Below are 72,089 nucleotides of genomic sequence, written 5' to 3' on the forward strand. Positions count from 1 at the left end.
TTAGTATAACTAAGGTCTATAAAGGTATTTGCCAATTGTAACAGTCATCCATTTGATTTATAATTTTAATGGTTATGTCGTTTTTGTTCCCGTTTAAAATGATGCATTAGATTTTTTTTTTTTTTTACAAACAGGTACAGTAGTTTGTCTTTGTCACTTTTAGACAGAGGACAAAAATACTTCAATGTGCAGCTAAACAAATGATATAGCAATATTTTAATATAAATCTGTTTTTTAAATTAGTGACGAGGAAACCAGTTTTAGTTCTATCTAACAGTTATTTTGGTTACAGAACGGAACCTTAGTTTCATCACCCTTTACTGCACTGGGAGGACGGATGTGTCAAAAACTGGAGAACTGGAATGCATGTGACTTTATTTTATTTTGCTTTATTTATTTGCATTTATGTAGCTCTTTTCATACAACAGCAACTCAAACCACTGTACAGTACATAGCAGAAAAACAAACCACAATACATTTGTATAGCATATTACACACACATCTACCACAATCAGACCATTTAAATAACAGATTTAAATAACAGTATATATAAGAAGAAGAAGAAGAAGATGAAGAATAAGCATCAATATAAAAGTTACATTAAAACCCATTAAGGTAAGAAAGCCATTTTATAAACGTATGTTTTCAGTTTTGACTTAAAAGCTGTAACTGTCCCAGCTTCCCTGACACGAAGACAGAGCATTCCATAATTTAGAAGCTCTACAAGAAAAAGCCCTGCCTCCCGTGTTGATTTTGTTGACCCCAGGAATAACCAGCAACCCCGCTTCCTGTGATCTCAAAGCGCTATTCGGAAGATACGGGATCAGTAACTCCTGTAAATAACCGGGTGCTAATCCATTCAGGGCCTTATAAGTTAACAACAAAATCTTAAAATCGATTCTATACTCCACAGGGAGCCAGTGCAAAGAGGCCAAAACAAGGGTAATATGTTAACTTTTCCTGGTTTTAGTCAGAATTTTAGCTGCTGTATTCTGAACAAGCTGTAAGAGAGAAACCACACGTTTTGGAATACCAGAGAAAAAAAAGGCATGCATTCGCCTCTCAGCATCAGGTACGGAAATAATAGGTCTAAGCTTAGCTATATTTCTCAAACGATTAAATGATAAGTAATTTTCCAAATCATCAAAGATGACCCCCAAATTTCTCAGTTCTAGTTCTGATGAAAGACTGCTAAGGTCTAGCTTATGTAAATTGATATTTTTTAGTTGATGCTGTGAGCCTACAAGCATGACCTCTGTTTTGTCAGAATTCAACATTAAGAAGTTCTGTGACATCCAACACTGATGTCAGCAGACCAGTAGAAGGATTGCCTCGGTCCAAAGACAAGTATAGCTGAGTGTGATCTGCATAGCAATGGAAATTCACTCCATGCCTGCGGTAAAATGTCACCCAATGGCAGCATATATAATGAAAACAATAAAGAACCTAAGATAGAGCCCTGCGGAACACCACAGGCAACTTCTGACAAATCCAACTTCATCTCCTCGATAGAGACATACTGGAACCTATCGGAAAGATAAGCTCTAAACCAAGATAGGACACCTCCTGACAAATCCACCAAACTTTCAAGACGATTCAATAGAATGGAATGGTCTGCAGTATGAAAAGCAGCACTAAGATCTATAGAATTAAAATTGAAGGAAAGCCAGAGTCACAGCTTATCAAAAGAGGGCCGTCTCGGTGCTATGTGCAGCACTAAATCCAGACAGAAATTTCTCAAATACGGTATTGCAAGCTAGAAACTTGTGTAATTATTTAGCAACAATAATCATGCTATATATGAAAATTCTTCCCTCTCTCTCAATCCATTGCGACCGCTAACAAGTTAATTTACTATTTAAATAATTGTAACTAATAAGCCTCACCTTGCTTTTTCTAATTTTTAAAGTAAGGTTTGAGCCAACCGTTTATATTACTATTCCCAGTTTCATAGATAAAATATTCTTGTAAATGCAATTTCAAGTAAAGCCATTGCACAATCTGTAGCAATCTGACTTGGTGACACAACTGAACTTTAGAATGTAGGTTCCTCTAGCTTTACCAATGGATGTGACAGAGCAAAGTACAGGGTAAGGGTTCCTACAATAAATCAGGTGCTGAGCAGGGATGTAAACTCTTACATTAAAGAGTAAATAGTGCTGACATCGCATTTTAATTGAGTCTCTATGCCACCTATTGAATTTTCTAGGTGATGTTATGTTCCTTTTTTCAATAGATGGCTGGTTACACAGACACCAATTAGCACTAATTTTGGAATGGAGAGGGAAAACCAAAATGTAAACACATAGAAAACCCTTGATCATTTTATTTGTAAAGCATATACACTTTTGCTCAATTCACCCAAATAAATCTCAATACAGTATATTTATTGTTTAATTAAGGCATAAGAGGCAGGTCTTCTGGTAGTAGCCATGGAAACTCAGGCATGCTAATGTTCTAGATAACAGAAGCTCTGTCACTTGCTTGTGAATACCAAAACAGCAGAGGATCTTAAAGAGACAGGTTTAAAATATGGGCCATAATCTCTATTCACGTCTGTGTGTGAGTTTAGCTTGCAAAAAAAGATATGAAAACACTTACCGGTAATGCTCTGTCAATGCCTATTCAAAAACAATCTTTAATTAGCTAACCCTAATTGTAACTATCTAACATGTCTTTCACAGAAATTAACAAGAGAAAGGTTTACAAAGTGCAGTAAAGCAGCATCCAGTCCATAGGTCTGCGATTTTTTTCGTGGCATGTTGTGTCTTCACAATATTGCCATATGAAATGCATGTTGTAATAAACTTCCAGATGACACAAGCTTATAGGGAACATTAGACTTTTAGCATAGGTAACACTGGGAGACACTTCAGTTGCCTACTGCAAGACAGATCAGAGAGCTATCCAAGTATTATTTTTTTTTTTAAACAATTTGTTTTGCAGAAAGAGGACACATCTTTGTAAATGCCTGAGTTCACTCTAAAACCATCCATTGAATGGCATTTAAGGTATGTATTATTGTCTACAATGTAGTTTAGGAGTCCCTACTACAGTCACCACCGCTGTATTTCATCACATGGGGCTTTTGATTTGCCAATCACTTGCAGGTCACATTTTTCACTGCCATTCATATTACAGCAAAGCAGGACTGAAATTTCTCCTTTATTCTTTCCAGCCATGCTTGTTTGCTTCCTGTTGCAGTCAGTGCTGTTTTATCAAACTGTAAACCTGACACTGCGTACAGGGATTAAATAGCCAAGGTACAATTAAATCAATGGGAATGGCAAATGGCAAATGCTATTTGCCCGATATAAATGGCTGCACTCAATAACTCTGGATGGTGTAAGTGGTGGATACTGTATTGTCAAAATCGCTTTATACCAGGGATCTCCAATCCTGGTCCTGGAGGGCCTGTTTCCCTCTTGGTTTTTGTTCCAACTATACCCTAAATTAATTCATTGGACCAGTTAAGCTTCTAATAAGCACTTGATTGGCCCAATTAAGTAATTTAGGGTACTGTTGGAACAAAAACCAGGAAGGAACATCGGCCCTCCAGGACCAGGATTGGAGATGCCTGCTTTATACTGAATCGGTAATAGACAGCTTTCAACATTAAACAGAAGTTCATTTTTTATTTTACAATCAGGACAATTATCTAATTATTTTTAAATTGCGTTTTGTCTAGCTTTATTTAATAACGTTAATTCAGTTGATATGTGAGATAATAGCTAATAGTGCGGATCCCTACAGTACATTATCAAAATTATTTCCTTGAATAAGACAACAAAAAAAAAACATTGGATGTTAGTTGAAATGTTTTTTTTTGTTTTGTTTTTATTAAACTGAAATGTAGTCTTTAGGCGGTCTGATACAAAACAACCACCCGCCCTCTGGTCCAAAGCTTTACCCGGTAGGTCACATCTGAGAGCCGCCTGATCACAGGGCGGATTTCTTTAGCCATTTCATCTGCTGGATTTGGATAGCGGAGACGTCATCATCAGAGATTTGGTGATTTTAGAAAGAAAATTGCTGTGGGTGAGTTTTCTTCTGTATTCCAAATAATCAATTTAGATGTGGGTCTATAGTGATACATAAAACTAAAAAATGCAAGACCAACGAAAAAACGCAGGACCACTATGTGTAGGTGGCTAAGCATTAAATAGAGTAGATTTAATTGATGGAAGAAGATGATAGGGCGTAGGGGGCCTAGCTCCACCCCACAAACCACACTTAATACGTTAACATAAAACGTGCCCGGGTCCAAAATTCTAACTGCGTTTAAAAAGTAAGCAGCAGGTTGTTTGAAGTGAGGTGGTTGTGCTAGATCGTACCCGTGGTACTGACTTAACTTGGCTACAATCTACAGGAATACTTTTTATGTGCGCTGATGTTAGTTGAAATGGATTTTAGCAACCTAAATCAAAACAATGCAGCACTGACTTTGTCCCACCCCCTACTGTAAACAACAACGTTAACCGCTTTGGAGTATTTACTTTAATTGTCTAAGGAGGTTTTTTTTTTTTTAATTTTGCCTGAGTGCAATGCACACAGGACGACAAAGGAATAAATAAAAGCCTATCTACAGAAGGAAGATACGTCGCTTGCATTGTGCAGTAGTTCATTTAAACAAAGTTTCTTTTCTTTTTTTCTCTCCGTATTTGTCCGGTATGCATTGGCTCCTAAAAGAGGTGGCCCCTGTGTGTATTTATGTGTTCTGTGTTTCGTGTAGAGTGTTGATGTTGGTGCATAGATATTGCTGCATGGGATATAAATGGGCCTGTGTAGCACGAGTGATTTAAAATATATAGTTGTATTTAGGCACGGGGGTTGCACACTTCACGTGCATTTAAAGTATGTAATAGTATGTGAGCACAGGATTGCACAAATTAGTTCACATGCTGGGATTCAAATAAATAATTAATTAGTAATTGAATCCCAGCACAACAGTAAATATAGATGCACGTTTCACTCACTCAGGATTGGGTGTTCGGTGAGTAGTGAATGGGAGAGAGGAGGAGTAAAATCAAGTATAAGAAGAAGAAGAAGAAGAAGAAGAAGAAGAAGAAGAAGAAGAAGAAGAAGAAGTCATAACAATTGCTATTGCATGCTGGTAGGACCAGCACGATACCTATTTGTTTTTTTTGACTCACCGTGTTTATTTGTCTGTTTGTCCACTGTTTGTTTAGTGTAATGTTGTATTTAATGTACTATGCCCTGTATTTCACTGTATTTGATTTATTATGCATTGTTCCTCACTATCTTGTAAAGCGCTTTGTGCTGGTGGTCCACTATGAAAGGCGCTATATAAAATAAAGATTGATTGATTGATTGATTGATTGATTGATTGATCATTTGAAAGGTGGTTGGGATTACTGCATGTGTCTTTTTGCATGGATGCTAGAAACTGTAACTTCTATATTCACTGCTGTTATCTTGCCAAGACGTGACATCACATTTGTAAATAAATGTGTTTAGACTGAATACCTGTAATTGGGGTCTGCTCATTCATTATTTAATTATTCAGGGCATTCCAACTGGCTATTCAGATTCCAATAGACTAGAGTGGCAGTATCTCAAAGGGCACAGTGGATATATAGGTCACTGCTTCACCATCTTTCATTTTCACTCCTCTGACTAATTCCAGGTTTCCTCATGTGATGCCAATGTACAGTATAGTACTTAATTTGGAAATGTGCAGCCATAGACACAGTGGCACTGTATTTTAAAATACATGACTTTCATAAGAAAGGTTTGTTCTTAAATTGAATTATTTCATAGCAGTTGAAATGTGAATTATCATATAATACAAGATTTCTAGTCGGGCAGCTGACACCAATACAGTCAGTGGTGCATAACTTCCACAGACACTTTTTACATAATCTCTGGTGGTCAAAAAATGCAATGCATGCCATAGGATAAACAACATCCTATGTTACAAAGAGCAGTTGGCAAGGTAATTCACATGGTAAATGATTTCCTTTATTACTGGTGTGACATTTCTTAATAGTATCTGTTCCCCAGATTGTGAACATATGTTCCCCAGATTGTGAAAATGATTGGGACTTATGTACAGTGCCTTGCGAAAGTATTCGGCCCCCTTGAACTTTGCGACCTTTTGCCACATTTCAGGCTTCAAACATAAAGATATGAAACTGTAATTTTTTGTGAAGAATCAACAACAAGTGGGACACAATCATGAAGTGGAACGAAATTTATAGGATATTACAAACTTTTTTAACAAATAAAAAACTGAAAAATTGGGCGTGCAAAATTATTCAGCCCCTTTACTTTCAGTGCAGCAAACTCTCTCCAGAAGTTCAGTGAGGATCTCTGAATGATCCAATGTTGACCTAAATGACTAATGATGATAAATACCTGTGTGTAATCAAGTCTCCGTATAAATGCACCTGCACTGTGATAGTCTCAGAGGTCCGTTTAAAGCGCAGAGAGCATCATGAAGAACAAGGAACACACCAGGCAGGTCCGAGATACTGTTGTGGAGAAGTTTAAAGCCGGATTTGGATACAAAAAGATTTCCCAAGCTTTAAACATCCCAAGGAGCACTGTGCAAGCGATAATATTGAAATGGAAGGAGTATCAGACCACTGCAAATCTACCAAGACCTGGCCGTCCCTCTAAACTTTCAGCTCATACAAGGAGAAGACTGATCAGAGATGCAGCCAAGAGGCCCATGATCACTCCGGATGAACTGCAGAGATCTACAACTGAGGTGGGAGACTCTGTCCATAGGACAACAATCAGTCGTATACTGCACAAATCTGGCCTTTATGGAAGAGTGGCAAGAAGAAAGCCATTTCTTAAAGATATCCATAAAAAGTGTCATTTACAGTTTGCCACAAGCCACCTGGGAGACACACCAAACATGTGGAAGAAGGTGCTCTGGTCAGATGAAACCAAAATCAAACTTTTTGGCAACAATGCAAAACGTTATGTTTGGCGTAAAAGCAACACAGCTCATCACCCTGAACACACCATCCCCACTGTCAAACATGGTGGTGGCAGCATCATGGTTTGGGCTTGCTTTTCTTCAGCAGGGACAGGGAAGATGGTTAAAATTGATGGGAAGATGGATGGAGCCAAATACAGGACCATTCTGGAAGAAAACCTGATGGAGTCTGCAAAAGACCTGAGACTGGGACGGAGATTTGTCTTCCAACAAGACAATGATCCAAAACATAAAGCAAAATAAACATATCCAGGTGTTAGAATGGCCAAGTCAAAGTCCAGACCTGAATCCAATCGAGAATCTGTGGAAAGAACTGAAAACTGCTGTTCACAAATGCTCTCCATCCAACCTCACTGAGCTCGAGCTGTTTTGCAAGGAGGAATGGGCAAAAATTTCAGTCTCTCGATGTGCAAAACTGATAGAGACATACCCCAAGCGACTTACAGCTGTAATCGCAGCAAAAGGTGGCGCTACAAAGTATTAACTTAAGGGGGCTGAATAATTTTGCACGCCCAATTTTTCAGTTTTTTATTTGTTAAAAAAGTTTGAAATATCCAATAAATTTCGTTCCACTTCATGATTGTGTCCCACTTGTTGTTGATTCTTCACAAAAAATTACAGTTTCATATCTTTATGTTTGAAGCCTGAAATGTGGCAAAAGGTCGCAAAGTTCAAGGGGGCCGAATACTTTCGCAAGGCACTGTACAGCCAGACTTTGATGTGATCAGTGATTTGAAAAAAGTGCCAGTATGCACAAAAAAAAAATCTCGGGTGGGTGGGGGGTGGGCTTGGGTTGGGTGATTTTACCACATTCGGCCAGAGCTACGGATTATGTATCATTTTTAAATGGCATCTACAATATGTTATTATTAAGGCTTTTTAAAGGACTTGTTAGTTTTTTAATGTTATGGTCAATTGCTTTTAGATCACACTTTTGATAACTTGACGTTTTTTTCACATTTCCAATGTGTTTTTGTTTCAGATATCACTTCTTTTTTACTTTATAACACACACACACACACACATTACAGGAATTGCAAAATTGTTCAACCTATATTGAGGCAATGTATTGTTGTTTGGATAAGGTAAATGTAAATAGTAGCCTAGTCTGTTGAAAGGGTTAAGATGAGTGGCAGATCCAGTAAAGGCGCTCCGTGTGGAGTGCACCCTATAGTCTCAAGATCACTGGTTCGAGTCCAGATTATGCCATTGCTGATCATGGCCGGCAGTTCCCAGGGTTGGGGAGGGCTTAGGTCGGCAGGGTAATCCTCGGTTCACCGCGAACCAGTGACTTAAGCACAGTGTATTACCACCTAAATATCCCTCCCTCTAATAAATAGTATAAAACAGCAATTATCCCCCTACACCGTGCAATATATGTTCTAAAAATATACTTTTGATGTTTTTTCACATTTCCAATGTGTTTTTGTTTCAGATATCACTTCTTTTTTTAATTTATAACAAAAATCCCTCCCTCTAATAAATAGTATAAAACAGCAATTATCCCCCTACACCGTGCAATATATGTTCTAAAAATATACTTTTAGATAGATAAAAAGCATTAACCCCCCCCCCCCCCAAAATATAACAAACCCCACAAATATAACTTTTCCTAGAGAGCAGATACTATACTACATTTAACAGGATATCAGCACCTCTCCAAAAATGTATCAACTTCTTGTTATTTCAGTCTCAGGGCTCAAATCCCACACCATAGTACAGTCTCACAAAGCTCAAGTCCATCCCCCTCTTCTACCTGGCTGGCTGGTTTCGTTGCTGATACTGCACTCTTCTATGGCTCCTTTTCCTTGCGTTGCAGCCTGTCCTGGCTGATCCAGCTCCCCCTCACGGCGACGCTCCTCTGTAAGGAATGGAAAGCAAAACACAGCCCTCATTGCAGATGCATACGGTACAGTACAATTAGTTGGTTTACTTTATGTATTTGCTGCACCTCTATTGGCCAACGCCCGAGTTAAAGTGCGTTTTCAGCAGGTCACCGATACTTAACTTAACGCAAACGTACAGTCGTAATATACCATGAATATAGTGATAAGCTGGTAACCACAGTCACCAGCTCTCATAACTATCAATTGCTTTTATTTAGTACTTAATAGGTTCTCTGTAGGTTTGTTTTCACCACACTGTTGATTATGTAAACAATCAAATACATCCCCGTGGTTCAGGTCTGGTCTGCTCCAGGGTACCGGTGGCACTACCTCCCCTGGTTTAGTCAGTGTCACTCTCTACCCAGCTCTGCTCTAATTATATTTCTTTCTTTTTTTTCTTATCTCCTGGTCTCTTTTGCTGTCTGTTGCCCATGCATCCGCTCCTATTCCCAAACTGCCTCTTACTCACACAATCAGACTGTTTTTTATAGGGCTCTTCATTAATCTAGGTGGAGTGCTGCTTACTGCAATATGGGGAAGGGGAACCGGTATGAACCCTGGGAAACTACATTAGTAAGAACATCTATATTGCTACTTCTTTCGTTCTCCCCTGAAAAATGATGGTCATTCCTGACCATCCTCTATAATTCCACAAACCGAGGAGGTCGCTGACCCTCCCGAACCATTGAGACCTGCATAACTCTGCTGGAGTCTCTGAGGTAACCCTGTCTAAACCCCCAGGTAAGACTGGCATGTCTACAGGAACAACAGGGCTAACCCTGCAAAACTCAGTGGGAGACTCTGGGGCAACAGGAACAAAATTAATGGCAGGGTCAAGCAATGGCTCCTCACTTACTGGTGGACTGACTATCCTACATGGCTGCATAGCCCATTCCCAATCCTTATAATCGGTGGCCTTAACGGGTGGTGGAACTGGTACTACTAGTTCAATCGCAGGGACAGGCTGATAGGTACAGAAATAGACATTTAGAAGATTTATGGTTTGTTCTGGTCCATCTCTTCCTTCCTGCCTCACCCTATAAACAAAGTGCCCTAGTCTAACAGGTCCAATTATTATTATTATTATTATTATTATTATTATTATTATTATTATTATTATTATTATTATTATTATTATTTATTTCTTAGCAGACGCCCTTATCCAGGGCGACTTACAATCGATTATGGATAACCCAGGTTCCCTTCTAGGGGTTAATTTTCCCTCTGCCCTCCATCTGAAGTTTCATAGTAGAACTCTTTCTCCAGCCATCAACTATTTTTTAGACCTCTGGTCCCACCGTCCCTTCCTCTGTTGCTGTATTTCATGTCAATTTGCTGGCATGCTCCTAGGCCATCCGTAATGTATATTGATGATTCCTTACCCACTGGTCTAGAGTGTCAGGTTGCTCTGCAAGAATAGCTCCTAATACCAGATCAACTGTCTTCCTAACATAACGAAGAAAGGTGCAAGCACAGTACCACAATGGAGAATTTTATTGTACACATGGGTCACCTCCAGTAACCATGTAGACTGTTTCTCATCTGGCAGGGTTCCTAGTAAAGAAATCGATTTCTTTAGTTCGATTAAATCTTTCACAGGGCCCCATTAACCTGCGGATAATAGGGGGTTGTCTGACTCTTCACACACCCGTATGTCTTACACAATTGAGCAAGAACACTATACTCAAAGGTAGGTCCTCTATCTGAATGTATATGTTCAGGACAGCTGAATGGTTGTATCACATGCTTCCACAATATTTTCCCCGTCTAATTACAGCAATTGTCTTCTCGGTACCTGGGTGACCCATTGCAACTTGATAGTGCTCCCACACTGTATAGGTTTGTAAAACAGGCATGATTATCTGTGGATGTCTCTCCCCTCTTACAGGGTCATCTTCCTGGTGCACCATAATTCATTCACTCTCTTACAGTCGTTCCCAATCCTTCAACCATTATTTTACTAGGCGTGGTACTGCCTTCCCATTTATCTCACCTGGCTTCTGGCCCAAGCTCAACCAGGATTGTACCATACAGATTCCTGGGTGCGCTGCCTGCCATCGCTTCCAGTCACCCTGTGTCCATGGGGTCCCAGTAGTCCTGCTGCCTCCTTGATGAATTGTCTGTACTGCTATAGCAGCCATCGGTAGAGAAGAGCTGGATTCTTCTGCCTTTCTGGAAAGAATGTCAGCGTTGGTGTTGCAATGGTCTGGACAGTATTTAACCCTTTGCAGTCCATTTATTAATTGCGTGTCAGGCACGCCAGGTCTAATTAATTTTCAGCGCAGTTAATTTTATACGTGCTGTTTAAAAGTATTTTTTTCACAGTCAAACGGGTTTAAATGGCCCTGCATATCAACAAAGCACTCACTAGGCATCTCCAGCCCCGCCCCACCCTTTCGTTTGCTATAGCGTTCACCTATGTAAGAAATAAATAATAATAATAATGATAGTCATACATACCGATCGATCATCTCCGGATCACTCGTTTTATCACCAAACTCCTCAATAATGCGATCCAAGTCATTATTTTATTACTATAACATCTGAAAAAAGCTCTGCAAATGTCCATGATAGTCTCTGTGCGCTGACGCACTCAACCAGCTTGTTTACTATGACTGCCCCGTTATCTGATACCTGATACCATGTATGACTATTCATGAGATACGCCTTATTTATTTATTTTTTTTTTTTTCAACTTGTCTCGGCTCCTGTCGCTCCCACTCGGCAATTGAATGGTTTTCTCGGCTTTTTCCGGAGAAAAAACGACTAAACACCCGTTTATTGCGTTGCTATAATGATGTCGGACCCAGTCCGACAAAGGACCTGTGAGGAATAATCGCAATGTCGGACCCAGTCCGACAATGGACCGCAAAGGGTTAAGAGTACATTTAAAGTTAGCCAGTTGTACAGCCCATTGTTGTTCAGTGGCCCCTAACTTTGCTGTCCAGATGTACCAAAGGATTGTTGTCAGTAAAAACTTCAAATGTCCCCCTCAAATAATCCTTACATTTTTCTTTAATGCCCATTTAAAGGCCAGTAATTCTAGCTTAAAATAACTATAGTTTTGATCATTCTTTTTTGCTGGATGAAGACTGTGACTTGCATACGCTATTACCCGCTCCATCCCCTCTTGTACTAACACTACTCCTAATCCTCCCAAACTGGCATCAGTATAGAGCCTGAATGGTTGAGTAAAATCAGCATAGGCAAGCACTGGAAACTGCAAAATAGCTTGTTTTAACACTTCAAAAGCAACCTGTCACTCAGGAGTCCAGATGACAGGAATGGTCTTTTGGCTTCCAGCTGTCGTCCCCTCTAATGGTCTGGCTATCTTGGTGAATTTTGGGATGAAGTGCATAATATCCTACAAAACCCAAGAAAGAACGTACCTGTTTGATTGTAGCTGGAGGGGCCCAAATTTATCTGGGTCTGGAGTAACTCCCCCACCCTCTACCACATGACCCAAGTATTTCACCTCACTATGAAAATGACACTTCTTTGGCTGCAGTTTTAATCCGTACTTCCAGAATTGCTGGAACACAGCTTCAAGATGCTGCAAGTGTGAATCAAAATCAGGTAAATACACAATCACATCATCCAAGTATATTAATAATGACTCGGTTACTTGGGATCCCAGACATCGCTGCATAAGGCGCTGGAAGGTGGCTGGGGCATTATATAAACTGAACGACATGCGCTCAAATTCATACAAGTCCAGACGGGTTTGCGAAAGCCACCTTTTCGCGATATTTAGGATCCACTTCAACCTGCCAGTAACCACTGGCCAGGTCCAAAGTGGAATACCATCGGGCCTGTTTTAAACAAGTGAGGGACTCTTCTATGTGCACCTGGGGTACGCATCTTTGTGAGTGACAGAATCCAGTTTCCTGTAGTCCACACAGAAGCACCAGGAGCCATCCTTTTTCTTCACCAGGACCACAGGAGCAGCCCAAGGACTGGCACTTTCCCACACCATACCGCTGGCCAGCGTGTCTGAAATTAACATACGTAATTCCTGATATAGCAGAGGGGGTATAGGCCATTACTGTTCTCTTATAGGAGGGGCATTACCACTTAGAATTTGATTCATAACTACATTTGTTCTACCATAATCAGTCTCCTGGTAAGAAAACACATTCCCCCATTTCTTCAATAAGGCAGAGAGGTGATGTTGCTGCTGTACGTCCAGTCCAGCCCCACCCGTGGTAGATCAACCATCGGGGTCCCTTCAGGGGAGGTTATTTTTACTTGCTGTACTGCTACCCCAATGACCCCTGGTCTTTCTGTGGACAACACTACCTCCTGCTCTTCTCTGATTTCAGTTCTGTCTACCCAAAAGACATATCCTAGTACTTGCTGGGGGGTGACTTCTATGGGGAATGGGTGAAGATTTTGTATTCTGATGGGACATCTCTGATGTTGTATATGCACAAGTGTGTGGCCCACCTGCCAGTCCACCCTTGTCTCAGGTCCCTCCACCATTGCCTAACCTTCTGGAATTATTGCAGACCCTTTGAGTTTGGCCCTGTAGCAAGGCGGTAGAAAGCCCTGCTGTTTAAATATATTTATTTATAAATATGTTTATTTATTTTTACAACGGGGTATCCTCCGACCCTGTGCAGTTTATTATTTTGTATCTGTATTATTATTATTATTATTATTATTATTATTATTATTATTATTATTATTATTATTATTATTATTATTATTATTAGTAGTAGTAGTAGTAGTAGTAGTAGTATTAGTATTGTATTTGTTTATTTTGAAATATATATGACGGTGTAATTTGTTATTTGTTTGGAACATGTTCTGGCAGAGGCGAGATTGGTGCTCGTCCTCTGCCAGGAGTAATTAATAAACTCGTGCAGATTGTGGCCGAGGGGTAATAGAATAATTACTAGCCAGTTAAACCCCTCGGCCAAGATATAAAAGCCTGCAGCTCTCTGCACTCGGGTGGTGGGTGTTAGGAGCAAGAACGAGAGTGAGAGCGGAGAGAGAAACTTATTTGAAAGTAATCTAGGAACAGTGAAGGCGAGGTGCCCAGCCTGACCTGGGTGATAGTTATTATTTGTGTTCGAGATTTGTTTTGTTTAAACTTTTGTTTTGGCTCTGTGTCTTTTTGTTAAAACCTTTTATTTATTTTTGTTGTTGAAAATAAATGGCGCACAGCGTCTTTTTGCAACTGCAGCATTTTTGGGTTTGTTTTCTTTCCTGCACTCTGGCCTGATGTCACCACAACGTCATCCTGTCACACGTGGTGTCAGCGGTGGGATTGCAGTGCCTCCTGAACACAGGCCAGAAAGATACTGCAGTTTTTGTTTTGTTTTTTGTTTTTTTTTCTAGTACCTGTGGAGTGAGCAAGAGAGGATGGGAGGAAAGAGGAAGAGCTGCAGAAAGCTGCAGCAGCCGCAACAACAACAGCAGCAGCAAGTTTGCCTCACCTGCCTGTGGGGGGAGGAGTGGTGCTTTAGCTGTGGGGAGCCATGGCACATATCCCCTGGCACCTTCACAGGGCTTGGGAAGCTGGTCAGACTGATGCAGCACTTTCGTCGTATCCATATACCCTCTCAATGCCCTCACCGGGAAGAGAGAATTCTATCCTCTGAATCAAAGGGAGGAGGATGGAAGGCCTTTAATTCCACTGACTGGTTCATGTAGAAAGCCATAATCACCTTGGGTAGGAACGCAGGGTTCATGCGTAATGATAGCCTGTTTCCATTATCTCAGACGCACATACAGGAACTGTGCACAGACAGATCCTGCAGCTCACTGACCCACTTAGCGGAGGTGATAGCCAATAAAAAGGCTGTCTTCATAGAGCTATTTCAGCTCTATGGAATGTATAAGCTCAAACAGGGCCTTAGTGAGAGCCTCCAGTACCACGTCTAGACTCCACTCGAGGAGGGAGTCCTTTCTAGGGGGGACGCAGTCGGCAAGCACCTTTTAAAAACCAGGTCGCCAGAATATGGGTGCTGAGGGAAACTGAATCTATAGGGATGTGGCATGCAGATATAGCTGCCAAGTACACTTTCAGTATAGAGGGGGACCAGCCCAATTCTAGCAGATCTTGCAGAAACTGTAAAATAATTGCTATGGGGCAGTAGATAGGGTCATGGCCTCTGGCCATGCACCACTTCTGAAAATACCTCCATTTGTAAACATATAATGCTTTTGTGGAGGAAGCCCTAGTGTTCTGCAATGTACTAACTACCGCATCTGAGAGCCCTACGGTAGACAGACAGCTGGAGTCTGCCCAGTTCTGGGTGCCAGAGGGTGTCTTGCGCCTGACTGAGGAGGGATACCCTGCGAGGGGCTCTGGGACAGTTGGAGGAGGGGGGAACCGGTGCTCCTAGGGCCTCAGACGGCTCGGTCACAAGGGACAAACATTCAGTCCCCATGGCCCTGTCAAGGCTTCTGCGAAGCACCCGGGGCTGGAAAGCCACACAGATGTCACAGAACGTCTCGTCCCCTAGGGCCGAAGTGGCGTGCTGGATACCCAAGCACCACGCACACAAATGTATGCCCCTCCTGGGGCATGTTCACCCTGCAGAATGTGCAAGCATAGAACCAAGACATTCTAGCTGGGGTATAACCCTGGCACCGCACACCATTTTGCACTGAGTGCAAGCACGAAAGCGCCTAAGCACCGCAAGTACCGAGGTACCAAAGTACAGAGGGTACCACGCGTATTGAGCACCATGCACACCAAGTGTGCCGAATGCCTTGTGTGCTGAGTATGGTGTGCATCGAGTGCACCGAGTATCATGTGCACTGAACGCAGTGTGCACCGAGTGGACTGAGCACCGCATGTACCGTGCACCGAGGCGCTATGCGCACTGAGGCACCGCAGCACCGTGTGCACTGAGCATCATGCGCACCAAGTGCACCGTGTGCACCGAGCATCGAGGTGCTATGCGCACTGAAGCAACAAACGCTGTGCACACCGAGTACCATATGCACCGAGTACCGAGTGCACCGAGAGAACCAAGCACCGATGCGCTATGCGCGCCGAGTCACCAAAGCACCGAGCATACCAAGTACTGAGTGCATCGAACACAGTGGCGCTATGTGCACCGAGGCACCGAAGCACCGAAGCACCGAAGCACTGCATGCACCGAACACCGTGTGCATCGAGTGCAACGAGTGCAACAAGCGCCGTGCACACTGTGCACACCGAGTGCACCAAGTACCAAGGGCTGCGCATGCACCGAGGTACCGAAGCACCGGGGCAGCTAATGCAGCGGTGCCTACCCTAACAGTGTGTAGTCAGCCACCTGGTCAGCGCGCAGCATGCATCAGGGGAGACACACAGGCCAAAGCTGCGGTGGGCGAAAGCTCAGTTATTTGAAAAAAAAAACAGAACAGAAGGGAGAACACACTTTATTTTTTTATTTTTTTTGAGGCCCAATGCACCAAGGTGGGTGGGCCGAGAAAGCCAACAAGGTCTAGTCGACAGCCCCGATGGAGGAACACAAAGCTGACTTTTTTATTTGTTTTGGGTTTTTTTTGCCCAAGTTGCGCGAACGACAGCCAGCAGAGTCGCTCAACAAGGGGGCGGCAAGCGGAGCCCCGGCGGAGGAACGGTGTTCTCCCTGAAAGTGTAGGTTGAAAGACAACACACGCACACACCAATACTGCACAGGCAGTCACACTCATACGACGGACAGCCGAGAAAAGACAGGGGATACCCTGCGAGGAGAAGGGGGGGAACCAGGGCTCCTAAGGCCTCAGATGGCTCGGTCACAGGGGACGAACATTCAGTCCCCATGGCCCTGTTAAGCCTTCTGCGAAGCACCCAGGGCTGGAAAGCTGCACAGATGTCGCAGAACGTCTCTTCTCGTCTCCTAGGGTGCTATAACCAACGGCACCAGAACCTTTCTAAAAATGGGTGGGCCAAGGTTCGGGGGGGGGGGGGGGGGGGGGGGGTGGATGAAGTTTTTCTATGGATAAATGAAACCAATTTAACAACTTCGTCAAATACTGAAGCAGGTTACATATTTATAGCCTACTGGTTATTTAACGTTTGCAGTTATTTAAAGTTCTACAGTTATTTACTGCTTCGGACACATGAAATGGTAACAAATGTTTCAACAGTTCTATAGTGTTACAAGACGACGAATGTAGCAACATTTGCTACCACACATAAACTCGTCTTCTCTGCGCTCATTCTTTCCCATATGGTTTGTTAAAAGCTTCAATGTTCCTCTGTAGGCGGCACAGCTACTGAAACGTTAGGAAAATTGTATATCAACACAGTTCCAGTGTTGTCTTCATTTGTGTATTTATTTGACTTATCTGTGTCTGTGTCTTGGAAGAACGATGAGATTCAAGGTATGTGTGTGTATATATATATATATATATATATATATATATATATATAATATGGCTCAGCCGTCTCTGGCGCCTATATGTATAACTTCCTTCCCGCACTGAAAACAAATGATACATTACTCGGAAATATAAAACCCCTCCCTTGCCCCCATGTTGCCCTGAAACGGATTTGACTATGTGCCTGTAACACAGCGCAAGGGCTCTGCCTCCGTCCAGTCAGAGATATATGCAAAGTTCTGATTGGCCGTTGCTGACGCCAGATGAATGGGGTGACATAGCGGAACAGTTCAAAATTCAGCTTGTTGAATCCTTACCATCCTTTTTCATTCTACAGCGTCCAGGGGTGAGGTCATTCATAGGCAATGTCAATCAGTGAAGCTCGCAAAATTTTAATTTACTGATATTTTTTTAAAGATAAAGAAATACAATAGATTACATTTGGCAATCATTTCAAAAATTATTTACAAAAAAGATATAAAGCCTAAAAGAAGCCAAGGTGAAAATGATAAATACAAACACGTTTCTGATTTGCAGCCGCAAATCAGGCTCTGTTATAGGAGGAATTATGGTTTTAAATACCTTCTCTCTGTATTTGGATAGGCTATGCAATCTTGCAAATAATGACGCCATGCAGTTTGATTTCATGTAATGCCTGTATCTCGTATTGCTCTAATGGTTGTACTACAGATGACGCAGTTGTCAGAATAAAAGAGAGAATCACATGTCATTATGCACATCTCCACTGAGTCTGGGCACTGTCAGGACTGACTCTAGCGTTCTCTGAGTCAGGAAGTCATGTGTTTCTTTTACTGTTTCCACAGGCAACGTTGAGCAGCTCTGTTCTTTTCTGTTGAAACTAAGAGTCCACGATTATACAAAGGGAACAGAGGTAAGATATTTTTATGGTGGAAATTAGTCTCATTTATGTTTTTAAATAATAGCTAAGCTTGCTTTGGTTGTAGCGTACTTTAAATACGTTTATGTTTTAGGAAAAATACTGTAACTACAGCCGGTAGTTACAGTATCTTGCACAGCGCTTGTAAGAAGAATTCCGTTTTTATTTTGTTATAGCCTACTGTAGGCCAGTTTGAGAAGTGGATTACTCTAAAAGAGTTAACCATACCAATAATACAATGGTATTTGTTTTTGTGCAGTGTAACCAGTAACTGACTGTCAATGGCTAGCCTATACATGTTGAAGAAGAATATAGCATTAGCCCAGGTTAAACGCAGTTGCAGTTACAGACCTTTCTGATGCAACGTATAGACAGATTTTTACACACATACAGTGTATGTACTAAGTATAAACACTTCAATTGCAAGCTTGTCAGATGGTATATACAGTAAATTCAATTCAAGCTGTTGCTGCCTGAAATCAGCTACTCTTTAAACATAGGTAGGACTTCCCAATTTAAAAAATAGTATCAGTACTGTATACACAAAAAGTAAGTGTTACTGTCTAACTTTAAATACATACATTTACACACCAGTTAAAAAGTGTAGTCTACATGTGCAATGCAACCATTTTCAAATAGTACACTATAATGTTTTATAAGTGGCTGTACTTTGTAATATATTAGCATCGCTGGTACAGATGTAGGTTTCTGCATTCATACAGTACCAAAGCAATTAAAATAATAAAGACTTGGTCACACAAATATTTTAAGTTTATAAAATATATAAATCCATGATTATCCCTTTCACTGTCACTGCTGGATTTCTCCCTGAATTATTTTTAAAAAAAAATTGGCAAATATCCATAGAGGTCAGAAAATAGTTATGTAGAGAAAGTATATGATTTATAATAGCTCACTGTGTTTACACTGATTTGCCTGCATCTTCCCATATAGGGGGGGAGAACTGTATTAAGGCATTTGAATCAAATGTTCTCCTACCATCACAGCACAAAAACAGTGCACACACATTTAGCTTATGTGTGGATCAAAGCTGTATCTTTAATCAAAGGTGTTTTGAAATGGCTGCAAAATGCAGAGGTAGAATGTAGCTCAGTTTAGATCCCTGCTATTTACTGTATGTGCAAAAAAATCAAATTTCTGTGAATAAACTTCTACTTTATTATGGTATTTTACTTGCTGCTTACGGACCACACCCATAACAACCTTGTTATCTAAGTGGTTGCTAGTTTCCACACTATTCACACATCAGCCATCTGCTTGTGTGTGATGTGTAGCTGAAATAGCAGACAAGCCTGATGTAAAGTGAATGGTTGTTCAGTGTGTACATCACAGAATACCACTGCGGTTAAGGGTGATGGAGCTATCTAACCAGCTAATGGATAGATGCCACCCCTGGCTGTGTTTGGGTAAGCTCAGAGGCAGTGGGTGGGGACAGACACCCTTTGGGTTCAGAATAAAAGCAGTTAGTTGTAGTGAGTAAAGGAACAAGAGAAAGTAAACACCTGGATTTGATTCTCAAATGTGTGACCTACTGAGGTCTTAAACTTGATAGATGTTAGGACTATACAGGAATGTTATTTTTAAAAAATAAATTAATACATACACAACATTATGGTTTTACTAAATCCAGTTAGTAATCCTTACCCTAGGGCTACTACTTCTCACACAGAGCTGTGTTAAAAAAAAACAAAAAAAAAACATGTTTCTTCAGATAAAGTTTACATTGTTCCAATCAGTTTTGTGAAACAATTTAAGTGTTATTTAAGTACGTTAACCAAAAAGCCCATGGGAACTATCTAATTAAAGGACAGAAGACAAACTGAACTGTGTCCTCCCTCAGAACATTTTTTCAAGCAAAGGATAAAATATTGGCAGTCCTGTGGAATAGCTGTGAAACAGGTTACATTTGTGCAACAAAAGAAATAGGCCTTTGTGTAGAAGCCTGTGAACAAACTTGACTTAATCCAGATGATAAGAGAAGAATAGCTACAGTATAATAGCTTATTATTTCAATTGTTTTATGTGCCTACTGCATACAAATGTACAAACAGTAGTCTATCTGTACAATGCCTGTGTTATACACCAGTATTTAAAATTGAAAAAACATTATGTATGCATTTTACTTGGCAAAAAGGAGTCTATATTACTTTATAAAATGTATTCAACCTCATATCACGGAAAACATTCAAATATATTTCTAATAAAAACTTTGTCTAATTTTATAACCAGGTTTCTTAATGTTGCTGCTATGAGGACTGGGTGTTTAAACTTGTCGTATAGGCTACTGTAATAAGCTGGTGCTTAACTAACCAAACAAAGGTTAAATAAATACTGCTGCCAAGGAAACTCATGAATTCAATACAATGATATTATTCCTAATAGTTCCTCACAGTATCTTGACAAGATTTATTTGCTCTAAACTTCCTGGGGCAGCTCAGAATAATTCGAACTTGAATGAGACAGAGTACAGTGCAGGTTGAGGCAATGAAAAAATGCAAGAGTAGTTGAAAAAAAGAGGATGATTGAATTTCTGCTTCTGCTTCTCTTACACCTTTCGCACATTTGCTCAGCAATCCTATTCATTCTACAGAGTGTGCACTAAGATATACACTTGTTTCCATCATATTCTAATATCACACCGTCAATTTACCAATAGTGCTGGCAAAAGGTGGTCGCTACATTCCACTTGCATTAGTTTTAGGAAATATAACTACAATCTGCCAAACAACCCTTAGAGCAACACAGAGCCAAACTTTTTGTTGTCAGTGCAACTTGACTCAAAGACACTGTGTTCTAGGTGTGGACACAATGTGATCTAGACCCTGTAGTCAGATGAATTTAAGTTTATGACTGACTTGAAGAAATTGTTACTGGTTAATCTGACTAGCTAACAAAAATACAACTTAAACCAGCACGTTATCAGAAGCTGGGAAGAGGCGTCGTCCTAGCAACCAATAGCAGCTCTCATTCCGGGTCTAATATGATCGCACCCTGACTACCACACAGCAGTTACTAGATTAATAACCATGTACACCCCTTGTCCACAGCCTACAGGAACATATTGTTTGTACCCAGTCATAACTGAGCTACAGGAAAATGACCCCTGACCTTGCTGTGAGTCAGTTGTCTCTATACTTTGTGTAAATAGACATGGATGCCCATCCCAACCAAAAATTAAAAAGGCACAATCTTGCTGTATGATAAAAACTGTAACATGAGTGTTTGCTGTAACTAATGTTTGTGTTTTTGTTTTTATAGGTTTAAAATGGAGACCTTAAATCAAGCAACCAATGCTTATATAGAATCTTGGATGGGTCCAAGAGGTGAGTTCAGAAACTGACTTATGACAGGTGGTAGTCGCACCTGTTCTTGTATTGTGTTAAGTGTTGCCAGGTGCTTACACAGGTATTTCATTACTGTAGTGGATTGATTGCAGTGGCGGCTGGTGGCCAAAACAAATGAGGCAGAAAAAAGGCAGAGGGCTTGGGGTCCCCTTAAGCCCAAAGAGCAGTATAATCTTATTATTGTATTCTGACTGACGACACTTTTCATATTATTTATTTATTTATTTATTTATTTATTTATTTATTTATTTATTTATTTGGCAGATGCCTTTATCCATGGTGACTTACAGGTGTTACAGGGAAGTACAGGGTTACAATGCAAGATTAATATTTAAATACAGTATCATTTACAGTAAGTGCAAATAATACTACTAAAATGCATTATGAAATAGGATGCAACAAGTTAGGATTACAACAAGTTATATCTATAATGACATATTAGTATTGAAATAGTACAAGGATAGTGCATCAGCTGAGGATCCAGTAACATGGTACATAGATCAAAGAAGTCCAGTGCATAGTAGGAAGGGTAGATCAAGAGGTCTACAAGTGCAGTCTAAACAGGTTTAAACCCAGTGTGGCTGTTAAATGCATTTTCTCCACTAGCCAACAGAGAAAATAAAACAGTAGCCCATCATAGTTTATTTTAATATACTTAACTAGTACACACTGCCAGCGCATGTTTACAAATACACTGTATACAACACTGATATAGCATTTCGACTTCAAGACCACATCACTAACATACTTTGCATAAAACATTTTCTAAACAAAGTTGTTAAGGCAGGAAAAAGGCAGACAAAAGTCAAGCACATCCTATCGACTTACCGTACAGGTGAAAAGAAAGTGATGGAGTTTACCTGCTCTGGGGGGAAAAAAATACTGCTGGGGAAGGGCTAAATACGACATGCAGGAAACACTAACAGAAAAAAACAACACCAACAACTAGATTTGTTCCCAGAATGAGGAAGTGGTGTCATAATATGAAACTTTGAAAATATATCTTACTTTACTGACGCTACTGGTGTCACAATGCAATGGGCATAGGGGCGCAGTGTCTTCTGGGAATAGTAGTTTATCTGGTGCACGCTGAAAAGTGTTTCCAATCAGCAGAAATGCAGGGAAAACTATAACTATAACTATAACATGGCAACATCCTGGCTTCGCATTTAACTTTGTCATCTTTTATATCTCACATAGCAGCAAGGGCAGGGGGTATGGTCATGGTCCTGTGTGTGAGTGTGTTTGCCTTTATTTTAAAGCAAGATCTTACAATATGTAACACGTTAAAATAGAAAAATGTGACATTTATTTGGATACAAAAATCAGATGTTCGTATTTGCTACAAATTACAAAAATACTTTGCACTTATTTACTGTCTCACCAGAAATTACGCGACAGATTCAAAAAATGGCAAATGAAAAAGAGCTCTGTGTGATGTGAGATTAATTAATATATATATATATATATATATAAAAAAAAACAATGAATCAACACAGCAGCTCAACTTTAACAAAAGTGTTAAAGTTAAATTTCAGTTTTCGTTTGTTTGTTCAGCTACAAAAAGGCACAAGTAAACCCGATGTTATTACTTTATGAAAATGTGTAGTTGGTCACTGCTTACTGTGAAGAAACAGCAATGGCAAGGAATGAATAAAAAGAAAAAAAATAATAAAATGTGTTGTCAACTTTATGTACTATTTATTTTGGTAATTAACAAAACATCGTTTAACTTGAACTGCTATTTGGCATCCTTTGTTTTGTAGTTAATTCACTGGGGTAAAGTAAGGCCTACACAACATATTATTCTGTAATCCTGGGATATTTTTCTATTTTAACATGTTACATATTGTAAAATAAAGGCACACACAAAGGACCACGACCACGCCCCCTGACCCTGCTGCTATGCTGTCTCTGCCTGCGTTCAGAGTAATATGATGGCTTTATTACTTTTTGAAAAATGAATGCATATTTAAATTGAGAGAATATCCGAATATATATCTATATATATCTATATCTATATCTATATATATATATATATATATATATATATATATATATATATATATATATATATAATATATATTTCACCCTGAGGAGATTGAGGCACTGCCTCTAAGCAGCCTCCACAGATTAATTGTCAGTTTAATTATCAAAATCATTTGTTTTAAATGTATGTAATTCACTTTAATTCAGAAAGGTAGCAGAATATGGTAACATTCACTGAAATCTACTCTGACAATTCAAAACTCCCAAACACATATCTACATAGTAGTACATGTTGAAGTTTTCAGTACATGCTTTAAATTCATGGCACAGTTTATCACAAAATGTCTTATCACCTTGTCATAAGTGTTAAAAATATAATTGGTGGTAAAAAATATAAAAAGTGTGTTGTCCAGCTAATTACAGTCAGAGGGAGTGGGGGAAATGGAACAAAAGTGGATGCCATTCTTTACTGGGCTGGCTTGCTGCTGTTAACAGAGTCCCATTGAGATCTTACATTAAGAATGTTTTTATCAGCTGCTGCTGCTGCTGCTTCACATGGAATTCAAGGCATCAGTTCAATAATGAAATTCCTTTCTCATCCAAATCCATCTTTGGTGCTAGGGTGTTACTGTTAAATATGGTAATACTAGAACTGCAGAGTCTTTCATCCTACTACAGAGTTCATCAATTAGCCTACACTAATGGAGACAATAATTAATAACCATGCAGCACAAACCTAATTTTCATGTTTGGCATATATTCTTGTTAGTACATCTAAGTTAAGTATTGCTGTTGTCAATATTTTTGGAATCCTGATACTTAATTGATTTTTTTTTTCTATTATGCAACGTAATAATTGTTTGTATAAGTTTTTCATCTATATTTTAAACACTTTCATCAAACAGTTGTTTTCATTATTTAAAATCCTATAGAATAACAGATGGGCTGTAGCAAATTACAAAGTTATAATTGCATCAGGGGTTTCTGGTCATAGCATAAATAGGCTGAGGTTTATAATGGATGCACTAGAACCCTGATATGCAATTATAACCAAAAGTAATTTCACTTCTGCACAATTTGTTATTTTTCATAATATATTTCACACATTTTATGTGGTATAAAAAAGTTGGGTCAATGAAGAAGGTGCTCTCCAATGTGATTTTCATGCAAGTCTTGAGTATGATTCTCTCCTACCGGTTTTACATTTTCACAAGGTCTCAAAAGAAGTTTGCTATATTACTAAGTAGCTGTCATGTTTGTTTGAAGATATTCAAGCTGAATAGACAGTCAAATGCAACAACTCCTTTCAGGGAGTCCAGCTCTTGTTCACAGTGATTGGGATTGAATACCAGTTTGCGATTGTAAATGAAAATATAAATATAAGTGTGTTCTGTTTTAACCCATTAAATGTATAGGTTTGTATGCAGTTATATGAATTCCCATGCCTGTATTATTGTATGGAAAATATAATAAGCCACATCTTTGTCATATACCAGAAATATGAAAAGAGTTACAGAATAATTATTTAATGTGCAGGCCTTTTAACAGTGGCCTGTATCATTGTGGTTAGTTAGTACTTTGCAATACCAGATATGTTAATCGAGACATTTTTATTTTTCCATTCTGTTTTAATAAAAACTCTAGGAGTGTCAGTAACACATGTTATGCACATGATTGACTTGTTGCTTAGCTGCAATATCTCCAGTTCATGGTTGAACATGGATACAAGATCATTATGATTTCTCAAGAGATGGAAATGTGAACCGTGTTAATATTAAATGCATTTCAGATTTTACAATAAGACTTTTTTTTTCTTTTTAAAAAAAATTGCTTGCTTATGTACCTTTTGCTTGCCCTTTTCTATTATATAACATGTCATATACCATTTTCTAACACAATGTAGTCTGAGCTGTTTTTGTGAAATGTTCTCCTCTATATAATATACATTGATTGCATTTGTTTCTGTCTTTCAGATACCAGGGTTCGAGGGTGGCTTCTTCTTGCCAACTTTTTACCTACCTTTGTGCTTACACTTCTGTACCTCTCCATTGTCTGGATAGGACCAAAATACATGAAAAATAAGGAGCCATTTTCTTGCAGGCGTGTGCTTGTGGTCTATAACATCGGATTAACACTGCTGTCCTTTTACATGTTCTATGAGGTAGGTTTTTAATTGGAAAACAATATCATTTATTTATAATAGTTTTGCTTACATTAAGTGAATAATACTAACTGTGTGACAATCGGATGGACTCATCGGAGCCTGCAAACCTTTGGAGACCAAAACTTTGACTCAGGGCTATCTCTTCTAGCTTGAGCTTTAAAACCTTGCTCTCATTTGACAACTCCTCGTTTTTAGAAATTGACAAATCAATGGCTGATGGCTCGGGCTTCGAACAATAACCTTGACACTGCACTGGAGAAGTACAGTCCATTTCTTCTTCTGGATCCTGTACTGGCTTTTCTCTTCGGTCCCACACACCAAGCCTGTGGGCCTGCAAGGAGTACTGATTCCAGTCAAGCCTGGTGCAGTCTCTGACAGCCTCCTGGTGTTGTTTCAATTAGGTCTTTCTTAAAATGCCCACTGCAAACTTTGATGTGTTTAGTGGCTGTGAATTTCTCTCTTCGAATATTTGTCTCGTCTCTCCATGCACAGGAAATGCATGAAAACTTACTGATGAATTGTACCGTGCTGAAGCAGAGAATAGTGATCACCATTTCCTTCTCATCGCTGATAATTAAAGGTTTTCACAGTTGTGCCTCTTTCTCTAAGAAGGTATAAGTGATAAATTATGTAAATCATTCAATACAACAACAGACAAAATTTAGACAACAGGATTTTGAATGCGCCGCTCACTCACCGGAAGCTGAGATACTGATATAGCTGAAATGTGACATCATTAGCTGCAAGTAAACTATTTCAAGACCAAATACAGTGTTTCCTGTGTCACTTCATAACAGGCCTGTAACTTCAACAGAGCCTTTCTTTTTATGGAAATACTGTGCAGCTACAAAGCTCTATGGCATAGAATTACACACTGACTAACTTTCTCAGGTATTTCATACTATTGTGTACACTCTTGGGACAAGTAATCAAGAACCATGGAAAGATCTAATAGTTTACTAGAGAAGCACTGCAGCAGTGTTAAGGCAGTTGAAACTCAGTTAGGCAATTGAAGCCAACAGGAAGTCTTATATAAGTGGCTTACACAGTAAGCACAGAACTGAAAATGTGTCAGAGTATCAAATGCAGCATTTATGGTGTCTACTCTTGGATTAAAATTGAATTACTGTGCCACTGTTGTTGTAGTAGATTTAAAAAAAACAGCTGTGATACATAATGATTAATTATACAGTGTTAGCGTTTAATAATTGCTCACTGGTATAATCTTTTTTTGTGAGGATCTGTTTATAAGGAAAGCTGTGTTACATAATTAAAATTAAATGGTGTGGCTATTTGGAGCAAGAGCCTGTTTATTCCTGGCCCTACATCTAAAACTAGACCACTAATATTGTGTTTTCTGATAACACAAGATACAGAAAGACTAACGTACCGAAGGAATTATTTTAAATGTAAAATTGTTAATGTAATTTTGTGTTGGTCCCATTTTTATTAATTAAATAAAGCTTGCAGTTCGTGAAACTTTTTTTTTTAATCAACAATTCAGTATATTGCTTATAAACACTTCAAAAATATAATGTAGCTTTAAAGTGTAATGGATGTTTGTAAATCTAAATACTATAAAACATTTTTTTTAGCTCTAAATAACTTATTGCTGAGTAATAATGCACTGACATCCTACATTATTAAATGTATGCCCTGCTGTGATAATGATGGCTGTAGGGGTGATGTCAGACCTGGAAGAACACACAGTACTGTGAGCGAAATGATAAATGCGCTGCTTGTGCGTTTATTAAGTGAACAAAACATGAAACACTTGCACAAAACAAACGGCATGTGGGCCAAACAAACAGTGGACGAAACAAACGAACAGATACAGAACAAGTACTGTGCTGTTTCCACTCCCAACACGAGTAGCAATTGTTATGATTTTATCATTTATTTCTCTCCTCTCTGGCCTGTTCTCCACTGCGAACACACCAACCCCGTGTGCGTGAAACATTTGTTCTTTTATACAGCTGTGCCGAGACTTGATTGCTTAGCAATTATTCACTTGACTAATTGTGCAATTCCTGTGCCCCCCATACAAATACCCATTTTAATCTGCACGCGATTGTGCAATCCCTGCACCTAAATACAATTATACATTTTACCGCACCTGTGCTACATAACCCACACTCTGTGCACCACTACAATAATACATATAACAGACAACATAAAACACAAAACACAAAATACACACAGGCGGGGCACCCTGCCACACCTGCTTTTAAAAAACACTTTAAAAATAACATAATACAAGCTTCAAAAGTTTTTGAATTGAACTGAATGTGTATGACCTACATTTTATAATTCTAAGATGATAGAGGAGGGTACAGCTTTATTTGACTAAATGTTTTACCTGGCTGTGTTCCGAGTTCAGTTTATCCTGCTGTACCATGATACCTTTGAACTCTGATAATAGCAAGTGTGGCACACAAGCTGAATTCTTTTTGGCAATGGCTTGTCAGATATGGGACAGAAAAGACTGAAATACCTGCTCGTTGTTGTACACTCATGTAACTTGTTCTGTGCTCTTGACATATAAAGAATGTGACTTCTTGTTAAAGGACCGTTTCAGTCACAAATGCGGGGTTTCCATGGGAAAATAAAAATAAGTTTTTTTCTCACGCTATTTTGGCAGTACTTTCGGGTAGTTTGGGTTTCCATGTAGTTCTATTAGGGAGAGATATTCTCCTTCCAAATGCAAATTACATAATTAATACGGGAGGGTATATTTAAATGTTCCAATGTGGTCTTGCCCGACTACTGCAAAAACCCAGAAATTGCGTTATACAAAAAAATAAAAATAATAATACCAACATTCCATAACAAAGCGCTGTGTACTATCCATGTATTATTTGCTCAACATTTTTTGACTGCATATATATTTATTATACACCTTTTATAAACATACATACAGTAGATGCTGGTTATTAGCAACCCTGATAAAGACAACTTTCGGTTAACAACATTTTCCCAGGAACCAATCCCGTCCCATAGACTTTAATATTAATGGAATTCTGATATTAGCAACTGCACGCCGCTTATTGACAACTTTATTACTAGTTGCCAGTGCTACAGAGCGCACTTGCATGATTTATGTGCATACTTCATGCAGCTTTTATAACATACTGACTTCGCAACTGAGTATTTCTGGCGGACTGAGGCAGAATCGTGGCTTTGAAACTGGCTACGAAGCGGCACGCAAAATTGAGATAAATTTACAGAGGGAGGTGGTACATTGTAAAAAGCAGACAACATTGGACAATTTCTTATTTTAAAATTGTGTTCTTTAAGTACAACACATATTTTTTATGTTTGCTTTACTCATTGTAAGGACAATTGTAGTACGTCGCTGGCTGTGTAGCACTATTTAGGCCTACTCCTTTTTTTTTGTTCTTCACATGCATGAAGTAAACAGTTCTATGTTTGGGTATTTCCTGTTTCTCATGTTAATTTAACACTGTAACATTTAAAACACATGTATTTAAGTGCCATATTTGTACAATTACAGTATATATCTTTCCATATAGATACACTTGAAAATGGGGGCTTTTTGCTTCTTGGCAACGTTCGGTTAATGACAACGTTTTGCTGGGAACCGAGAAGTTGTTAACAAACGGCATCTACTGTATATGCATTTTTTATTTGTAGTATTTATAACCTTCTTTATACAACAACTAAACTTTAAAACACTATCATTTTGAGTCAAATGGCAATAATTTGAAACAGTAAATAAATGATGTCACATAAAAATAAAAAACGTCTCTGAACCCCTCATACTGTATGCTTATTTTTTCCTAAAATTGGTCAAAGAAGCTTGCCAGGGCGACTTCCAGCAGATTTAATGTTAATAAAGTACATCCTTTTAGTTATATTAGAAAGTTCCGCGAGGTTACGTCACAAACGGGATTTTCACTGCTGAAGTCTCTTAAGCACATGGTACGGCTTTCGGACCGTTTCCATGCAAGAAGTTTTTAGTCAATTATATGGCTATTTAGCATGAGAAGGTGATTTACCCACCCTTTAAAGTCATGCACTGTTTTAGACACGCACTTCCCATAGCTATGTGCATGCTACATACCACTATCGTGTAAGTCATGACAGTGGCGAGAGAATTTGGACTTTCTAAACTGCGTGGCAACCCCGCCAATTTTGAGCACAGCAAAATTGACTCCATTTGATAGGGGCCGATAGTAGGTGTTTGATTGTCAGATACTGATGTTTCACAAGAAATGTAGACTCTGGAGACTTCACCTCAGATTTCAACCCATGACTTAAGGCAGTTATCAGTGAAGAATAGAACCATAATTACTTCATGCTGTTTTGTTTGTGCAAAATAAATTGAGGACAAAGTCCAAAGTCACCTTTATGGTATTTGAGAATTAATCTTGTTGCAGATGTTCCTGGCAGATTGTTTCCATTTTTGCACCAGAAGGTTATTTTATTTGAATCCCAAGGTTTTCTTCATGCTTCCAGCGAATGATTTATTCAGTACCCTGTGTAAGGCAGAATATCTTACTGCCACCCCTTTCAACTGCCATTGTTTTGGGGAATTGTTTATGCAGTTGTCATGGGGAAATGGACTGCTCTACTTTTTAAGTATAAAGGCAGGAACTAGGTAGAAAGGGACATTTCAGAAGTGTGCATTGTATTTTTGTATACCCTTGGAACTGTACAACATTCTGTCTCGGTGACATATTATTTCTATTCAGGACTTATCTTCCAGACCTGATTTTGTTAATACAAAATGACTGCAGTAAAACAGATCATACAAGGAAGTCCTATGTTTCTCATAAAAAAGGAGCAATGATCTTTATGGATTTACAGCAGCAGTTCATATTTAGCTTGCAAAGTGCTCCATGGTTTAAAGGTTAATTTGATTATGTTTTGTTTAAACACAGGCCTTGTCTTTTTACATTACATAATCATGGGATCAGTTCCAACATTTCAAGTGAAATACTGTGATTCGTTAAACAGAAATGTTGGTTCAGCAATTGCCCAAGAATGAACACTTGGCTGGATTTGATGCCAGTAGTCTGATTCAGATTAAAGTACAAATGAGTAACCAAGCAAGTTCATTTAAGAAAGTGATATACAGTAACAAGGACAGGTCACAGACTTCCAACAACAACAACACAAACATTACATTAAAGTGTAATAACCAACTTCATCTTAGCACAGTATCATTGGTATTGCAACTTTCTTGCAGATATCTTGTTGTTTTTCTGTCGATTTTTTTGTTTGCCAAACTTTCATTTTGAACTGTGTGAAACCCATTATTTTGTCACAACACTGTAGACCCACTCCTGGCACAGCAGGTATTGGGATTCCACCTGGCACACCACCTATGTGCAGCAAAAGGAGTTTCCTATTTCTTGAGGTCAATCCACAGGGTTGTGGCTGGATAAACAGGGTTCTCCTTATTCAAGGTGAAAATGAAGTCTGGAAAACTAAACCATCTGTAGATTAATGACTTCAAAGGAAGTTATTATGCACAGAAGTGGTAAGAAATGTATTCATTTAGTTGTGTGGAACAATATACTTATTAAACAGTGACTATACTGCAATCTGCTAAAATGAGGGTGTTATGTTGTACCGATAAGACATTGTTTATTTGATTTAGTAAGGTCAGAAATGAATGGTATATAGTTTCGTTATCCTCCAATTTCCTATGACATGTAAATCAAGGAGCATTTTCAACACAGCTTAAAGAGTAAGTAGTGAGGTTCCAAAAAAATATAGCGTTATACATCCCCACGTGTGGCTACCTGTTTAAATAACGTACCTGTAGTTTTTATTTTCATTGTTAACATCCTGACAAGTTTTTACACCTATAACTTTAAAATCTGTTTCAAAGCTCTTTTCAAAATGGCCGCTCTAGTGCACTGGGGTTTGAGATCCGTCCTCTAAATAACAGCAGGAACAGCTATTTAAATAAATAAAATAAAACATAGCAAGTGCTCTGGCTTTTCTGTTACACACCAAATCATGGATTGTTATTGCTGTATTACCTGTTTGATGTTAACAATGAAAAAAAAAAAAAAGTATGTTATTTATATAGTTGTAGCAACACGTGGGGATGTGTAACGCTATATTTTTCTCTTTAAAAGGAGGGAGTGAAAAATGAAGCCCTTGATACTTCATATGTAGGTGCTAAAATGTGTCAGTTGCTTCAGAAACCCTAATAGACCCTAATAGGCTGTGTTTATATTTTAAATGAAGGCACTCAAACAGTATGCAGTATAGTATTTCATTTCATATGGATATTTCCCTAATATAGTCACAAATTACAACATTACTTAATTGCCTGAAGCAGTGGCACCAACAGCAATAGGCTAGAATATATTTAAATACTTCAAACCAGACCAAACCAATCACTTGGCTCTTTATTAGAAATAAAAAGAAAAGAAAATGAACGGAAAAATACAGCTATGGCCAAACGTTTTGCATTACCCTATAGCAGGGGTGTCAAACAAACGGTCCACGGAATATCACGGAATAGCCTCCCTGCGTCCGCCACCCGTCCGCTCCAGCTCATCCAGAACTCTGCTGCCCGCCTGGTGTTCTCTCTGCCTCGCTTCGCCCACGCTACTCCACTACTCCGCTCGCTCCACTGGCTCCCGATCACCGCTCGCATCCAGTTCAAGACTCTTGTACTAGCCTACAGATGCCTTGACCAGACTGCACCCAGCTACCTCCAGACCCTCATCTCTCCCCACACCCCCACTCGACCTCTCCGCTCCGCCTGCACTAGAAGACTGGCTCTACCTCCGCTACGCTCCCCTGCCTCCAGATCCCGCTCCTTCTCCACCCTTGCTCCGCAGTGGTGGAATGACCTTCCTACAGATGTCAGGACTGCCCAGTCCCTGACCACATTCCGGCGCCTCCTCAAGACTCACCTCTTCAAAGAGCACCTGTAGAACTCCTCTGTTTGTATCCTGGGACACTATCACCCTTCATGTAAATGTGCTTTATTTTGCTCTTATCTGCCCCCTATTTTACTGCATTTAATCCTGTACTTCAGAATACTGTAATCTGCCAAGTGTTTAACCTGTAGTACTTTGTATTTAATCACATCCTGATGTAACTATCACTATTTAATCATATCCTGATGTAACTATCACTATTATCTGCTGTATTATTGAATTGTGGTTTGTCACACTTTGCTTGAACAAAAGTTATTGTATTTCTTGCTCTTATTGTATTACTTGTATTGTAACACTTGAAATGTATTTGCTTACGATTGTAAGTCGCCCTGGATAAGGGCGTCTGCTAATAAATAAATAATAATAATAATAATAATAATAATAATAATAATATCATTTTTTTTTTCTCCAACTAATGTTTTTTTTTACATGTATTCAAAGACAAAAAATCGGTGTGAGATGTATATATATATATTTAAGAAGCGAGTCAATCGGGTCCATTTCTGTCTGCAGTATGATACAGGTCATACTTGCAAAACAAATGACTCATATAATAATCAATGTTTTAATTTTCTTTCATGATGCAATCCTAGTTTTTGTTAAGTGGAATGCAAAAAAAGAGAAATAAAACAGTGAGTAAATCTTGCTTATTTTTTCATTATACAATGTCCCCTTTTTCACATTTTCAGTGTGCGGTGGACTGGCGTCAGTATTGTGCAGTGGCCTGCTATAGAGAGCTGAGATCTGCTGAAGCAGTGATCTGTAACAGTGTGTGTTGTCTTGAAGTGTTAAGGTCGGTCAAGAATCCTGTGGGTGAAGATGAAGCATTTCTGCTAAGGCTGGGGCGATTATGGGTGTGGAGCTAACAGTAAGTTTGATTGTCATTTGGGGAGAGATGGACAGATGGATTTGGAGTGGGAGTAGCCACAGAAGCTACAGACATGGAGATTTCTGCAAGTACTGCAGTAACAGACTGCTGAATTAAAGTTGTTGCAAATCTGCTTGACACCGGAGAACTTGAAGTGTCGGGTGGGGCTGAAGCGTGGATAGGGTTTGGATCTGATAATCTTGCAGTAAAGCATGGAGGGGTGGAGCGTTGGCCTACTTTAAAAGAACTGGAAGCTGCTTTTGGACAGAGGGAGGTAGAGTGCACTGTGGATGCGCAAGCACTGCAGGTGTTGGCTCGCAGACCACTGAAAATGCAGTTAAAAAGATCCAGATCCAGAAAGGACCAGTCGACAATGTGGTTATCGGCTGATAGAATGGAGGCACCTTGTGGTACTCGCAGAACATGGTACCCCTGTATCTAACAGAGAGCTCCACAATATAGAAAAGATACTGATCCAGCCAAAGGCAGCGGTGAGGAAAGACTGAGGAGAGAACATCACGATAGATGGAAAAAGCAAGGACAAACTCTCCCAGAGTTAGATTTTTTAAGAAGGCGTGGATCGCAAGATTTTAGGGTAACTGACAAATCCCCACAGTCCACAACATGGTGATCCAGAAACTTAGACATGGCAAGCAGAATAGAAACTAAATTAAAGTCTTTACCTTCTATGCTTCCGAATATTTGGAGAGAGAGTAGCATCTGATAGTGGAGGCTGAATGAGAGATTGTATTTGGGGATCGCGATGGTGGGAACCGAGGTTGAGGCAATGGAAGTGGAAGCCAAGGTTGAAAAGAGCGACCCGATCGCTGCCGACAGGAATATTAATTCCTTTATCGAATAAAGCTTTCAGGAGTTTGGCAATGGGCCAGTCTTTATAATGAAGCTGTAATGGAGGTTGAGTAGTGGACCGCCGTTTCAAACAGCGTGGTTGCTGAGCTGGAGACTGAATGTTTGTTTGTAGAGACGACAGGCAGTGGAGCCGCTGCAGGATGAGACGTATCTCGAGAGCTGGTAGGAAAAATAATTTCTTGCTCAGAGTCGTCCGAGTTGGTATTTTGTCAGTGTTTAAAATAGATAGCTATAAATGAAGAAGAAATACTATATAAATTGATACAAGCATACAGTTTCTGCATAAAGTGTTTTTATTATCAGTTTGTACTTTGATACATTTATTCATTTATTTGGTTTTAAAAAGAACATTTTACAAATAGTTCAAAAAGGATTTACTACCTCATTCCAATGTATTTTGATATCGCTACCAAACTACTGCAGTTCTAAAAGTAAGCTTGTAAAAAGGGAGGATTCCTTTAAATAAACAGCTTCAAGTGATACAAGCCAAGAAACTTGATTCTGTAAAACAATACCCATAGGATCAAATGCGTTCACATAGCGGATGTTTTGTCTCATTCTCACAAGTTAGCAGTACTTTAGTCATTGCATTCCTTTTAGAACATAAGGACATGAAAACGTTTACAAACGAGAGGAGGCCATTCGGCCCATCTGGTTCGTTTGGTTGTTAGCAGCTTATTTATCCCAGAATCTCATCAAGCAGCTTCTTGAAGGATCCCAGGGTGTCAGCTTCAACAACATTACTGGAGAGTTGGTTCCAGACTCTCACAATTCTCTGTGTAAAAAAGTGCCTCCTATTTTCTGTTCTGAATGCCCCATTATCTAATCTCCATTTGTGAGACCTGGTCCTTGTTTCTTTTTCCAGGTCGAAAAAGTCCCTTGGGTCGACATTGTCAATACCTTATAGAATTTTGAATGCTTGAATCAGATTGCTGCGTAGTCTTCTTTATTCAAGACTGAATAGATTAAATTATTTTAGCCTGTCTGCATATGACATGCCTTTTAAACCTTGAATAATTCTGTTTGCTCTGCTTTGCACTCTTTCTAGAGCAGCAATATCCTAGGTAGGTGACATTGCGTAGGCTACATTTCTACTGTACAGTATAGGTAGAAGTTATAATACGCAATGTTTGACAGCAAGTGGCTATAAAAGTTAATGTCATATTACATAATTTTTTCTACAGAAGAGTTTTTACTAGTACAAATGCAAAATGTTATTTTTGTGTGACTATGTTGTAAAACAAATGTATAAATTGCTCTCAAGCACACAATATAATACTACGCTATTCTTTGTATTCATTTTCTGAAGTAAATGCAACAAGTAAACAATACATGTTCATTCTTGTCATAAATACAAGTAAACGATATCTGCTCATTTTTTAACATTTATAATTATAAAACAGTTTAAATATAGGCCCTGTGTTGTTCTATTAGTTTACAATAGCTTACCTGCACTATCAATTATTATCGGTATCCAATCGGGATCTGCCAATATAGGTAGATAACCATCGGCTATCGGTATCGGCCAAGATCTTTATCGGTGCAAAAATAATTGACAAAACCAAGCTTGATATAAAATGCCTTGGAATCAGTCAGATTCATTTTCATATCCAGATCTATGTGCACCAGATGGCCATTTGTCAAGGTCACCATAATTCAGGTCCACAGAAATCTCTTGATTTGCTACTGTAGTATCTTTTACCCTATTCTAGTGCTCCAGTATTTGTCCATCAGCCTGGGATTTGTGCACAAGTCACAGCAATAATGAAAAACAAAAGGGAATTATATTCCCCATTGAACAATAAGGATCTGTTCATTCATTAGCAACACCTTGCACAGTTCTAGAACTATCAATATACTGTATAACTACCTCTTAATTAGAGATTATAAAATGCATTTCTCAGCAGTGTTTAGCCAGCTTATAGACTGAAGCATATATGAATATAATTGATAATCACTGTAAGACTATATTTATTATCACTTTGGTTTAAAAAGCTGACCCTAACATTAAAGCTTTAATGGCTTTTTGCAAGTCGGCAGTGTGCTAAGAGAACTAGGACCTTTCATCATGGATTAATGATGCCTCAGTGGAACAGGCCACACACGCAACACTTTTCATGCACTATGAAGGTCACCTGCGTTCTATTGTTAGAGAAGCAACACAAGCAGAACGTTTCTGACATATTAATGCTGCAAAGCCTGCTTTTATAAAAAGTATTTTTTTGTGAGATGTCTGTCTTTTTTAATAACTAAATAAGATGAAACTTGTTTTGTTTAAAGGATCTTTATAATTATTGATTGACCACTATAAAATATGTCATATGGACCTTAAATGTCTTGCATGGTAGGTTTAAATTAACTTATTCTTCTTGAACTGACATTTAGGGTATGAAGTGAATAATTATTTTGTGACAATACTGTATTTATAAATATTTTCCAATTTTGACAAAACTTTAGCTAAATTATTGAGTAAGCTTGTTGTATATGTAGGCTGTTTGTGCTTCAGAATGTCTGTATGCCTAACTCAATTTTCAAAAGGATATTCTTTAGCACAAGTTATTAGGAGCATCCTGTTTGCCCGTCTGTCTCTCTCTCCCATATGCCACATTTTAGTTGTAATTTTGAACTCATGCTTGTTTTATTACAGAGAATCCGACTTTCCTGTAAGTCGTTAGTTTAGCTTTATAATGATTGGAACAGGCAGTCTCGTAAAGAGTGGTTAATAAATGGATCGGTGTGGGGCTTGAAGTACTCACTCACCCGGTGGGAGGACAGCCCCTCGAGGTAGCCTTGGCCCTTGAGGCACGCTTTCTAGGCAGTGTGTAAAAGTGTATATTGTCATGGCTTGTACGATTCTTTCTCTGTGGATAAACAGACTTACATTATCAGTGTTATCAATACAGCCCCTGTCATGATAAATAACCTAGACTGTTGCATTGTTTAATGTATTATATTTCAACAACCTGTGGCTTCTTGGCATTAAACTTTTCTGAAAACCTGAACACTGCATCTTTTAAATATATTTAGAAATATTATTTTACATTAATGTAATACAGAGAATTATTTGATCGCATGATACAGCTTTGATTGCATAACACAGCTTTGATGGCATGACACAGCTTTGCTTGAATGACACAGTTTTGATTGAATGACACAGCTTTGAATGACACAGCTTTGAATGACACAGCTTTGAATGACACAGCTTTGAATGACACAGCTTTGAATGACACAGATTTGATTGAAAGACACAGCTTTGATCGAATGGCACAGATTTGCTCGCATGACACAGCTTACATTCAGTAGACATACAGAAGGGTAAGAAACTGTCTCCTTTTCTTTTTCAAAAAGGGACATTTGATTACATTTCACATAGATACTGGTACATTTAGATATGGTTAAACACTAATCTATTCCATTAATACTACTTTCCTAGAATATTGTCAAATATCAAGTTTTTAGGAAGGTAATGAATATGTGATAGAGATATAGCACAGGCATGATTCAGCTATATTGGAGGTTGCTTAGCAGAACATTTCAAGTATAGCCTATTCCAGAGATACATTTTGGGAATAACATGATAACTGATGACCAGGGATCCTAGATTTCCGCAATAAAAAAAATTAAATCCTGCTGAAATGATCCAAACACAGTGGTCCGTTTCAGTGTTTTGGATGGCCCTGCTGTTTCAGCCTCATCTTGTTTACGTTTCCTTTCATACAATTTATGTTTAGCGCTTCCCATGTGTTCTACAGTGGTCTGACTCTGAGTGTAATCTACAGCCTTGCTGCATGAAGTACAAAACAGCACATTACCATCGACGTGAAATTCGTCCTTGCCAAACTCATTGATCCCGTCTTTAGGGTTGATTTTTATTGTTTTCGGCGTCTTTGAACAGCTCTGAATACTGAAGTAAACTGAACTTGAATACCAGAAGCAGTTTTATTAGACAGGTATGTTTACGTAAATTGAAAGCAAAGTTGCCTGTGTTAATGTTTATATTATACTTGTATTGATTTGGTTATTATCAAACAAACAAAAAAAGCCTTGCATGGTTTTTGACCCTCCCCAAGTGTAAAACTAAAAAACATAGAAAATCTGTTTTATTCTGCAGCAAACATATTCCTAGGATCCCTGCTGATGACACACAAGTTATTCATTAATTCACAGTATTTTTGTTGGGTATCCAGAGTATAATTGGTTGATCGAATGTGATGTACAGTTTTTTGCCAATGCATCCCTTTTTCAACAACATTGTCATCACTGCTAGGTATTAGGTATGCAATTCACCTGTTTCTCTGACAGCCCAACCCATGGTTTGTACAGATTATGTCAGAGTTGTCAAAACAGAATCCCCCCCCCCCCCCCCCCAAGGGCAAGTTTCATGGATCCTATTCAGAGCAAGTATCTGTTCACTCTTACTGTCCATCACATATCTCGGCTGCAAGTTATCAAGTAGCTTCAGTTTGGATGAAATGCATCAACGTGGTAATCGTCTTGCATTTACCTGTACCTTAAAGCATGGTTATGTGCATTGAATTGTTCTCTGGTGTTTCTTATGAATTTCCCTAGGACTTGTTTTTATTGTTATGGCCTGACCCCTATAGAGGTTAAATGGTGAGCAATGGCATAGGTCACAAAGTCTGTGGAAATGGAAAAACACAGCTTTTCTACAGCTTGGAATGGTTATTGGACACAACACCCAACCTTAAGAAAAATCAAATTACCCAGTACCACCCCAGTTTATTAAGATAATTTAAGTAATTTAAGATACCTACGATTGTAAGTCGCCCTGGATAAGGGTGTCTGCTAAGAAATAAATAATAATAATAATAATACCTAACCTTGAACATGAAAAATTAAGAAAGTGACTAAATATGTACAATTGTAGAGTAATTATTGAGATTTTTTTTGTAATTTGTCTCACCTGTTAAAGGCACGTCCAGGTGGTGTGCAGGGTAAGTCATACATGCAAATTGGGGACAAGTGACTGGGCACGCTAAATAAATAAATACATTTTAAAAAAAGAAAACTGAGCAAAAGTCTGTTTGTGACCTGTTGTTATGTTTTTGTCTGCAGTTAGTTACAGGAGCATGGGAGGGAGGATACAATTTCTTCTGCCAGGACACTCACAGTGGCGGGGAAGCGGACATGAAGGTAAGACAGAAATGAACAGAACATAAATATCTTTACAAAATATGACAAACATTTTAGACTTTGTAGACAACCCCGCCAGCCTTTTATGGACAGCTTTTGAAGAAGCCAAAACATCTGAAAAGCTACAAGTCAATTACATTGACGAACATCAACAATCTCCAGACTCAAGGTTCTTTTACAAAAAAACAACCAGTTTAAGCTCTGTCAAAAAGAAAAGCATGGATGCTCATTTGCTGGACAGACCTGTGAACATTCTTTTGTGAGATGTCCATTTCTATTGCAAAAGTTTATAATGAGAAAAAATGGTTTATGCATATTTATCATAGCCTTAAATTGATTTTTACTTGCCTGTTGATTTGTTAAAATCTGGTCCATTTTAGTGTTACTCCTTTCAGTGACAGCGCTGTTTTCCAGGATTCTCTGCATTTGAGCAGTCGGTTTCTAGATCACTGGGCTGGGCTTTGAACCAAGTTACAAAGCCTCTAAAGAAAAGGGAAGGAAGTACAGTGTAATTTTGGGTGATTATAATATACATTGGTCAGTTTTTTTTTAGAGCAGAACTATGAAGCTTGCAGTGGAGTAACCACATGGCCACAGAGGGCTCTGTCACCTATAAGTGGGCCTGTAGCCTGTAAGTGTTTTTGCTAACTGCCTAATAAGTTCACCAGTCATTTTAAGGATAGGTTATACCATCAAGATTAAAATGTCATTAAAAATAGAATTTACACAAAGACACTCCTTGACTGATGGGTGTCCTCCAGTTCAGTCACTTTTTCCCACAGCAGTTTTTGGTGGCCAAGTGACTTTTTATAATAACCTGTTTACCCCTTATAAAAGTTTACAATTGTAAAAGCAGAGGACAGTGTAATAAGCATAGTGAAAGTATGGCAAAGCATATTATAAAACATGGTAAACTATGGTAAATGCAAGGTTTAAAACAGATCTTTTACCTCACCCTTTGATCTTTTGATTGATTAATTCTACAAATGTTCTAAATTAAAAGTGGTTGTGTGGCTTTGAAGAGAAGGGAAGTGCAGGGCAGATATATTGTTGATTGACGAATCCACAGTTTGTGCTACGAATCCATGGAAAACTCTTTCGTCAAGGAAACCACAGTCAGAACAATTCAACATAAGTGTATACTATTTTATTACGCAACAATCATTTCAATAGTTAGTACAGACGTGCTCAAATTTGTTGGTACCCCTCCACAAAAAACGAAGAATGCACAATTTTCTCTGAAATAACTTGAAACTGACAAAAGTAATTGGGATCCACCATTGTTTATTCCATATTTAATAGAAATCAGACTTTGCTTTTGATTTTTTATTCAATATAATATTGTAAATAATAAAAAAAATGAAAATGGCATGGACAAAAATGATGGGACCGCTAACCTAATATTTTGTTGCACAACCTTTAGAGGCAATCACTGCAATCAAACGTTTTCTGTAGCTCTCAATGAGACTTCTGCACCTGTTAACAGGTAGTTTGGCCCACTCTTCCTGAGCAAACTGCTCCAGCTGTCTCAGGTTTGATGGGTGCCTTCTCCAGACTGCAAGTTTCAGCTCTTTCCATAGATGTTCGATAGGATTCAGATCAGGACTCATAGAAGGCCACTTCAGAATAGTCCAATGTTTTGTTCTTATCCATTCTTGGGTGCTTTTAGCTGTGTGTTTTGGGTCATTATCCTGTTGGAGGACCCATGACCTGCGACTGAGACAGAGCTTTCTGACACTGGGCAGTACGTTTCGCTCCAGAGTGCCTTGAGTCTTGAGATTTCATTGTGCCCTGCACAGATTCAAGGCACCCTGTGCCAGGCGCAGCAAAGCAGCCCCAAAACATAACCGAGCCTCCTCCATGTTTCACTGTAGGTATGGTGTTCTTTTCTTTGAAAGCTTCATTTTTTCGTCTGTGAACATAGAGCTGATGTGACTTGCCAAAAAGCTCCAGTTTTGACTCATCTGTCCAAAGGACATTCTCCCAGAAGGATTGTGGCGTGTCAATATGCATTTTAGCAAATTCCAGTCTGGCTTTTTTATGTTTTTCTTTCAAAAGTGGAGTCCTCCTGGGTCTTCTTCCATGGAGCCCACTTTCGCTCAAAAAGCGACGGATGGTGCGATCAGAAACTGACGTACCTTCACCTTGGAGTTCAGCTTGTATCTCTTTGGCAGTTATCCTTGGTTCTTTTTCTACCATTCGCACTATCCTTCTGTTCAATCTGAGGTCGATTTTCCTCTTGCGGCCGCACCCAGGGAAGTTGGCTACAGTTCCATGGACCTTAAACTTCTTAATAATATTTGCAACTGTTGTCACAGGAACATCAAGCTGCTTGGAGATGGTCTTGTAGCCTTTACCTTTACCATGCTTGTCTATTATTTTCTTTCTGATCTCCTCAGACAACTCTCTCCTTTGCTTTCTCTGGTCCATGTTCAGTGTGGTGCACACAATGATACCAAACAGCACAGTGACTACTTTTCTCCATTTAAATAGGCTGAATGACTGATTGCAAGATTGGAGACATGTGTGATACTAATTAAAGAAACTAATTAGTTTGAAATATCACTATAATCCAATTATTTATTATCTTTTCTAAGGGGTACCAACAAATGTGTCCAGGCCATTTTAGAATATCTTTGTAGAATAAGCAATAATTCATCTCTTTTCACAGCTTCTTTGCTTTATTCTATGACATACCAAAGGCATGCAAGTATACATGATAAAATAGCTTTTAATTTCATCACTTTTCAGGAGGAATGAAGCATTATTTCAATGAGCTGTAAGGGTACCAACAAATCTGAGCACGTCTGTATATTATAGTATTACACATTTCAAATGTTACTCTTAGAAAAGGACTTGCGCTTTCAGTTTAGCATTTCATATTGTTTGCTAAAAGTAATACAGTGTGGAGTAGTGGTTAGGGCTCTGGACTCTTGAACAGAAGGTCCTGGGTTCACTGCTGCTGTACCCTTGAGCAAGGTATTTTACCCAGATTGCTCCAGTAAAAACCCAACTGTATAAATGGGTAATTGTATGTAAAAAATAATGTGATATCTTGTAACAATTGTATGTCGCCCTGGATAAGGGCATCTGCTAAGAAATAAATAATAATAATAATTATACATCAACATAATCTAAAAAAAAAAAAAATCATTATTACAGATTTATTTCCACATAAACACTCTTAACTTAACATTTTTATTTTATTTCTTCTGGACAGGTTCAGGAACAACAGCAATTTCATCGTCACTTAGTAAATCTCCATTAATTACACGGACGTTAGCTGTAAACTCAGCTTTTGCATTTCTTTCATTTAACCATTGTTCAAACAAGCTTACAGCCCACTTAAATTTTAAAGTACTTCTCGAACCGATCACTGGCAGTGATGTTCAGGTCTTCATCTATTTTAGGTATATTTCCATGTTGACAAAACAAGTTAATTGTAATTAAAATTCAGATGTTCTGTAATATACATATGCATGGTTAAAACTCCCTGGGGTCTGCAAACAAATCTGCAAAAAAACTCTACATTTCACCTAAGAGTGTTGGGAACTAAAAGTGAAATGGTGCTTTTGGCTGATTTACTTTTGCTGCGCCAATACCCTGAAAACACAAACTATCCTTGCTGTATAGAGAGTATGGCAGTTCTCGCGCTTCGCTGATAACTTGGCGTGAGGAACTACCGTTCCTCTCAATGAAGCAGAATCTGTGCAAGTTGAAGCCACATTTTCCCAAGTTAGCTGGTACTTTGCGAACGTTCGGGCAATTGCTGTGCTGACAGAGCTAGTATCTGCAGAAGGTATGAACATGACATCAGCACAAAGCAAGCCAGGTTTATTCACATTGAAATTATAAAAAGGAAATTGTCATAACTGGATGGTGCAAGACATTGGGAGACGCGTCAAAAATCACACTGGACATTTCCATCAATGCGTTCCATAAGTTTACCAACTAAAACATCACCATTTTCTATCAAATATTAACGATGAAGATTGTTGGTGTTAGGCAGTGTTTTAGCTGGTGGACAGTACTGTCACACAAAGTCATCAATACAGACCTCTCTGACAAACTCATTTACACAGTGATTCTGCACTCTCTTATTAAAGCACATGTAAAAGCTGCATAAATGGATTGCTTGTCTCTCAGTTCACTTTCTTGTTTTTGTTTAATGTGTCGCTTATTTTAGTATGTATCCGTATGTTCTTTTATTGTCAGCGCAAACATGTACCTCGATGCAGCGGTATGCATCCTCTGTCTCATCTGACCCACTTCTGCTATTTTTGCTTTTAGTATACTTCGAAACATTTGTTTTCTTTTGAATTTTCATAAACTGATTTATGTTTTCTTCCCATTCCTCATCCACTAAAAATATAATATTTTCTTGTAAGTATTTCAATTTAGTTTTTGATCAAGCTAGTAGTTACCACGCCCCGCATTTGCCACAATAATCAGACTTTGATTGGCCAACAGAATCAGGTGATAATGTGCTGGTGAACAGAGAACCACGTTTGAACGTTATTTGAGCCTCTGACGTCTAAACGTACCTGCTGTATCCTAGGTTACAGTGTATGGCTGCTTATTAAAATGTCAGTGTCAAAATAAAACAGCAATCACAATATTGTGTATTTCCTAGAAAATAGTACAAGGAAAATATTGTACAGTAGACAAATCAGGTATAAATCAGTAAAAAACAAAGTTCAGTTAAAAAAAAAAACAAAAAAAAAACTCTTGTAATATTTCGGTAAAATTTGGAATAAACCGGAAACGAAGAACACTACTTATCCATTACATAATTCATGCAAAATGATCGTGCGTGTTTATTGTGGTAAACTTTTATAAGGGACATGTATCCAGATACATGCATTCTATTTGTTTTAGTATTGTTTAACAAGTTGGTCCGCATTACATTGACATGTGATTTGTAGTTGCAATAAAGATTTTCTGAAGGAGTGTGTAATATAGAGTGAAGGCCATTCTGTTTGCTGAGGTTGCTCACCTATCTAATTTATAAGAGTGTTCTGGGTAAAAATGGATTCCCTTAATAAGTAACCGCTGTTTTATATCATATATTGGGCATATAGTTAAGCAAAAGTTTGTATTGTATGATCCAATTAATTTTATCCTTACAGGTTGTGGACTGATAATTCAAAGTGTTCACTGGCATTTGGTAATATTTATTTTGAGTTTGGTTTTTGTTTTGTTTTTTAGATTGTACGTGTCCTCTGGTGGTATTACTTCTCAAAGCTCATTGAGTTCATGGATACCTTTTTCTTCATTTTAAGAAAGAATAATCATCAGATTACATTTTTGCACGTCTATCATCATGCAACCATGCCTAACATCTGGTGGTTTGTCATGAACTGGGTGCCATGTGGACACTGTAAGTGAATTAAAAAAAAAAAAAAAAAAAAAACCTTTAATCTGAGGTTTACTTTCAGGGAGATATACTTGTAAAATATATGATATACTGGCGAAGGCCACTGTCAGTCACATCTAAAATATGTAAAAGTGTAACAATTTTCTTATATTGGTCAGATTTAGTTCTGGTGCAGGAAACATGAAAAAAAAAGTTTAATGAATGCAGGCTTTTATCAAGAATATTGAGCATCATAGCTGTTTAAATCCTTTCCTGTTTCTTTTGTAGTAAATAGTAATAGTGAAATAAACTTTATTTTATTAACACTACATCCCACCATTTCATAGTAGGAAAACCTTGTGTTACTGTAGCCAGCTTGTTGGAGGTATTGGTGGATGTGAAACATACACTGTTTTAAGGGTCTTTTTCTATTTCTGCAGCCTATTTCGGGGCCAGTTTAAACAGCTTTATTCATGTCTTGATGTACTCCTACTATGGACTCTCAGCCATTCCTGCAGTGCGACCTTACCTGTGGTGGAAGAAATACATAACTCAAGGGCAACTGGTAAGTTGGAGAACTCTGCTAAATTATAAGGGAAGCTTTACCAGTCAAACAAACTAGTCAGCTATTTAAATTAATTTAGCAACAAAACTCTAACCTAAAGCTTTCCCCTTCTCAGCTGAGTAAATAAGAAATGATTACCAATTAAAGTTGCAAAAGCACAAAACGTAGTGATAGGAAATGGTAAAGAACAATCCAGTGCAACAAAGGTATATTATAATTGCATACTTATACTATGGGAAAAATACAGTATACAAACTGTAACATCTTCTACAGGTTGGATGATGTTACCTTCTCTGAAGGTAACATGAATCATTAATAAGGCGACAACGGTGACATACCACTGCAGTCAATTCTAGTTATAGTTGGGCTTCTAGTGTCCCCTATTTATTTAAATACGCATTAACTGTATGTGTGTGAGTAAATCTGCTGCTGCACCACTTTATATCTCAGAAACCACACCGACTAAATCAAAAAGGGTTACTATATAAACGCTTAATTTCTGTATGTTTTATTATCAAAACATCAAATTGATGTTCTATTCTGTATATAACTGAAAAGCTCTGAATTTGCTCTACTGACTGTCATATAAAGTGATGAAAAGAATGACAAAGGGGAATATAGTTGGACTTCACTTGCAGTGAGTGTTCTGCTCATGTAGAGATATCAGAGCAGAGTCTCATATGAGTTCAATTGACGTGGAACAAGTGGGTAACGCTTTATATTGTGTGGCATAAATTCATATTAAATAGATATCCAATTGCATATTAAATTAATGTTTAATTATTCCTTGTTACTTTCCATTAACATTTAAGTCAGCTTAACTGTATTTTCAATTAAAAACATGTAAACAATGGGAAATTATTACATATTTTCAAGGGTAACAAAATGTAATATAAATGGATGTGATATGAATTACATTTTCAATCGACATTTGGTTAACATTTAGCAAGAAACCAGCTATTGCATATTTATTAAATATTAATTTAACATTCATTTAATATGCAATTGCATATCTGTTTTAATATTAATTTATGCCATGCAATATAAAGCGTTACCAACAAGTGCTGTGTGTCAGGCAGTATGTATTAATACTGTGATTCTTGAAATGTATTTGTTTACGACTGTAAGTCGCCCTGGATAAGGGCGTCTGCTAAGAAATAAATAATAATAATAATAACTAGAGTTGCAAGCAACTTTACGGCTTCCAAGCAGTTATCGTGAAATGTAAGCGCATTGGTTATTATAGATGAAGCTTTATCATCACAACTGTGCTAACTGTGTTAATTTTGACACAAATATTGGAATTATTGGTTAGTAGCCAATTAAAATTTTATTTGGATGCACACAAAATTCTGTTCTACCCCCCCCCCCCCTCCCTATGTGTCTTTGGGTTACATGCGCAGCTTTGTTGCAACAGATTCAGGATTTGTGACTGTTTGACCACAGTTTAGTCATAAAAATAATCATGTAACGATTTTTAAGCAAACTGTATTCATGTGACTTGTAAAGCTCATGTATTATGTATTTTTTTTTTTGTTTGTTTCGATTGTCTTCTGTTTTAAAAAGCATAGTGCAGGTTATTTTTTTATTTTTATTTTTTCATGTGGATGCAGCTGCAACAGTAGTTTACAGTATGTGTCTTTATATACTGTATTCTGTATACTTTATATACTGTATACTTAATATCATCCTTTCCACTGTAATTAAGTTACATGAGTTAGTAAAACTGTTCTTTAAACACCAGCAAAAAATGGCCATTTTAAGAAAGATTTTTTTCTCTAGCTTGTTGACTGTACCATGTTAACAGCTGTCCCCAGTGGTGGGAATGTGTAATTTCAAGGTGAAAGATGTGCAAAAATTGCATGTCACCCATATTGATTGGCTCATGGCGGTCATGTTTGTTGATGTAGGAACTTTTCCTGACTAACTTTTTTAGAGGACAGCACAAAGATAATGTATACCCAAGATTCACGTCAATCAACCAAAGGGCTCATGAGCAGTTGTTGTTTAAGTGTTTTACGCAAAATCCAACATAGCTGCCACAGCATGTGATTGATCCATTTTTCCTTAAGTACAATCAATCGTGGACATGAGCACACTATGTACAAATTTTTTCACTGCTGTACTATTTACCGTTCATGAGAAGAAGACTGTTGAATATTGTCCAAACTTTTCATTAAATCCAAGATGGCTGCCACACCATGTGACCATAGGCAGCCATATTGACCACAACACAACATCCCATAGTCCTCTACATCCGAGTCAAATTTTGTGCATTTTGGTGCAGCCAATAAGAAGTTATACGCAGTTTTATAGCCAGTTGCGTATGTCGATAATGTCATACAGCGTGGACGCCATGATTTTCACAGTAGCAACTTCCCTTGAACAAGAGTAACAGATGACCATACTGAGATGTTTTATTCCAATTTTTTTTATCAATCGGATAAGCGGTTTCAGAGAAGAAGATGTTTGAATTTTGATGATTTTATATTTTTATGGTAATTTTATGTCAATAATTAATGTGGTTGCCAAACCACACAACCAATCAGCTTCATATTAACAACAGTTAATCATGGACTATCCTTCAACATGTATAGCAATTTTCAGAACTCTGCAGTAAGCGGTTTCCAATACATAGGCGTTTTAACAAATACCGCAAAATCCAATATGGCTGCCGAACCATGTGACTTGCGCAAATTTGCTGAATATCACCATCATCCATGGGAATCTACCAATATACCGAATTTCGTGAGTTTTTGAGCATGTTCTGGCAGAAAAATAATAATAATAATAATCCTAACAAAAACAATAGGCTTCCCCAGCCTATGGCTTGGAAGCCTAATAAGGCTCTGCATTGTCCTGCAAAAACCAGAACGCCTAAATCTGATGCTGCAATTTCAAACACAAAAATTAGCTGATATATTTTTTTTTTTTTTTTTTACTTTTGACCAAATATGTCTCATGTTGTGGTTTCATGAATGTCAAACTACATTTTTCAATTATTTGTATTATTTAAATAATAAACATTAATAGAAAAAAGTCTTTAAACCATACATGGGTTAAGGTTTGATATGTTCAACTATTATCCAATAAAAATGAATGGCTTGGCAGAGATGATCTGACTTTTCAGTTTCCAGATAGTATCAGTTACTGGTTTCAAATATGATGCATATTTAGTTTAGTTACATTGTATTCTTTGTCTTTTTCAGATCCAGTTTTTATTAACAATGTTCCAGACTACCTGTGCTGTCTTTAGGCCATGTGGATTCCCAATGGGTTGGCTATATTTCCAGATATGTTACCTGATATCTCTCATTGCTCTCTTCTCTAACTTCTATATTCAGGTAAGGATATTTTTTTAAAAAGGAAATTATTTTGTAATTACTGTTGATTTTATGATGTTTTTTCTCTCAGCCAGTGATTTTGTTCAACTCCTTTTACAAATGCTAGCATTGCATCGGTGAATGGATGAACTTTAATTAATGTACTAAATGGTTTCAGAATTAAAATGGGGGTCTCGCTTTTGTGCAACACATATACAAACATCTCTAATATGTGCATGTGAGTATTTTGTCTTAACATATAGTTAGTACTGTGAACAAAAAAGCCTATTTAATAAGGCAAAGTGATTGATGCTAAATTATTACCTAGATCACTAGTGTAATCCATCTGTATTTCTTTGTTATTTTTCTAACTCAGACATACAAGAAACATGGTTTATCACGAAGAAAAGAGTATCAGAATGGATCTGCAGCTTCTCTAAATGGGCACTCTAACGGTGTTTCTTCCCTGGATAATGTGACACAAAGAAAACTAAGAAAAGATTGACTTATGCCCAAATGAGCACACCATGACTAATCTCACAATCTGAAATGTTAGCACATTAAGAATTCCCTTACGGAGAAAATCATTTTGGGTTTACATAAAAAAAGAACATTCACAATTATCTCTAAATATAAAGCTCTCTCGCTCTCTCTCTCTCTCTCTCTCTCTCTCTCTCTCTCTGTATATATATTACAATACAAACAAAGTAATATTAACCCTAAATAACCTCCTAAAGCACACATGGCCCTGTTATTCATATTAAATTAATGCTAATTATGGTTAAGGGAACAAGATTTTTAGTTTATAAAATAAAGGTACCTATTGCTTATTTTTATAACGAGATGAAGTAGGCTGATAAATTTGCCCCAGCACACCTCCCAACTCCTTTTTTATTTTAGCCTGTTTTTAGTGTGGTGATGTATGTATTCCTAGCAAGGATAGGTATTTTATAATCTCTTGCCTCAAACTCATTCAGTGTGTTCAGTCTTACATTTCCAAATGTAAATGAGGGAAACCTCACAACAAATATGCATAAGCGGTTGTGGTCGTCAATCTGCAACACACACACACATGTCTCTGCCCTTACCAAGTGATCTCCAGTGGCAATGCAATGTTTCTGTAGCATGTTTCGCATTTTGACATCCACACTGCTTCTCAATTGCAGAAACACAGCTACTGTCTCAAGACAACTCTGCAATATTATTTTAAAATCAATTGCTGTCAGTTGCCATTGAGGTTTTGGTCCAAATCACTGGTTTTATAATGGAACCCAAAGGACATTTTTCAAACTTGTATCAAAAAAAGGTCCAACCCCCATTTCAAAAGAGTATTATTAAAAACATGCTGTGAAAATAAAATGTCTGTAGGTTATTCCACATATGATGATCTGAATAACTGAATTGGGCATCTTTCCTGGAACATGTTAATATTTCTTATAGGACATTTCTCAGATCACTTACTATAAAAGGCCTAATGTTATAACATGCATTTCACACCTAATGTGATGAAGGGTCATTTTATAGATCTAATATCTGTAGTATCAAAAACCACACGCTCATAAAAATGTGATAAATCTGAGAAACCTTTTTATGTTTTTTTTGTAGATTGCTAAACAAGTTCATTGAAAATGTAGACATTTGTTTTTTTGAGTCTACAAGGAATGTAGCTAGAAATTTAGCAAATAACACACTTAACTTTTATGAGTGACAAAAAACCAGTTGAACTTTCATGTAAAAGGACTCCTTTCACACTGGCATTTCTATCAGGGTCTGGACCTGGGTTCTGGCTGCCCGGGTCACAATCCTGCATAGTGTGAAACCACGTACCTGGTTTGTATTCAGGTTAACCCGGGTCCCAGTGACCCACCTCAGGATGTGGTTTGACACGCTTTGACCTGGGTTGAGTGAGACAAACTGCACGATGGCCGACGAAATAACGAGTAGCCACGCCTGCGTGAAGGTTTTACTTCCGCAAGGAGCGTTTCTGTTTATTCTGTTTAGCCATATTTTGAGACACAGCATGAGCCAGATTGCAGCAGGGATGAAGAAACATTTGCTCTAATCAACATTTGGGCCGACGGTTCAATCCAGAGAAGCTTGGATGGAAGCGTTTGTAAGAAGCTGCTTCCGGGGCATTGATACATGTATTGTTTACTTGTGTCTGTCACCCAGGTCAACCCTGCTTTATCAAAAGCAGTGTGAAATCAGGTCCTGACCCGGGTAGGTTCCGACCCAGGTAGAGCATGCCAGTGTGAAAGGGGCTTAATATTTATGCCCTCAGGAAATCGGCTTCCTTAACTTACATTATTGCAAAAAGGTGTTGGCAATAAGGCAAATACAAAAATGATTCAGGGTAATGTAAATATAATTACATGTTTATATCCTAGTTGCAGTGTCAGTTAAGGCAAGCTTGTATATCATAATAAATATATCATTAATATAAAAATTAATTTATATATAATCAGTTAATTGTTGCATTTTTGTATTCGCCTTGTGGTTTTGCAGTATGTTCAGTACGTTCAGTGACTAAGGGGTAGATGTACTGATGGGCCCGTCGCAACGCAAACATACCACAATTTGCGTTTTCGTTACGACAATTCGCAAAGTGCACATTTTGTCATGTACTAAAAAAATATTTTAATGAAGACAGCCGCGATACACTAATTTAAAAATTATTTGCATCATCTTAGCGAGAGTTGTGTGACATTTTTTTAAATAAAATAGCGGGAGTTGAGTTGTGGTTTGCTGCAGCAGAGGGTGCCTGAAGGATAACGTTTATACATGCAAGGGTGCAAGAATCAAAATAACATGTTTTTGTTAAATGTAAACACCATCTGTACAAAGCATACTGTTCTGTCTTCATTTTACCTGTTTTAATACTGTTATATAAATAAAATAAAATGCAGTTTAATCCTATCAGATTCTGTAGTGAGGCACCAACCTTCACCCCCAAAAAGCTTTTCATAATCATACAGTAGCCCCTCGCTAAACCGGACATGTTTGTCCAACATAAGGAGGTGTCGGATTTAAAATCAATACAATAAAATCGCACACACATACATTTACATTTCTCAGTGTATTTTAAATATAAATCATTGCGCTGAAATAACACTAATGTGTTTTGGGTACGCTACACATAACATTATGTAAAAATAAAAATATAAATCTGTACAGTAGGCCTATACAGTATACAGTACAGTAGTAAAATCAAATGAATATCTAGCACACTTTCTTTTTACTTTAGCCTACTGGTAACACAAAATAAATCATGCTGCTGCATTGTACACATTGGTGTACAATGCGAATAAAAGATTATTTTAAATTGAAACTATTGGTTTTTTTTATTTTAGTTTAATTATTATTATTTTTTAACTTTGTCTACTTAGAAGCCTAGACAATTAACACACAATAGATCATGGTTCTGTACAGATGCTGAGAATGAGCTGGAGCGGTTAGTGGCACATGTGTGCAGTCTATTGCTCCCAACACCAGAAATGTCATATAAATTTGTTTTCAAGGCTTGTAAGTACACCCTGACTTTAGTGAAAATTAGGTACCTGGGTGTTTGTCTCAAAAATACATTAAACACAACTGGCAACACATGAGAAAAAGCAGAGTGGGAAATGCCAGCAACAATTGCGACCGTTTAAAACATGCTTTCAAAAGTACTTAACAAATTGATGCAATTGTATGTATCGCAATTGCCCGCAGCTTCAGTACATCTCATTACAATATTTTTGATCCCTCATTTGCACTGTCTCCATCCTGTTTTTGCAAATTTCTACAGGAACACCCAGAATTACATATTCATTTAAGGTTAAAGTGCAAATAAGAACTGCAGCTGCAAAGCATTAGTTAAAATGATGCTAACAGCGTTGCGTTTACTTAGTACATAAGAACATAAGAACATAAGAAAGTTTACAAACAAGAGGAGGCCATTCAGCCCATCTTGCTCGATTGGTTGTTAGTAGCTTATTGATCCCAGAATCTCATCCAGCAGCTTCTTGAAGGATCCCAGGGTGTCAGCTCTTGTTTTTATTTATGTATCTATTCATTTATTTAATTATTTATTGTGGTGCAGAAAGCTGGATACAGTATATGCATATAGTTTAAAAAAAGGTGCTCTATAAATCAGTATGTGTAATTTAAAATTCATATCCTTTGACTTTTACTTCCAGACTTAGTTGGACAAGGCAGCGGAATTATTGTACCTACTGAAAATAAAACAGATTATTATAATAGAAAGGGCTGGTACTCAGTTATTTTACAAGGTGTGGTTGATTTTATATATATATATATATATATATATATATATATATATATATATATATATATATATATACACATATAAGAACATAATAACAAGAAAGTTTACAAACAAGAGGAGGCCATTCAGCCCATCTTGCTCGTTTGGTTGTTAGTAGCTTATTGATCCCAGAATCTCATCAAGCAGCTTCTTGAAGGATCCCAGGGTGTCAGCTTCAACAACATTACTGGGGAGTTGGTTCCAGACCCTCACAATTCTTTGTGTAAAAAAGTGCCTCCTATTTTCTGTTCTGAATGCCCCTTTATCTAATCTCCATTTATGACCCCTGGTCCTTTTTTCTTTTTACAAGTCAAAGAAGGCCCCCGGGTTGACACTGTCTATACCTTTTAGGATTTTTAATGTTTGAATCAGATCGCCGCGTAGTCTTCTTTGTTCAAGACTGAATAGATTCAATTCTTTTAGCCTGTCAGCATACAACATGCCTTTTAAACCCGGGATAATTCTGGTTGCTCTTCTTTGCACTCTTTCTAGCGCAGCAATATCCTTTTTGTAATGAGGTGACCAGAACTGAACACAATATTCTAGGTGAGGTCTTACTAATGCATTGTAGAGTTTTAACATTACTTCCCTTTATTTAAATTCAACACTTCTCACAATATATCCGAGCATCTTGTTAGCCTTTGTTATAGCTTCCCCACATTGTCATGCTACACTTCCGACTGGTTTGCATGTGGTTTGCAATGATTGCAACAGACGCAACACTTTAGTACATCTACCCCTAAGTAGTTTATGCTTCTATAGAAATACCAAAGCCATATATCTAGTGTCAGCCATAAACAAAAACCAGTAATTTTCTCCTCCCTCCAATGCCAAACCAGGCATAATCATTAGTTTTACACCATTTGAAGTAAGCATCCAACCAAAAAAGCATGCCATCTTTATGCAAGAAAAATTGCACCTACAAAACAATTCACTGATTATTTTGTAGCATAGAACATCAGGCCCTAATAGATTTACAGATGGTTTCTGAATTTAAAAAAGTTACAATGTCAGTAGAAATTGCAAATCCCTTTTTTCCTTTTTACATTGTGGAGGTTTTTTTTTTTTTTTTGTTCGTAAGGTTACAGCCAATAATTTGAATTACCCAAAACAGAATCAATGGACTAAAACAATTAATTCAAATAACAACACTTATCCTGACTGTGTTGAAACATGTCATTTAAATGCAAATATAATGCCTTACTTGCAAATTACCTGTGTGACCCACATGTTTTTGTAAAACACTGTAATACATAAATCCTCTGTACTATAGAAGCTTGTATGTGATTGTAACACTCATTTTAAGTGTACTACTTTGGCGTATAGTACACATATGCCTTGACACTGAACTGCTGGGGCCAATGCAGAATGTGTAATATTAATGTATGAAAATGTGCTTACCAAACCTGTGTAGAAGTCTAAAACCCATTGTTTCAAATGTAATTGTTAAACAGTTTTGATAGACTGTTTGTCCAAATGTTAATGTCATGATACCAGCCCTGTCCAGTCTAGCATTTGCCATAGAATTGTGATATGCAATATTGCATTTTCAGTGGATAAACTTATTAACTTGGTCTAACAAGCAAGCAATTAAATCATTTTAAACAGATATAGTCATATGTTCGGTCATGCTGTTGTGCATTGAATTCATATCATGTCATGAAAGAGCACTTAAATAAACTATATGTCATTCATAGAAATTAAATAGTTAATCCTTTTCTTTAATGAATAAAAATGATTGTGTCAATACATAACCATTACAGTATGTATGGTGAAAAGATATGTTAAGCCATTTCCTTTCAGTTGTTACTGTGGTCATAGCTCTAAATAAAGAAATGTCTAGCATGTCTGTTAGAAATGTGTCACTCGATGTAAATACGCACTAGTACAGATATTTTAAAGGAATAGGGGACATAAAATGTATGTTCTTTTCATTTCAATGTTCATGTTGCTCAATAAACCTTTTTAACAATACAAAACACACCATCACATACTTCAAAGGTATCTTCAATCCACCATGCAGATGCTTTTTAATGTGGAATGAAGGCACCCCAGATCTGTTCCTAAATATTGTTGTCACCTGCAGGGTTTTTTTTTGTTTTTTTGAGAAGGTTGATTCATTGTTTAAAATACATTACATTATTTGTTTTTCAGTGGCTTCCAATTTCACAATGAAAGCTGCATTTGAACATAGTCCAAAGGCAAATCAGGGAAGAATAAAATCATTTCAATGCTAGAAAACTGAAGAACAAAACATTTTCTTGCCCTGCATTCTGACTAAATGATTGAAATACAGCATTCAATTACAGTACATACTGCATATACTTTTGCATGTTTAAAATTGCAAATGTATTTAAGGAATGTTAATTAAAATAAATGGCGAGTGGCCCTATACTTGCTTAATGTTTCTTTACTACAGTAAGACAACACAGCAATATAACATTACTTAATAAAGAACAATAAAGCATTACAAAATCATAATAATACCATGGACTGGTATTACACTGCAAGGGGCAATGTCTCATCCAATGACAGGAAAAGCTAAAGCAGGTGATCACATACTGTAGGCTATATCAAGGCTTTACATAAATCCTTTTTTTTAATAATACAGTAAGTTAGAAGATCACTGACCTCTCACCCCTGGTTGCAAAGAACACGACAAGAGCAATGTTTACCAAGTAGATAATGAACAATGTTTACTTCAGATTTAAAAGAAGAAAAAATATATATTTTGTCTTAATCTCACACCTGTGAACCTATCCAGCTTGAGCAGTATGATCAATCAATCTGAGCAGGAATGTTGCAAGAGAGACAAGGGAAAGAACCAAAAATGCTAAGTTTCCTACATTGTACTACAGAACATACTTTAGGAAACATATGGCCCTATTCACAAAATTAAGGACTGCTTTAAAGAATGTTTTGTTAAAGGCTTTTTTTTTTTTGAAAGACTACTTTGATTAATGAAATCAAGCTTGCAGTTTATGAAAACTTTTTCAATGGTTTTAAAAGGGTTTATTCATTTCTTATCATTTGTTTAATTTAAGCGAATTCTAGTCCCTAAAAATGTTAATAGAGCCCTTAGTTTGTGTATTACAGTATAAAGGGGATCAGGCCAGGTAGTGGTGGATCCAGAGGACAAGTGACAGGACAGGTACAGGCCTTCTCCAAATCATCTGGAGCCCCTTTCACACTGGCATGACCCAGGTCCAGATCCGAGTTCTGGCTACCCAGGTCACAGTCCCGCGTAGTGTGAAACCACGTACCTGGGTCATACCCGGGTTAACCCGGGTCCCAGTGACCCACCTCAGGATGTGGGTTGACACGCTTTGACCCGGGTTGAGCGAGACAAAATGCATGATGGCCGACGAAATAACAAATAGCCACACCTGCGTGAAGATTTAACTTCCACAAGGAATGTTTTTGCTTATTCTGTAGCCATATTTATTTTGCTTGAGACACACCATGAGCCAGATTGCAGCAGGGATGAAGAAGCATTTGCTCTAATCAACATTTGGGCCAACGGTTCAATCCAGAGAAACTTGGATGGAAGCGTCTGTAACAAGCTGCTTCCGGGGCATTGAGATGTGTATTGTTTACTTGTGTCTGTCACCCAGGTCAACCCTGCTTTATCAAAAGCAGTGTGAAATCCCATACCTAACCCGCATGACACCGCGTCCTCACCCAGGTAGGTTCTGACCCAGATACAGCATGTCAGTATGAATATAAAGACACCACTGAAAAAAAAACACTGTCATCCTTAGCATACATTTGGAAATGTTCCTATATGCAGATTTTTACAGTTCAGGCAGTGACGTAATAATATGCCCATATTAGCTTTCTCTCAACTGCTTTAATCACAGTGTGTTGATTTCTGTACCACAGCAACTAATTGTAACTGTGAAATCTAAAAAAAGATGGAAAACTCATGTCTAAGGTATAATAGTATATAATAAAACATAGATTTCAATCTGCAGATCTAATTTTATGTGTGCTGTTTCACATCTCTGCAGCAGGCAGATATACAGCACACAGAGCAGTATAAGGAGGTCCAGTGGTTAAAGAAAAGGGCTTGTAACCAGGAGGTCCCCAGTTCAAATCCCACCTCAGCCACTGATTCATTGTGTGACCCTGAGGAAGTCGCTTAACCTCCTTGTGCTCCGTCTTTCGGGTGAGACGTAGTTGTAAGTGACTCTGTAGCTGATGCATTGTTCACACACCCTAGTCTCTGTAAGTCGCCTTGGATAAAGGCGTCTGCTAAATAAACAAATAATAATACCTTCTGGCTGCTGCTCATTGAGAATCTTCTTCTGCAATGATCTAGGATGTTACTTACAGTGATACCACCTGTTTAGTAGGGTTACTATACATCCCTGGAATACAGTCATCAGCTTTTTTTGTCCAAGTCTGAACATTTGCATGAAGCCATTGCATACATTTCCTTTGAACTGTGCTTTGGATAATTATTTGCTGGTTAGGCCACTTTAAAACATTATAGAATGCAGTGTTTTTTAAATTATGAACTCATTAATTACTGTGTCTTCCTCCTGCAAACTAGTTTAGAATAGAACTGCAGTTGAATTGATATGATGTGTTTGTTTTGTTGAGGCAGCTGTAATGGTGTCATCAAAACATTCAGGTGTATACAGGTCCCAAAAGCTCACCTGGGCGGGTTCATGTAGCCACTCCCTGCTCTGGGACCATCGCAAAATCCCCACAGTTCAGTAACACTTACTTGTAATACTCTACCTTGGCCCCACAACATGCAGAGACTGAGAGGAAACTGCCTTTGAATTTACCACATTATGAATTATCTGTAGCTTTAAATAAACTGCAGTTTTAACACACTTTTGTTTTCTTTCTTTTATTTTGCTGCTAAACTTGAACTTTGCTACTAATTGTCTTAAATATAACTAAACTTGTATTTTGTTGTTGCTGTTCTAATGTAGTTAAACCTGGTATATTGCTGCTAACGTTCACTAATACTGTTAAACCCTTCCTGGGAAAAGCTGTTTCCAACCACTTACCACTCTTAATGAGAAGTGCAATCGCTGCTATATGTTGGTCTAATACCCCATGCTTTTAAATACTGTGGCTAATGGCTGGCTTTAATTCCCCCCCCCCCCCCCCCCCTTGTTTTTAATAAAACTTTGCATTTTATTGTATAGTTATTTAAACTGATTTATGTAAACCTTAGATCATTGTAATAAAGCTTTGTGAACTTTTATTTTGTCTCTGTCATTCTGTTGTCATCCCTGGTCACTTTGCCTCTATTCCAGACCTTTTAATTTAGTTTAGTAGTGCCCTCTAGTGGCGGTGTTAGGACTCGCATTGGGTGTCACCGGGTGGCTGCTACAATTCCATAGTATGTCTTGTCCATTTAATTTAAATGTTTTTAAAATCTATTTTGTGTATTTGATTACTTATTCTACTGTATAATTATGCTTACTGTAACCTATAATAGCAGTTTTATTTCACTCAGGTTAAAGCTAATGTGATTGACTCCAGAAAAGTTTGGTTCTTCATTAATTAGGCCTAGTTCATCATTAATGTCCTCGGCATCCTAATCTTTTCCTGTAGTATTGTTCTTTTTGTTTGTATTTTACTTGTCTTTCATTAAATTAATTAATTTTTACAACACCTGAAATTACTACTATGATTTTTAAATAGTAATTAGTGTATTTTATTGGATGGAATCAGCTGGCTTCATTAAATGTTTTTTTTTTTTGGTAAATTTATTTCTATTGCACACTTGTTATTAAGTTATATTTTATAACAGGCATTATAATGTATTGAATAATTGTTTTCTGTTTTGTCCGTTAATAAATGTGTTTTTAATGGAATCATGTTGCCCATTTCATGTTTATTTTATACTGTCTCAACTTACCCCACACTGTGTCTCAACTTGCCCCGTGCATGGGGGAAGTTGAGACACTTGCTAATTTTTTTAAAAACTTATTTTTTAACAAATTTGTTTAACTTTGACTGTCAATCCATGTTGTTTGTAAAACAAGCAGAAACCAGTTATGTATGTGCAAAGTTTCAGCCTGCTGTAGACATCATTATCCTATATGCAGTGTTTTGCAAGCTAGTGTAGCACCATATTGCATGGCTAATATAATTTTAAGGTGCTGTCATTGTGTGTGTAATGTGTAAAATGTACATTGGGAAGGGAGAGGATGAGGGAGGTTGGAGTAACATTTTAATTGCTGGACATTTTAAACATTACAATTAATAATGACATTTCCCTCATCAAAACACTTCATGTGTTCACCCCTCAGTAAGATTCACTAGTGATGCCACTCGCTAGTACAGCTCTAAAACTACATTATGTCTAAATACTAGTGTAACGGGGGAGGACTGTGCTGACTGTCTGGCGCATGCGTGGTTCTGCAGGAAGAGGGCAGCAGCTTCGTAAAATCCACCTGCCAGTCATAGCGATGACACAGAGAGGTAGGGAAGAGGGTGTGTTGGCTTTCCCTCTATCTGAGTGGCTGAGAGTTGGGCCTTGGATTGCTCAAAAGAGTCTCTTTTTGAGTATTTAGTTAAAAAAAGCGTGAGTGTCAGTTTTCTGCGCTGAAAACGAGCAATTAGATAGGAACAGCTCACAGCCTCACCACAGCTCAGTCAGAGAGCTGCTTGTTGTGTTAACACTACGTGAATTGGTGGATACTTGGAGGAATCTGCACCCTAATGACAGACAGTACACATGGGCAAAAGGGTCTCCAGGGCTGGTATCTTTGGCCAGATTGGACAGATTTTACAGTTTTAAACACCAGTTCAATTTAGTTGCACATTGTTCTATTCTTCCAGTTGGTTTTTCAGACCATAGTCTCTCACCAAGAGTGTATAAATCATATTGACATTTTAAAATAAAACTGTTACAAGATGCACACTTTTTAAAATGTTTTAATTTTGGGGGGTAAAGATGGAGGGAGCAAAAACATGCCTTCTCTTCATTAAGGCGGTGGTGGGATATGGCAAAGGTGCAGGTGAAGTTGCTTTGTCAACAGTACACTGAACACGCTACACAGAGCACTGCTGTAGTCATGAGAGAGCTGGAGGAGGACATCACTGAGCTATACAGAGCTCTGCAGTCTGGCTTTGATAACAAGCTGTTTGAAAGCTTGAAAACAAACTAAACAAAAAAACCTGAATGATCTGTTGGATGCACGGGTATAGGGGGCGCAGGTGTGCTCCAGGTTTCAAAATCTTTCACAGGTGGATGCCTCAGCTCAATACTTTTTTTGGGTTGGAGAAAAAGGCAGCTAAGTGCAACCTGATTCATTGTTTAAAGACCTCGACTGGGCAGGAGCTGAGGGAGCCTGAGGTGATCCGGAGGCATGCTGTAGCTTTCTACACGGATTTGTACACGACAGAGGGTTCCCAAGAGGCCCGGCAGTTCCTCGAGGGTCTGGCCCAGGTTCCGGAAGGAAGGATTCACTTTTCAAGAACTCAGTAAGGCATTTAGCGGGACTCAATAATGGTAAAGCACCAGGTATTGATGGACTGCCAGTTGAGTTCTTTAAGGTGCTTTGGTCTTATGTGAGGAGAGACCTTTTTGAAGTCTTCAAGGAAAGTGTAACAGAGACCTGTACTGACTCTTCTGATGTGTTCGAAGTGCTGCAGGAAGAGGGCAGCAGCCCGTCAATATCCGCCTGTCAGTCATGGCAGTGACACGGAGAGGTGGGAGAGTGGGTGTGCGGGCTTTCCTTCCCTCTGAATGACTGAGAGGTGGGTCTTGGGGTGATTGCTGGCCCTATAAAATAACATTCTGCTGTTCCCTCAGGTCTGCCCTTTTGAGAGAAAAAAGACGTGTGGACACACTGGTCCCGATCCTGAACACGGCCGGGGAGGAAAACCCCAAAAGAAATAAAAGAGAAAAGGAAGAGAACAGGGTTAGCAGGGAAACCGTGGGCAGACCCCATCAGTATTTGTTTTAGCAGTCTGAGGGAGCGGCGAGGGTAGGACGGAGACCCGGACCGTGCGGGGTGGGGACGGTTGGGGTGAAGCTGCCGAGTGCAGCACCTTTTATTTGTAGTTCTTGATTACTGTGTTTTATTTTCCTTGTTCTTTTCTCCTTTTGCTTATTTTTGGTTTGAGCACCTGCGAGTGAGCCTATACTTTAGAACGGTACCACCCCTGGTATCTCTGTGGCTCTGTCTATCATTGGTGATAGGCAGACCACAGACAACAGCGCCCTCTGCGGGCCAAAATGTGGAACTGCCCCACTAAATAAAACTGGGCACCTGTGCGGTGCTGTCAAAATCATCTGTGTCTCCTGTGTGTCAGTGAATTACCCACCACCCTTCCACAGAAAGTATACAGCAAAAAGAGCAGGTGCGCAGTGTTGACTTTGTTACCAAAAAAAAGGAGATCTATGTAATTTGAAGAACTGGTGTCCTGTCAATCATATTGTGTACCCAACAGATCTGTTTTTGATAATGTGTTTTTAATTTGGGATCTAATAGCAGCCTCCAAGCTTTTTGGTTTTAAAGCTGGTCAAATTTCCCAGTAAGGCAACGAAGAACAAGATTTCAAAGTTTCATACATGAAATTCTTCACACGTAGGGTTACTGCTCTTTTATTATCCTTCGTAAAAATATGATATTATTATGGCTGTAACTCTTTTGATATCTACAACTGTGATGAAAACTTTTAACATGAGCAATTCATTAAACCCCTCGCCCCCCTCCACCCTCCCACCACCATCACATAAACACTACCATTGTATCTGCAATTACACAAAACAAATAATTGAAACGTGTTTAACAAGGATTTTAGCAACCTAACTAATTTTTTAGATTTTTATTAGGCCTAAGCGTGAGATATTTGGGCAACCACCTGAGGGTGTAACGCCATACTGTGCTCGGAGGGGCTCTCCTGGAGAGCAGGTCTGCTGCTATGTTCTGGAATCCAGGCAGGTGAACTGCTCTGATCGACAAGAATCGTGCTTGTGCCCAAAGAAACAGTTTCCTGGCGATGTTGGTGAGCACTGCCGAATGTAAACCTCCCAGATGGTTGATGTAGGTTAAAGTAGACGTTGTTGGAATGAATAAGAACATGACAGTTCCGAAAGTTGTCTTGGAAATACCGCAGGGCAATAAATACAGTCTGCAGTTCCAGTGCATTGATGTGGCACCCCACCCAGGGTGGGGCCCACCGTCTTTGGACTCCCCTGGCGTTCCAGACTGCACCCCAGCCCAGCATGGAGGCATCTGTCGTAACAACCTCCCTGTTGAGCACTGCTACCAGAAGGGAGTGGCTGTGGAGGTGAGTAGGATTGGGCCACCACCACAGTGCTTGCGGCAGTGTGAAGTCACTTTGAGTGGGGTAAAGTATGGGGCAGGGAGCCCGTCTGATGAACCATATCTGTATGAGGCACATGTGAAGCAGCCCAAGAGGCAGAACCTGCAACACTGCTGCCATCAGGCCCAGAAGGCGTTGGAGGTCGATCACCTTCAGGTGTGCACGTTCCTTGAATTGGTTGCAGTTAGTGATGCTATCCTGTCTGCTGACAGGGTTGCAGTCATGGATAAAGCATCCAGCTGGATCCAGAGAAACACAATGGACTGTTGGAGTTCCAAACAGCTTTTCTCCCAGTTTACAATGAGACCCAAGTCTAGGAGGTGCGGCAGAATAAGATTTGATTGCTGGGACACTTCCTGGTGGGACGAAGCAAAGATTAACCAATCGTCCAGGTAGCTCAGCACCCATATGCCTTGACCTCTGATGGGTGCCAGAATCACCTCCATGCATTTGGAAAAGGTGCGTGGAGCAAGAGACAGCCCAAACTAGTATCTTATCCCCCTGAAAAGCAAATCTCAGATACTTTCTGTGTGCTGGTTTTATGGGAACATGAAAGTATGCATCCTTTAGGTCTATTGTGACAAAACAGTCCCCTGCTCTAATGAACTGGAGGGTCTGTTTGATCGATAACATCCTGAACTTTAGACACTTCAACTAACGGTTGAGGTAGCGAAGGTCTAGAATAGGTCTGAGGTTGTCGTCCTTCTTTCGGATAAGGAAATACCTGGAGTAAAGACCCGTCTTTGCATCCATGGGAGGACTGATGGAGATTGCCTTCTTCGATAGTACGGTGGCTATCTCCTGAGAAAGCACCAAGTTGTCCACAGCTGGATACTGTGCAAACTGGAGGGAGTAACCCGACTGCATGGTGGAAAGTACCCAGGCATCTGTGGTGCATGTCTGCCAATACAGGGAGATGGGGTTCGTCTGGGCCTGCCAACCTCAAGTTTGGCCTCTCATCCACCTTCTGTTGAAATTGGCGAAACTGCAGCTTATTCAATGGGCTGTAACTGCCATCATCCGATGACCTGGAAGAGCGCCTTCTCCTTGAGTGCCTCCTATCATAGGAGGGAGAGCATCCTCTAGCCCGGCTCCTAGACCTGCTCCTAGATCAGTAACTTCACAGTGGGGAGCAAGGTCGATACCCGGCAGGATGAGACAGCGGTGGGGGGAACGCTTGCATCATGTTCACTAGAGTGGGACAGAGCAATGCTGCCGAGCCGAGATAATGGAGCCTGTGGATGGAGACCTGACAGCCTCAGTATGCCTGGCATGCCTCCTCATGGACTCGGAATCTAAAGAATCACAAGCCTGACAAAAGGAGGAATCAATCATGGCTCTCTGGACATACTCAGAGCCCAAGCACGTAGTCCATTGCTCATGCATGTCCTCAGGCGTGTCCTATGAACACCCAGAATTGTAATGTAATATATCAAATATTATGACAGTAACAATTCAATAAGTATACAATCACATGCACAGATCACAGTTCACAAATTCATCCGTGGACACGAGACACAGGGCGCGGTGTCACACAGGGATGCAGTAACTATGCTTACACAGCCTGGATCAGCTTTGCCTCGCTGAGCATATAGCTATACCGAGCATCAAAAGAAACTTATCACTATTATAACACATTTATTTTCGAAAGAAATAAGGTATATAAATGACGGACATTGACGAAATGAATTTGGTTTCTTTTTAATCACTCGATCATTCATCCTTGACCATGACACGTTTAAGTGACTATGACTGAAGCATATGCACTTAATCACCTAATTAGTGAGACACGTGATTGGACACAGGATAAACAGTGATTTCAGCTGTTGAATTGCAAGCTTGAATAAAAGCAATAAAGAAAAAAAAATAAAATAAAATGCCACGTCTGTCAAGAAAGCAGCACCTTCATGCAATCAGCATGTTGGAGGCTGGACAAGGGCACCGCACTGTGGGCCGCCATCTTGGGTGCTCACAGCCAGCAATTGCAAACCTGGCGAGACGGTAAAACCAGACATACTCTGTCAATGACAGGACATGAACTGGGAGACCAACAGTCACAACATCTGCCCAAGATCGACAGATCATTTTGCAGCATCTTCATGATATCAATTGTTAATCAGCACAATAAAAAGTCACTGCACGTGCTGTAAAACAGAGTTTGTCATTTTTCAATCACATCTAGTGAATTTTATTCAAATATAAGTGATAAGTTTCTTTTGATGCTCAAATATAAGTGATAAGTTTCTTTTGATGCTCAAATATAAGTTATACGTTTATTTTGTCAGGGAAACAAAACTTTTATTAGTCCTCATTATTTAATGTGGGAGATGGTGCAGAGATAGGAGAGAGCAGGGACAGCAGTGCAGCCAGCACGAATGGGTCAAGCTGTACGCTAGCGAGCTCTTCCTCATTTTGAGAAGAAAATGTTAGCTGTGTCAGAGAAAGAACACAATTTAAAAATAAGTTTATTGCTGGGATATGAAGTAAGAGATAAACATTTATTCGAGGAGAAGTTAAACATATTAAAACAAAAGCAGAAAGTGCACAAATACAAAGGATCGTACAAAATTACAACTGCTTAAAGGGACACAGGAGGTTAGCTCCGTGATTGTGAAAACTGACACACGTGGTTAACTCTCAACCCCCATGTAACAATTTTACTTTTCAAATGATTACTTATGAGCAGTAGTAGCCTTTTGTGTAATGTTGATTGGTATAAGTGTAACACAAAATGATGGGGGCCCCTAAGTTCATCCCTCCGATGCATCGACAAACTCAGATGTTGTTTCTATTATAAACATTGAATACCATATTGGCCCGAATTTAAGACGGCCTCTTACTTTTCAGAGAAAATACATTTTAAAAATGTATTACATGTACAGTAAACCAAAAGATGTATAAGGGGGGAACTTTATCAAGAAGATATGTAGCCTAAAATTTAAGCAAAGAATGGGGAGGAAATAAGTTTATTTAAATTTTTTAAAAACTTACCATTAGTCAGTGGTACAGTTTTTGGATGCAGTAAACTGTGATACAGTTGTTTGTAATCCAAACAATTAAATATGTACTCCAGAAGTCCATAGTAATACCACAATAACTTTTGACCTATATTTTACATATGAAACACATATGTAAAATATAGGTAAACTATATGGATTTGTGGTTATGAATAGTTCACTTACACAAAAGTTGTCGATACACAGTGGAATTTTTCACATTTGTTCCAGTTAGTACGGTCCTATAAATCTTTAGTCTATAGACTAACTTAGTCCTGTGCTTTAGTATCCTCTAGAGGGCAGCAGCAGTTAATTTGGGTTTGTTGCAATTGAGAACATTTTTAGTACGCAGCTGAGGACTATCTTGAGCTGCCAAGTTTATTGCAATTGGTATTTAACTTGCGTACTAGTTTAGTACGGACCTCCGTAATCACCATGGGATCATCCCCAGTTAGTACACTGCTTTCAGTTCATTGCAACTGACCCACAGGCACTGCCCTGTTAAAACCCTACCTGTGTTTTTGGAGTGCTGTTAATTTAACACAAGAAGACAGTGTGAAAAGTCTCAAAAGTGGCAAAGAATACCTGACTTTACCACAATATATATTGTCGGACAGTGATTTCAAATAAATATGTCAGTCTGATGCTGACAAGAGCTACATTTTCCAGTAAGGTTTAAAAACGTAGTTCAGGTTTGTACCGGGTCTGGAACAGGGTAGGTCTGTGACCTACAGTTACCGCTGAAGCAGTATATAGAGATGCCCACCAATAGCTTCTGGCAAACTGACACAGTCCGAACACTGAGGGAAGCCAGCTGTTAGAGCCCTTACACCTTCGTAAGGATACTGCAAGCAGGCACCAAGGAGGCAACAAAACACTGCAGGAGGGACTGCAACTTGAAGCAGTGTGACCCGACACAGAGCTAGTGAGTGTAGTGTATTGGTATGGTGACCTTGTTCACTGTTCAGTACGTATACCGGATGTGAACGGAGTAGGTCTGTGACCTACAGTTACCCACAGAAGCAGTATATAGGGATGCCCACCTATATCACTTCTGGCCACCCCAAGCAGTCCGAACGTACAGAAGACTAAGGAAAGCCCACTGTTAGAGCCTTAACAACTTTGTACGGATGCTGCAAGCAGGCACCAACGGCAACGAGACACTGTGGGAGAGACTGCAAGCAGTCTAACCTGAAGCGCGTGTCTCGGTTGCAGGACTGCTGAGCCCAGCAGCTGTGTTGATGTTTCTGTAACAAACAGAAAAAAACACACACAAAACAGTAATAATACAATTACAATTTAAAATATATCAAATTCGTTGACAAAAACTAAACTTTTAATTTCAACTTAAACGAAGCTAGCAGCCTGTGAGAGAGCACAAGTCAACCGACTTAGGTTGCTTGATCCCTGGGAAGGGGCAACAGGAGCTGCCGGCTTCGCCCGGGGCACAAGACGCACTGCGGGACGTAACAAGAGCAACAGGCTGAGTGTACAAATTATGTGTAGTCATTACTAATACCACATTAATAATAATATTGCATTTAAAGTGTAATACACAAAGCGAATAAGCAGATAGAAGTAACGTGTTAACTGTCCATAGCTCTCCCGTCAGGTTCAGATGAAAGGAAAAATTATGACGAGATCTGTGTGTGCCGTCCATATATGCCCTCGGGGGCAGGCATGACTGCCTCACAGGATCTGACGAGCAGCTTTGATATATCTATTCAGGTTTCAGGATCTTTAGAAAATAAATACCCATTAGGTAATGGTTACATTTCATACTTGATAGAGGTAACACAATTACTGGTGCTCCAGCCTTATAGAAACGTGGTACTCAAACTGGCCCATAGCCATTTGTTTGGAGCACATCTGGGGGGTAAAAAAAAAACAAAAACACATGCTTTAAAAAGGTTTTATTGGATCGGGATATACTGTATAAGGAAATAGAGCAATACTGTCTCAGATGTTCAGACTGCCAGTTAACGAGTCCAATCCCTTTAATTCCCTTCCTATATCGGTCAGGGCCGGCGCCAGGTTTCTGTAGGCCCTGGGCAAAGGACTTCCAGGGGGCCCCATAAAATCGTATAATTATAATAGGCGTTTAGGCGTTATGATAATAGACGTTATGATGATAATAAGATGTTATGATAATGATGTTGTGGCAGGGCAGAAGTCCTGCACGTGTAAATAAATATCATTTGTAAATAATATGTGTAAATATAAAATGTGTAATTATGAAAAAGTGTGTGCTAGATATGGCAGGGCTGGAATTGTTGTTCGGTTAACAATAACCGAACAATTTTTTCTGCTCTGTGCTTGTAGTGTCAAATAAAGATAAGGTGACAGCAGAAATTAGCATAAGGGCCCACTGTTTTACTTAGATCCTTGAAGAACGAGAAGCCACATAGTCTAATGCTTCTACTAATACGCAATAATAAACCATTCTGTTTTACTTATCACAAAACTGTTTAATCACTAATGTGTTATACACAATTTAATTATTTATGTTTGAGGATTGTTTCATAATAAATCATGTTCATAATTCACTGAAATGTTTGTGTGTGTATATATATATATATATATATATATATATATATATATATATATATATATATATATATATATATACTTTAGTGTGTTTCGTTACTGTGAATTTATCTCTTCGAATATTTTTCAGCCAAATTACTCTAGTCTCGTTATGCACGGGAAATGAATGAAAACTTACTGTTGAATTGTACCGTGCTGATGCTGAGCATAACGGGACACAGCAGTGATCACTGCAGTTGCCTTCTCAGTGTTGATATTTAAATGCTTTTGTAGTTGTGCCTGAACTACAACTCATCTTTTTTCTCTCAGAAATTAAACAAGCAAGTAAAAAAAAAATATTTAAAAACCATTCAACACTGCAAAGGAAAACTGAGATACCAGTATCCTGAAATGTGACGTCATAGCTTTACAAAGTACTGAGGAGGCCATTAGCCAACAGGGAGTGAGAAGAGGTGGGACTAAGGGAACAGGACGCAAGCAGGAAAAGAGAAAAGAAAAAGGGGAGATCTGAAACATTTAACTGCACTGCACTGCACGCAAAAAGTTTAGTTCAGTGAAAGCCCTATAGGCTGCTTGAGTAGGCTAGCTGGCACAGAAATATTACATTTACTCATATTTGCAATTTTATCTCTGTATGTGTGTGGGCCCCTGTGACAGAAACAGAATGATTCTTGGTGGTAAATCTTCCTCCCAACCTGTGAGGGTGCTAAGTAAAGGGAACAGAGTGCCCTGGACTGGATGGCCTGACAATTAATTCCCTGGGTTAAAGGGAAGTCGGTCATCTAGAAAGGGGGGCGGAGCTCTGGTACACTAAATCATCGACCCGGAAGGGAAACGATGTGGCAGCCGTGGATTCGAGGAGCGGATGCAATCGTTAACCAAGGGGTCATGAGTGACGGTACAAATAGAGGACAGATCAACGTGATCTGTTCCTTTGTTTATGGTTAAGGAATGACCCGGAAGGACCAGTATTTGTGTAACGTACTGTGAGGGTTTTGTTTGTTTGTCTCTAATTGTTACTTATTATTATTAGTAGAAGGCTAACACGTTCCGGAGTTGTCATCAGAGGCCAGCATTAACCCAGACATCACTGCACTTGTATCACGATATATATTGTATTTGCACCACGAGCACTACAGCACGCACCCAGGACTGGTGACCGTGTTTGTATATTGTGTGTGTAAATTGACTGTGTTTATTATTTGGGACTGCAAACCTGTTTTAGAGGTAACACAATTAGTTCCAGACTCCCTTATCAGACGGTTAGGTTGTTGGTCCTCCAGTGCTTACCAAGTTTACATTGGAACAAATTTTACAGATCCTAAAAATGCTTTTACAAAAATTGCTCTTAAGCGTTAGTAGCCTGCCCGGATTCCCAGAGGTTTATTTCCCAAAAATGGGTTTTGTTTTCCTCTCCTGCGCTCTGATGATCATTTGTTAAAGGTTGGCTAAACCTTCAAGTGGGCTATATTGAATACTAATTGTGGCATTGAGACCGGCTTGTTCTTTTTGGGGGTCTCAGCCTCGTCCAGTCGGCCAGGCAGCGAGCCCTCAAACCAAGTTAGGTTTTATGCCAAATTAATGTGTATATACAACATACTTCTCTGTAAAATCGCATACTCTGCATTCTCCACAATAAATATTTGTACTAAAACATTTTGTGATTGGTATATTATGTGATTAAAAACTGTGTTTGATACAGGCCAGTGGTTTAGCCGTCCTGTGGTAGTTAACGAAAACTGTGTACAGTTAGTTAGCTCTCCAAAAGGAGATAGGTGTTTGTTTTCTTATTTGTAAATATTATAAATAAAACCATGTTTGTTCATGTAATAATATATATATGCTGGGACGCCAGAATAACTGTCGAGCCCTCTTGAGGTGTCGTGGGCTAGTCGACGAAACACTGAGGATGGAAGGTGCCCACTTGAAGACCCCAGAGATGTACCCTTGTGGCAAAGTGGTAATGACGTGCAGGTGAGTGCAGTGCAGAAGAATCACACAGACAAACGTTGGTACAGGTGCAAGGGTGTTTATTTAAATTAATAAATGTCCAGAGCCTCAAGGCAAAACCTGTAAATAATAATAATGCTGGAAGTGATACAGCGGCGTGTATCACTTCTCGTTATAATCCTACGGGTTTGACCCGCAACCCCAAAGTCCCGTTCCGACACCCACACTAAACACAAACACAAAGACAGTGCGTGATTTAAGTGCTAAAAGGTGCAAAACAAAAGACAGTTCCAGTAGTGAAAAGGTGAGTGGTGAAGTCCGGGTTTGTCGCTGGCCTGCGGCTGCAGCTCCGGATCGTGCTCAGTAATCTTTAGTGAGACAACAACACACAAGACACACAGTGTTAGAACACAGACACAAAACACTCACGGTCGATCTCACAAACGGGCTCCTTCTTGGTCATATAATTTAACCATATGCAAAGGAACAGATCACTCAAGCCATGCCCCCTATTTATACCCTTGCCCATGACCCCGAGGTTAACGAGCGCATCCGCTCCTCCAGTCCTCGGATGCCACGCCGCTTACCGTCTGGGTCACTGAGCTCGGGTGCCATAGCTCCGCCCCCTTCCGAACTGACCGACTTCCATCTACCCTACGGAATAAATTGTCGTGCCATTTCATTAAGGGTACTCTGTTCCTCGTACACCGTGCTCTCACAGGTCGAAAGGGAGATCTAACACTAAGACTCATTCGATCTCTGTCACATATCCCACCGCTCAGAGTGGAGCCGAAGGAACACTCGGCTAAACCTACCTTTCCCATTACTCTCCCCTCCCGGGAAAAATAATCCGCATTTTGGTGGTCTTTCCCTGCACGGTGTACCATATGGTACATGAAGGGCTGCAATGCCAGATACCACCGAGTTATCCGGGCATTGCTGTCCTTCATTGTGCTTAACCACTTGAGTGGGGCGTGGTCAGTGACAAGATCAAATGAGTGTCCCAGCAGGTAATATCTTAAAGAGTGAGTAGCCCATTTAATGGCCAAACACTCTTTTTCGACGACGGAGTAGTTGCGCTCCCGAGGGAGCATTTTTTTACTTATGTACAGAACAGGGTGTTCTACTCCGCCTACCATTTGAGACAGGACTGCACCCAAGCCGACATCCGAAGCATCGGTGTGGAGGATGAATCTCTTAGTGAAGTCTGGCGTGATGAGAGCAGGGGCCTGGCAAAGTCTCTGCTTAACAGTATTAAACACCCCCTGACATTCTTCTGACCATTTAATTGAATTTGGTGCGCTCTTTTTGGTGAGGTCAACTAAGGGATTAACCACTGTGGCATACTCGGGGATAAAGCGGCGGTAATAACCGGCTAACCCCAGTAGCGACCGCACTTGAGCCTTGGTTTTGGGGATTGCCGCGTCTACCAAGGCCTGGACCTTGGAGACAACGGGTTTCACCCTGCCATTCCCCATTACAAACCCCAAATATTGCGTTTCTTTTTTGGCAAACGCACATTTTCGCAAGTTAGCTGTCAGCCGGGCTGCCCTTAGAGACTGAAGGACGGCTGTGATCCTAGCCAAATGCTCTCGCCAGGTGGAGCTGTAAATGACCACATCATCAATATACGCTGCCGCATATTCACGATGTGGGTGTAAAACCTGGTCCATCAGTCTCTGGAAGGCAGCAGGCGCACCATGTAACCCAAACGGCATGGTTGTAAAATGAAACAGCCCCTCTGGTGTTGAAAATGCGGTTTTCTCTCTAGAACTACGAGTTAACGGGATCTGCCAATATCCCTTCGTCAGATCCAGAGTGGAGATGAACCTCGCCGTCCCCAGTCTATCTAGGAGTTCGTCGACCCGAGGCATGGGATACGCATCAAACTTGGCAATAGCGTTTACCTTGCGGAAATCAACGCAGAAGCGGTTGGTGCCGTCCTTTTTGGCCACTATCACAATTGGACTGCACCACTCGCTCCTGGAAGGCTCAATCACCCCAAGTTCGAGCATGTCCCATACCTCTTTGCGAACGCCACTCCGTCGACTTTCCGGGATCCGGTAAGGTCTCTCTCGCACTGTGACACCTGGGGGAGAGATAATGTCATATTCAGCGAGGTTAGTTCTACCGGGCGTGTTAGAAAAAACATCGCTAAATTCCTCAATTAACCTACGTAGTTCACGTTGCTGATCAGGAAGTAACTGTTCCCCCATCGAAATGTTCTTTGTGCTAGAGGGTTCTAGCTCGGGCCCTAAATCATCCTCTATATTGCCTGGGGCTATAAATAACACCTCTCTTGCCTGCCAGGGCTTTAAT

General features: G+C 39.0%; 1 protein-coding gene across 2 annotated transcripts; it reads left to right on the plus strand.

The window, feature by feature from the left end:
- The first annotated feature begins 17,452 nt into the window (after positions 1-17,452).
- Positions 17,453-51,993, plus strand: LOC117403386 (elongation of very long chain fatty acids protein 5-like). 2 transcript variants are annotated; one of them, XM_034005500.3, is made up of 9 exons: positions 17,453-17,530; positions 18,009-18,076; positions 21,362-21,426; positions 25,410-25,597; positions 39,344-39,421; positions 44,630-44,801; positions 45,218-45,342; positions 48,552-48,686; positions 49,042-51,993. In XM_034005500.3, exons 3-9 carry the CDS (start codon positions 21,369-21,371, stop codon positions 49,168-49,170), a joined length of 885 nt encoding a protein of 294 aa, XP_033861391.1. In that variant the 5' UTR covers positions 17,453-17,530; positions 18,009-18,076; positions 21,362-21,368; the 3' UTR covers positions 49,171-51,993. The 2 variants fall into 2 exon arrangements, with proteins under 2 accessions (XP_033861391.1, XP_033861390.1); XM_034005499.3 differs by lacking the exon at positions 17,453-17,530 and adding an exon at positions 17,562-17,683.
- Positions 51,994-72,089: the final 20,096 nt, after the last annotated feature.

Source organism: Acipenser ruthenus, chromosome 5 (assembly GCF_902713425.1).
Source record: "Acipenser ruthenus chromosome 5, fAciRut3.2 maternal haplotype, whole genome shotgun sequence".
In the NCBI taxonomy this organism is placed as follows: Eukaryota; Metazoa; Chordata; class Actinopteri; order Acipenseriformes; family Acipenseridae; genus Acipenser; species Acipenser ruthenus.

Bases quoted from the DNA above. Each gene is read 5' to 3' on its own strand.
- LOC117403386 (XM_034005500.3), top strand. From the start codon at position 21,369: ATGGAGACCTTAAATCAAGCAACCAATGCTTATATAGAATCTTGGATG. The intron at 21,427-25,409 runs GTGAGTTCAGAA...TCTGTCTTTCAG, and splicing joins ATCTTGGATGGGTCCAAGAG to ATACCAGGGTTCGAGGGTGG. The intron at 45,343-48,551 runs GTAAGTTGGAGA...TGTCTTTTTCAG, and splicing joins ACATAACTCAAGGGCAACTG to ATCCAGTTTTTATTAACAAT.